Source organism: Macaca thibetana, chromosome 13, assembly GCF_024542745.1.
Source record: "Macaca thibetana thibetana isolate TM-01 chromosome 13, ASM2454274v1, whole genome shotgun sequence".
Lineage (NCBI taxonomy): Eukaryota > Metazoa > Chordata > Mammalia > Primates > Cercopithecidae > Macaca > Macaca thibetana.
In genome coordinates, this window is record NC_065590.1 from 67,418,440 (window position 1) to 67,490,528 (window position 72,089).

Sequence of the window (72,089 nt, forward strand, 5' to 3'; positions counted from 1 at the left end):
AGTACATTTTGAAAAGACTTTTTTATAAAAAGAAGCCAAAGGGGAGCTAGTAAAGCATTTACCCCAGTGGGCTCCTCATAAGAACCTTTATATTAAGATGACAATAATTAAATATCAATAATATTCAAGCCCAGGACTATGGAGGCCTTGGCATTTCTTTAAACAATTAGCCTTTTACCATTGTCTCAGGGTAATTATTAAAAACCTCTTAAAATATTTTACACAGAAATTGATAACTTATGTATATGATTTTTATAAATATTGCAAGCAATTAATCGAGGTAAAATATTAGGAAAACTCTATGGAGAAACTAACTCTTACATCTGCTTCTTTCCCAACTGTTGGCATTCCTGGTTGTGGGGTTTTCCTGAAAATTCACAAAACTACTTTTAAATCTACCAAAGGAAAACAGAAAGCCAAGAGTAACAAGAGTGGCACCTGTCAGAGGTCGCAGGAATGCCCACTACTGGTTGTATCGTTTTCCTATTCCCAAAGAGCAACATGTTGCCATTGCAATGCCCTTTTAACTCCATGAGCGTGGGCCTCTTTAGGCTTGTTCACCACCATATTGCCAGTACCTAGAACAAACAAATTATTATTTGCAAAAAAAAAAAAAAAAAAAAAAAAAAAAAAAAACCATTGTTTTTAATTCTGTAAATGCAAACTGCAGAGGATCATACCAATGTTTAGTTTTCAAAAATTATGCACCATGAAATGTCTAATGAGAATATGAGGTAGATAGGCGGACTTATTACCTTAGCACAATCAAGGATCATAGTTTTTTCCCTTATCTGTGTTTAACAGATTTAAACTTTATTTGCCCTTTGCAGAACATATAGCTATATTATATTATGTATTCAGAAAATGAAACTAGTATTTAAGATTATATCATTTGATTCTTTATATTTATGTTTTTATCCGAGTATTTAAAGATGTGTCAAAAGTAAAATCTTGTGAGTAAGGGCTACCCTCTCCACCTGACTTAAAATTGTAAACCGTTCTCTTTCCTACATTTCTGATAACCCTTAGCCTCCTCAGATTTTATTTTAGTTTTTTATTTGTTTGTTTGTTGCATTTTCACCTTCTAACACACCACATGTCTTTATTTTCTTACCTCCCTTTACCCCCAATTAGAATATAAATGCCACAGGGATTTTTTAAGGACAGGAATATTTGTTTTGTTTACTGATGTTTTCTGTATGCTTAGCTAAAACAGTACCTGTCACAGAGTGGATGCTCACTAATTGTTCAATGCATGAATGTTATTTTTTTAAAAATTAGATATGCCCTCTACCATACTTATATTAATAACTACAAATATAAAACTATAAATGCAAAACTGAGTAAGAATTATAATATATCCAACCTTGGTCTGTTTTTGATAATGGCCTCAGGGAATGTCTCATGAGAAATAGCACGGACTTTTGTAATAACTGTTACACCTTTGGGCAAATAGCTGTAGAGCGCTGGCCAGGTTTTCTCAAAACCATTTCATCCCAGGGATGTATCTGCATTCAGTCTATGAGCTTGGTGCAGAATATTCTTTGTTTCAGATCAGAATGCTTTTGTAAGCAAGTAATGATAGAAGGTTTGAGGTGATTAAACTATAACGACATTGATTGTTTACTTAACAAGAAAAGGTAGACATGCCCAGGGTTCGACCATGTTATTTAGGGTCCAGGCTCTGTCCAACTTTCTGCTTCCCATTCTTACCTTGTTTGGCTTTGTTTTGTTTTCTTTTTTTCTCTTTTTTCTTAGTAAAGTGCCTCATGATTACAAGATGGCTACCACTGCATAAGGCTTCATAACTGCACTCAAGACAGAAAAGAAGCAGGTGATGCAACATTGGGTTTCCTGACATCTGTTCCTTTTAGAAGAAAAGCAAAAAGTTTTCCAGAAAATCCAGCAAAGTTTCATTGACCAGAACCAGGTAACATGACCATCCATGGGGATTAAAAACCCTGGGAAGCAAATATCTGGTAGAGAACACAATTGCCTGATAATGATTGTCTACCCTTGTGGGATATTTTTAAATTCTTAATGCCTAGGCCCCACCTCTGACCAATTAAATTAGATTCATGGAAGGAAAGCAGGAATCTGTATTTTTAAAAGCTATCTGGATGATTATATCATGCAGGCAGGCCAGACCACCCAAGAATCATTGTGAGGGATAGGCACATTGTCATCATGAGTGAAATCTGGGTTTTGTTAAAAACAGAAGTAAAGGGGAAGGGTTAAGAAAGCAAAAAACAGTGCCAGTCACACCTTCAATTTGTTATTATTACTGAGAGGTGAGGCCAGTTGGACTTCCTGGGTCGAGTGGGGACTTGGGGATCTTTCCTGTTTTACAAGAGGATTGTAAAACACACCAATCAATGCTCAGTAAAATGTACCAATCAGCACTCTGTAAAATGTACCAATCAGAGCTCTGTAAAATGCACCAATCAGCACTCTGTAAAATGCACCAATTAGCAGGATTCTAAAAGTAGCCAATCGTGGGGAGTATTGAAAAAAGGGCACTCTGATAGGACAGAAATGGAACATGGGAGGGGACAATAAGGGAATAAAAGCTGGCCACCCCAGTCAACAGTGGCAATCTGCGTGGGTCCCCTTCCACACTGTGGAAGCTTTGTCCTTTTGCTCTTCACAATAAACCTTGCTGCTGGTCACTCATTGGGTCTGTGCCATCTTTAAGAGCTGTAACACTCACTGCGAAGGTCCATGGCTCCATTCTTGAAGGCAGCAAGACCACGAACCCACCAACAGGAGCCAACTCCGGATACATTACCACACCTCTACTTGAAAAGACTCATTCAGTTGTTCATGCTCACATTTTTTCAGTAGACACTTATTACAAACCTACTAAGTCATAGGCACGTGGGGGAAAAAAAGGGGCAAATTCCATAAGTTGGAATCTAATGTGGGGAGACAAATATGTAAAGAAAATCCAACAAAACCCAACATAACAGGGGCTTGGAGAAGGGATGAATGGAGAGTTATTTTTCAATGGGCATAGAGTTTCATTTTTGCAAGATGAAAACGTTCTATGTTGCGGTAAGTCCGGGACCCTGAATGGAGGGACCAGCTGAAGCCATGGCAGAAGAGCATAAATTGTAGAGATTTCATGGACATTTATTAGTTCCCCAAATTAATACTTTTATAATTTCTTATGCCTGTCTTTACTGCAATCTCTGAACATAAATTGTGAAGATTTCATGGACATTTATCACTTTTCCAATTAATATTCTTATAATTTCCTATGGCTGTCTTTAATCTCATCATCTTCATAAGCTGAGGATGTTTATCGCCTCAGGACCCTGTGATGATTGCGCTATCTGTACAAATTGTTTGTAAAACATGTGTGTTTGAACAATATGAAATCTGGGCATCCTAAAAAAAGAACGGGATAACAGCGATTTTCAGGGAACAAGGGAGGTGACCATGAGGTCTGACTGCCTGCAGGGCCGGGCAGAATACAGCCATATTTCTCTACTTGCAGAAAGTGAATAGGAGAAATATCACTGAATTCTTTTCCCAGCAAGGAATAACAGTGGGAAAGGAATGCATTCCCAGGGGGAGTTCTCTAAAATGGCCACTCTGGGAGTGTCTGTCTTATGTGGTTGAAGATAAGGGAGGAAATACTCCCTGGTCTCCTGCAGCACCCTCAGGCTTGCTAAGATTAGGAAATTCCAGCCTGGCAAACTCTAGTCAGACCAGTTGTCTGCTCTCGAAACCTGTTTCCTGTTAAGATGTTTATCAATGAAAATGCGTGCCCAGCGGAACATGGAACCTCATCAGTAATTCTAATTTCACCCTGGCCTTGTGATCTTGCTCTGCCTCTCTGCCCTTGTGATCTTTTATTACCCTTTCAAGCATATGATCTTTGTGACTTACTCCCTGTTTGTATCCCCTTTGTATCCCCTTTTGAAACCCCTAATAAAAACTTGCTGGTTTTCCGGCTCAAGCGGCATCACGGAACCTGCCGACATGTGATGTCACCCACAGAGGCCTAGCTGTAAAATTTCTTTGTACTCTTTCTCTTTATTTCTCAGACTGGCTGACACTACAGAACTGTACACTTAAAAACGGTTAAGACAGGCCAGGCATGGTGGCTCATGCCCATAATCCCAGCACTTTGGGAGGCCAAGGCGGGCGGATCACCTGAGGTCAGGAGTTTGAAACCAGTCTAGCCAGCATGGTGAAACCCCACCTCTACTAAAAAAAATTCAAAAATTAGCCTGGTGTGGTGGTGGGCGCCTGTAATGCCAGCTACTCAGGAGGCTGAGGCAGGAGAATCGCTTGAACCCAGGAGGGAGAGGTTGCACAAGCCAATATCACGCCACCGCACTTCAGCCTGGGCAAAGAGCAAGACTCTATCTCTAAAAAAAAACAAAACAAAACAAAAAAAAGATTAAGATAAATTTCATGTAATGTATTTTTTACCTAATTTATAAAACAAAACAAAAAACTAATATGCTAGGTCCTAATCAAGGACTAAGACTAAAGAGCCTATGGGAGAACAGAGGATAGTTTTCATTTATTGAAATTTTGGAAGCAGATAATTGCCCAGCTTATCAGTAACTATCTGTCTTTGTTCTTTAATTTAACCCTTTATGACCTAATCTGGGGACACTTACCTTGCTTAGACTGTGATAAACAAATGGTAAACAAGCAGTTGCTTCACTCTGGAACACCCAGATGACACCTTCATGGGAATGAAATCAGTAGACCAGACAGCCAGAAAGAGACCTTGGAACTTAGAAGGTTTAAAAAAGCTTTGAGGGATTGAACCCGAGCCTTTCTTCCCATCCTCTTTGTAAACAGGCTAACAAACCTATTCTTAAAATTGAATATATTTAAGGCTTTTCTTAGCCTTCATTTCAGCAAGCTAAACAATCTCACCTCCTTTAACCTTTCATGTAAGATTTATTTTCTTTAGTTATTTTTTTCCTTGAACTTCTCTAATTTCATATTCATGTTAAAAATGAAATTATTGGCTGGGTGCGGTGGCTCATGCCTGTAATCCCAGCACTTTGGGAGGCCAAGGCAGGCGGATCACCTGAGGTCAGGGGTTCAAGACCAGCCTGACCAACATGGAGAAACCCTGTCTCTACTAAAAATATAAAATTAGCTGGATGTAGTGGTGCATGACTGTAATCCCAGCTACTCAGGAGGCTGAGGCAGGAGAATCACTTGAACCCAGGAGGGGGAGATTGCGGTGAGCAGAGATTGTGCCATTGCACTCCAGCCTAGGCAACAAGAGCAAAACTCCATCTCAAAAAATAAATAAATAAATAAATAAAATCATTATAATACATGTCAGAAAAAATATTATGTTAAATAACAGCTAACGAATGTGCAATTTGTGATCAGTTCATGGTCCACTCTTAGTGTTTAGGGTTATAACAGCTAAATTGGGATTAATCTTGCACCTAGCCAGTCTTTCCCTTGCACTCGCCCCATCAGATTTATCTTATTATTGATCATTTTTTTCTCAAGTTTTTGAATATCACTTTGATGGTATTTGGGTAGAAGGCCAACTATAACTTGAAGAAGAAGAGTAAGAGATTTCCAAATCAAGTTATCATCTAGCACAGTTTTCAATAATGTACATAAAATTTTAAAATAAGATGTATTCCCAGCTTGAAATAGCAAATACATTCATGCATCACTTAATGAAGAGAATACGCTCTGATAAATGTGTCATTAGGCTATTTCATAGTTGTGCAAACATCATAGAGTATACTAACACAAACCTAAATAGTATAACCTACTACAGACTTAGGCTATATGGTATATCCTATTGCTTCTAGGCTACAAACCTGTGTGGCATGTTATTATGCTGAATCCTTTAAGCAGTTGTAACACGATAGTGACTATTTATGTATCTGAACATGAAAAAAGTACAGTAAAAGTACTGTATTAAAAATGAAAAATGGTACCTGTATAGGGTACTTATCATGAATGGTGCTTGCAAAACTGGAAGTTGTTCTGGGTGAGTCAGTGAGTGAGTGGTGAGTAAGTGTGAAGGCCTAGGATATTACTGTACACTGCTATAGATTTTATAAACATTGTACACTTAGGATACCCTAAATTTATATAAAAAATGTTTTCAGTAATAAAGTAATCTTAGCATAACTTTTTTACTTTATCAACTTTTAAAATTTGTCTTACTTTTCAACCCTTTTGTGATAACACTGAGCTTGAACACAAACACATTATACAGCTCTACAAAAATATTTTATTTATATCATTGTATCCTATAATCTATAAGTTTTTTCCATTTTAAAAATTATTTATTTTAGTTTTTAAACTTTTTTGTTAAAATCTAAGACACAATCACACACATCAGCCTAGACCTACAGAGAGTCAGGATCATCAACGTCACTGTCTTTCATCTCCTTACCTCATCCTACTGGGAGGTCTTCAGGGGCAATAACACACATGGAGCAGTCATCTTCTATGATAATCTCTTCTTCTAGAATACCTGCTAAAGGACCCATCTGAGGCTATTTTACAGTTAACTTTTTCTTTATAAGTAGAAGCAGTATAGTCTAAAATAATGATTTAAAAATACAGCATAATAAAGACATAAACCAGTAACATAGTCATTTATTATCATTATCAAATATTATGCACTGTACATAATTGTATGGGCTATACTTCTTTATGACTGACAATGCAGTCGGTGTAGATTTGTTTATACCTGCATCATAATATCATAGCACAACATGTTACTCATATGTTTGTTACAACATGCTGCAAACATATGAGTAATGTGTTGTGCTATGAAGTTATGACAGCTATGATGGCATTAGGCAATAGGGATTTTTCAGCTCCATAATGATCTCACAGTACCACCATCATATATGCAGCTGATCGTTGACCAGAATGTCTTTATGCAGTACATGACTCGACATAACTGGGCTATACATTTAAAACATACGGATGTCAAATATATCTGAGATTGTTTGGATTAACAATAATTTCCAATATTTGTTATAGACTTGTATGTCTTAGGACTCTATTTACTAGATAATGCTCAGTACCAAAGTCGTCTTCCAGGAAATCCATCTTTCCAAAACTGTAGCGGGTGTGCTCAGCCCACAGACAAGAAGCCTTGCGGTTTTGTAACAGCACTTCTCTCCTCCCCGTCCACACACTCTTTCACAACTTTAGGAAGTCGTTATTTAAAGAAGCTCACCACCACTGTTAAAAAGAAAGCTGCCAACTTGGAGTGTGTGTGCCCAGCCCCAAAACTCTGGAAAATCTACACTATAATCGGTATCTAATGTAGACAGCCAATACATCATTCGATGCAATCTACTTACAATGTCCAGAAAACAGATTCAATCAATTCTGATTAACATGATGAATCAATGTGCTGGTACAAAGTTAGTACTTTTTTTTTTTTTTTTTTTTTTAGATGAAGTCTTGGTCTGTTGCCCAGGCTGGAGTGCATGGAGAGATCTCGGCTCACTGCAACCTCCACCTCCCGGGTTCAAGCAATTCTCCTGTCTCAGCCTCCCTAGTAGCTGGGATTACAGGCATGCACTACCACGCTCCACTAATTTTTATATTTTTAGTAGAGATGGGGTTTCACCATGTTGGCCAGGCTAGTCTCAAACTCCTGACCTCACATGATCCACCTGCCTTGGCCTCCCAAAGTGCTGGAAAACCTATAGGAAATTATAAAATATAAAATTGAGAATATAAGGCCCAACCGCTGATTATAATCCCCATTAATTAACCTGCCCCGAGTTGGCCCAAGACTGCATTGTCCACACCTATCAACAATAAGTAGTAAGCACTTAAGCATTAGACGTTTGATTTATAGAAAATCTATTGTCCGTGAGGAATAAATTCAGCCAAACTCGGATGTCAGCTGGATTCTCTTGATTTGAAATTGGCTTGCACCCCCATCCTATGGCAATGATGACCCAGCACCCCTCTCTGTGCATTCCCTGATGACAGACCACATGCTTAGGTGCCCCTTACCAGCCTGTACACTGACTTCCTGCTTCTGCTGAATGTACTGCATTGAAAGACCTCCACAACCCATGTGGAGGATGCAACTCCTTTTCCTCATCACAGCACCTTACTTTGAGTGCATCACCCTGGTACTTTCACTCCTACTATTTGAGGCAAATGGCTGTGTTTTGTTTGTTTATTTTGCTGAAAGTTTGGACCACTAAAGATGGTTTAACCTGGCAGTGCCAGAAACAAATGTGAGCATTGAACATCCTTTTTAGAAGTTCTCAGCCAACACCCCACAGGGAATCTCCTACTGCCAGCTCATCCTCACTGGTCTCAGCTTTGCACAATGCTGTTCCACACATTCCCCATTATCTGATCTTTCTCCCAGGTAGGGTATTTCCTACCTCTTTTTGACTTCTTATGCAGAACAGTTTAATTATCTCTACATTTCTCTGTTTATGACTTCAGAGCCTCACTAAACTCCATCAAGAAAATTTCTTAAACAGACTATTGTGTACCTAAGATGAATTCCAGGACCAGATTTTAAAATTATTTTTCTTAACCTGGCTACATTTTGATTTCGAAGTTTATGAGACAGAAGTTCCATATCATCTAAATCTATCAGAGAGACAGAGCAGCCCCAAAGCCATACATAGTGATTGAAGGTGCAAATATTGTTACCTGTCTGTGATCTGAAAGCTCAACTGGCAACAAATAATTTCAGGCATTATGTCTTATTTCAAAGATGTTTTACGAGAGAATGAAATGATTGCCTAAGTCAGTGCTTCAGGTTGTATGCTTTTTTTGTATCTATATTATTTTTCTGTTTAGCCAAGTAGTTCATACCTAACACAAAAATTGTAACATTAAATATGAATATAAATAGTAATTTTTAATTACTAGATTTCAGACTTTTCAAAAGAAAATCATTAGAGGATAAGCCTGATTATGTGTGGATACGAAAGAGAACACTTTTTCAATGGTGCTAAAATCCATTTTTCAAAATAGTGCAAGATATCCATGGGCAGCAAGTAATTATCACTCTTCAACAAAAAGATAAAAAAACAAACAAATACGTAATAAGTAAGTCTGCTTGTTCCATAGTCTACTTTCCCTTCATGCCAATGACAGTAGCAATGTTGACTGAATAAAGCTAATGTTCTAATAAACTCTTCAGATTCTATTCTGCCAAATAATGGTCATAATAAAGTAAGGTTCTCTATTTGTGTTTTTGAGAAAATAAAAGCTAACCCTCGGTTGTTTTTATTTGCAGATCACATCTGCTTGAGTTTTGAGGTAATTATTTTTTTCCATTACCACTAAGAAAACACACAAAATAAATGACCATCTACTAAAATGGAATAAGACACAGAGGAAAATGAAAAGGATAAATATCAAAACATAGGTATCCTAACTAGTGTTGGACATTTCTGGGGCTTTCTTTGCACTAAGAAATAGAAAAAGTTAGGTAATAGCAAACCTCTAAGGAAAATAATTCATAGTCAATATTGTCATAAATGCAGCAAGAGAAAAGGAATATTAAAACAATAGTCTGAGGGAGGTGAACATAACTGCAAAAAGAAAATGGCTTTATTTAGTCACTAGAGCTGATTCAAGTAAATTGAAGAAAATTGCAGATTTAGTCATTCATTCATTCAACATATATATCCAAGAAATAATGTCTATACTCTCTTCCAACTGGGGTATCATAAGGTCTATATTTTGAATTTTATGAGCTCAAAATATGTTTAAACAAAATCACATCAAACAGCCTCATGTCTTGAAATATGCATTAAATACATGCCACACTTTTCAGAAAAGACATTGGAAATAGTCAACTGTATTTATATATCAAAGTAATTTCATGCACTATAGATCTAAAGCAAAGATAACATATAAAAAAAGAATTATCTCTCTAGATCAGAGTGTAAAGATTGTATCTTTTGAATTTTGATTCTACATTAAAACTAGTGCTGTAAACACTAATTAGCAAATACTGTTTTAAGGACAGTATTTACATATACCATGCAATGTTCTGCTGAATTTTCTCCTTTTTGATTGTATGTTCAAAGAAGCACCATTCAAGATGATTATTTTGTGTACTTAAGTGGTTTAAAGGATCAGTATGTGACCAATAGTTTTTTCCTAAATGGTTTGCATTTGCCATAAAAATATGTAGATTCTCTTTTTCACAACCTATACTGACTCGGTTGGAATGTGTCTGTCTGACAGATTCGTGTGTCTGTATCTGTGGTTTTACCACAATGCCATAATACAATTGAATTCCATAAAATGTATAAAATCCTACTCTTTCCAAGTTACTCTATGAGGCTGTGTGGCAGAAGTTCATCATACCGTCACAGTGCAATGCTCACAAATGAATGGGGGAAGAGACTAGGCTAATACAAATCACAGGGAGAGAAGCAAACCAAGTTAGCTGCTCCTACCTAGGAAGAGTGGGTGCCCGTATCAATCAAGATTCCTTGTTGCAAGAAATGGATGCTAACTTTAACTGATTAAGCAAAGTAAAGCGTGTGTGCGTGCGTGCGTGCGTGTGTGCATGCATACGTGTGTGTGTGTCTGTGACTCATTTGCTGGGCAGTCTGGAAAACCAATCTGGAAGCTAAGCTTTCAGAAACTGGCCTAACTAGAAAACTAACTGCTGCCCCTACTACCACCACCCCAGCAGTTCCTCTTCTGCCTCGGGAACTCAATCCTATTCATGAGGCTGTTGCTGAAGGTCAGACACCCCAACAGTATCCCCAGGAAAGTAAAAGGAATTGTGGAAAGAGCCTTTTCCCCTACATGGCTCATTTCTGAGTCATGTGAGGTTGATCGGTAATATCTAGATCACATGACTATGCCCTGGTTAGCAAAGACGCTCCACCAGCAGGAATTGGGTGGGGCTCATCAGAAGGATGATGCCCCAGACTTGGCAGAGATATGGTTTGGATTTGTGTCCCCACCCAAATCTCATGTCGAATTGTAATCCCCAATGTTGGAGGAGGGGCCTGGTGGGAGGTGACTGGATCATGGGGGCGGAGTTACCCCTTGCTGTTGTCATGACAGTGAGTGAGATCTCATGAGATCTGGTTATTTAAAAGTGTGGAGCACTTCCCTATCCTCTCTCTTCCTCCTGCTCCCACGAGATCTGGTTATTTAAAAGTGTGGAGCACTTCCCTATCCTCTCTCTTCCTCCTGCTCCCACGAGATCTGGTTATTTAAAAGTGTGGAGCACTTCCCTATCCTCTCTCTTCCTCCTGCTCCAGCCATCTAAGAGAATCCTGCTTCCTCTGCCCCCATGAATGTAAGTTTCCTGAGGCCTCCCCAGCCATGCTTCCTGTTGAGCCTGCAGAACAGTGGGCCAATTAAAACTCTTTTCTTTATAAAGTACCCAGTCTCAGGCGTTTCTTTATAGCAGTACAAGAATGGACTAATATGGTGTTCAAAGGGAGATAAGAACCCAAATACATGACAAAGGCTTACTCAGTTTCAGAATAAGCTCATTTATTCAACCTCACTAAGTGGCTACCATTGCTGAGGCCAGTTGCTTTCCTTTTATTCCTATATATGACACCGTGTTGTCATCCTTTTTGTGCCCCTCTCAGCAATTCAGCCCTGTCACCATTACCTCCCATTGATTTGAAAGTTTCTCAAAGGCTGGAACATTTAACTAGCACATTTGTCACAAACTCAACAAGTATTTATGAATGGATAAACAAATGATAAAAGTATAAAATATTGCATAAGTGAAAGCGTACAAGAAAGGCAGGAAAGCGCACCATAGAAGATGTGGCATTCTAGCCTATCCTCAAAGAAAAATAAAGAAAGGAAGAGAAGAGCGCTCTAGCCAAAGGGAACTGTGTAAGCAATGGCCTGGGAGAAGGGAAGTAGTGGGCATTTTGAAGAAGTCAGCACTTGAATTGCTTGGCATCTAGCAACAGTTCTTTATCTCATGGAGAGAAGAGGCCAAGGCTTGTCACCAACCCTACTCAACTGTACCAGAATACAGGAGAGCGAGGTGGCAAGCTTGACACTGATGACTTCTCAGGTAATTCTGAGGAGTATTCCTGGATAAGAAACATTATTTATAAAGTGTAGAGGGAGGAAGAGGAGATAATGAGGAAGAGAGGAAGTAGCAAGCAAAGTTGTGAAGAAGTTTATTTTGCGGGTCCTCCTATCCCCTTCATGCCCTCACTTCTCTACTTCATTGGCCTCACTACCTTGCCTTTATTCCAGTATCCTGCTTGCAAAGGCCCCTGATGATAGGGCAGTTACTGCAATTCTCCTGAGAGGGAACTCCTTAGTTGCCCTTCCATGTAGTTACTTTTTATTGGCATACATTTGAGAGGCCACCACTGGCAAGCCAGTGTTCTCGCTACAGATGCCCAGATAAAGTCACCCCACCCTCAAGGATTTCACAATCTATAGCACTTTCATTTTAATATATAAGAATATACATCATACACCTTTAAGAATAAAAGAATTGTCAATGGCACCAAAATAGGGAGCTATCTCGAAGCAAATAGTCTTGTCCTAAATTCTTAAAACACCTCCACTTAAAAGTCTGTCCATTCTAAAATTGTTCCTGCCGACTTCCAATTTCCTACATGTTGAAATATGTAATATTCAAACAGCAAATTACAGCTGGATATGCTAAATTTGTCTACAGGGATCCATAGTTTTCAGAAGATACTTTTTTAAATGATAAGAGATGATGGAGAAAAGAGTATCTGAGTAATGGGGGAGAGAATTCCAGGCAACTCTCTTAGCAGAAAGTGAATTAATTTCTTCCTAAAGAGGCAGAACTCCCCCTATTCCATCACATCGCAAGCATTTTGTGAAGGGCATTGGTACAGCTGACGTGCTGCAGCACAGTTCAAAAGGAACAAATGCACATGACCCCCACATCTGAAACAAGAGTAGCCCCTGACCTTGCTAACCAAAGGCTCCTGGAGGGGAAAAGTCATCAGAAGAAAGAGCGGAATGTAAGGGGAAGATTGATTGGCTCTGCAAGACTGCAGCCTCAGCTCAGCTGTGGTTTCACCCAGGTGAGCACACTGCTGGTTGGAGCTGGGCTAAATAGGTCATTTTATTTTTTCAACTGCCTTTGGTTGTACTGACATAACTGGGCCCCCACCCACGGCTCTACCACATCTCTATCAACTCTACTCATATACTTTATGCTCTAATAACACCTAACCGCTATCGTGGCCTTCCTGTTCCCCACCCCCCACACACTGTCTCAGACATTTTCATCTGCTGCTTCTCCCTCTTACATATCGTTCAATGCTGGACTCAAGAACGATTTTGTCCAGGAAGCCCTCTCTGCCTCCTCTTTGTCAGTGCCGTCATATCTTCCTGGGTATGTCCTCAGTAAGTCATTCAACTTCACCATCCTCTAAGCCCTTGAAGTCCAAACCCTTGCTTACCCATCTTTGAATCCTCAAGACAGGGTGGTAACTGGCAGAGAGTAGGTGTTCAGTATTTGTTGAACTGAATGGAATGCATCCTATCTGCATACTTAACATCTTGGGCACAGAATGTAGAGAGAACTAAAGAGGGTTCCTGTCCTCCCCAGACAGACTTGACAGAACCCCAAAGTATACAGAAGTTGGAATGAGCTACGGCAGTAGCCCAGAAAAGGAGAACATACGTCTGAAGGCAAGAAAAGAATTCATCAAAACGGTAGTGTGTGAGGGCCAGGTGCTTGTAATCCCAGCACTTTGGGAGGCCGAGGCAGGTGGATCGCTTAAGCTCAGGAGTTCGAGACCAGCCTGGCCAACATGGTGAAACCCCGTCTCTACAAAAAACACAAAAATTAGCCCGGTGTGATGGGGCTCGCCTGTGGTCCCACCTACTGGAGAGGCTGAGGTGGGAGGATCGCTTGAGCTCAGGAGGTGGAGGTTGCAATGAGCCAAGATCACGTCACTGCACTCCAGCCTGGGCGACAGAGGGAGACCTGTCTCAAAAAATAAAAACTAAAAAGAAGCATCTGAGAAGTCCTAAGATTGAACCTTGGAAAAGCTCATGTGATGTGACTCCATGAAGAATTTTTACTGTAGGGCCCAGTAGAGCATGAGTTGGGGGTGGGTGCGGGGGGTGGGAGTGTCGGGGGAGGTGAGGGAGTATCAGTTCTTCACCTTAGCATCCCATTCTGAAGCACAGGAGAGCCCCTTGTCAGAGACAGACATGCATTTATCATTTCTGTATAACTGACTCAATGCACAGCTATGGAGCTAATTTCACGCTGTTTATCTTGTAACATGGATTTTATCTATGCTTCCCAAGTAATATTTTCATTTCCATTTTAAAATTCAGAGTTTAGAAAAAGGCCCTCAAATACTGTTAGGAGAACCATTCAAATCAGGTGCCCAAAACTAGATGGCACATTCATTCATCCATGGTTGGATGGTTAATAAGCAGTGCAAGAAATGAGCTGTTTCAGAACGCAGACATTTGTTAGAGAACAGGAACTTCTGCTCTCCGTCCTGGAGATTCACAGGTTTGGCCCAATTCTTTGTGAAAACAGACCAGGGCTCCTTCTATGAGAAGAGTGGAAGAGAGGAATGAAGGACAGGAAGAGGACGGAGTTGGGAGGAACAGAAAAGGCATTATGTTACATAGGGAGAAATCTAGGCTCCAGCCTCAGCTGTGCTGCTAACTCGCTGTCTCTTGACCTCTCTGGGCATTAATTTCCTCAATCTACAAAATAAGGCAACAGGACTGAATTATCCATTCTAGCCCTTCCACCTATGATTCTAACCCATTTCGGTGCGCCTAATGAAGGAGGGGACATATGGTCAACCAGGAAGACCCATAGGGGCCACGGCGGGCTGATACGACCCTCCCGGGCTCTCCCTCCCCACCCCGCCTTTGGCACCACCCGCCCCTGAGCGCCGCCTCCGGGAGCGAGCCGCGCGCGCCCGAGGCCACGTGACCTGAAGCCGCGGGGGCGCGCCCCAGCCGCCATGTCGGAGGTGCGTGGAGAGCCGGGGTCCGGAACTGAGGCCGGCGCCCGATTCTTCTGCACCGCGGGTCGCGGCCTGGAGCCGTTCCTGATGCGCGAGGTGCGGGCGCGGCTGGCGGCCACGGAGGTGAGTGGGCCTCGCTGCGCGCCTGGGAAGGTGGGCGGCCCTGCCCCTGCCCCGTTGCCCACCCGAGGCCAGTCGTGCACGCGGGAAAGCGACGCCGGCGCCCCTCTCGTTCCACCCGACGGTCGCCGCCCCCCGAGGTTGACTGGCAGGCGCTTCCGCTATGGCCGAGGGAAGCCACCATTCCTTTCTTTCCTTGCATAGCAAATCCAGTTCCTCATTTCTCAGGGCTCAAGTTTTTAAGAGAGGTGTTGAGGCAAGTTATTTCCTGCATTCTTTAAAGTACTTAGTAGTGCCTGTAATTAGAATCTGGCTTGTCAGAGTTAGAACCCTTCGTTCTTTAAATGCAAAGATGATCTCCAAGTTCAGTTACCTGACTTTTTGTTAGTTTCTTGACAGTGATAGTATTTTACTTCATAGGATTGTTGTGAGGATTAAATGACATAGCGTATGCAAAGTACACTTTAAACGCGCAGTAAATAGCAGCCAGAAAAACAATATACTCTTGCGGTCCTCATGGTTATCTGTTGTTGATTTCCGTGAAATGAACAAAGTTTTTAAGCATTGGTTTAGGTTTTAGAACGTTGAAAACTGGTTTCTTGAAAGTAGAGGATGAAGGTATAATAGAAAAGGTATCTTGATGGGGGGGGGTACATGGGACAGTGTGAGTGGTGTGCTCTTAGAAAAGGAGAGCTTGCTAAATGAAATTAACCCCTCCACCCTGGCAGCTTCTACAGTGTGGGAAGCCCACAAAAGGAGTTTCTGCAGTGAAGAGTTGGAGTCATGAAGAATTATGTCAGTTTTATTAGACTGCCTGCCACCGGTGTTTTGGGTCACAGAATTTAATAGAGTATTGAATGTAGCTAATCTAAAAAAGCAACAATATATAGTAACTACTGACATTTATTGAACATTTAATATGTGTCAGGCATGTGTTCTTAGATCTTTACCCTACATTTATTTGCATACTTTTCACAACAGCCCTATAAGGTAGGTGTTCCACATTTAACAGATGAGAAAAATGAAGCACAGGTAAGTCCAATAATTTATTCAAATCATGCAACTAGAAAATCGCAAAGATGGGATTCAAACCTGAGCTGGGAAATCAAGCATGAGTATATAATCACGTTCAAACCAGGCCCATGACATAGGGCTGCGCTGGTTTGTTTTTTCAAACGCTGACTTAGAGTGCTTGGTGTGAAAGAGAGATGGCTTGGCCCAGTTGAATATGTAGGTTTATTAGAAAAACGAAAGACTCTCTGCTTGTTCTCCATCTTCTCTAAAGACAAATGAAATTGGGAAAACTTTATTACCAGGAAGAAAATTCAATTACCTATAGGGAAAACTTTGTGACAGTGAGAGTAATTAAATGCCAGTAGATTTGGGAATTTCCATATTCTGCTCTTGTATGTTTGAAGGATAGATAGGTCCGGAAATGGGATCTGAACAAATAATCTCTGAAATTCCACCTCAGTTGCTCTGATACAAAGTGAACTCTCAAAGTTAAGGCGATCCTGAAATAACAGTGATGACAACTAACATTTATTAAGCACTTAAAATGTTAGACAAGTTATGTGCATGTTATGATTTAATCCTCAAAAGACTCCTATGTAATAGACTTTTACCTCCATATTTTACAAAAAAAGAGAAGATTGGGACTTGTATCTGCAGCCTTTCTAGTTTTAAAGCTTGTGTGCTTTACCACTAGGCTAAGTTACCGTGGGAATCTGCCCTGGAACATTGGATGTAGTTTATTTCTGTAACACCGTGGTAGAGTATGTATGGGCTTTAGAATCAAAAGACCTGTGTGCAGATCTTACATATTTCTGTAGTAGATATGTAACTTTGGGCAAATTACTCAAATTTCTGAGCCTCAATTGTCTTGAATGTAAAATAGAGATGATAGCTACTTTAAAGGATTAATGTAATCACTGAAACAAAGATAGCACAGGTAGCATGATGCCTAGCAAATAGTTGGTGCTCAATAAATTTTAGTTCCCATACATGAGTTGTATAGTAATACTTAAAACATTCTTTTAGTGACAAGAGAGTGTTAGAAACTTTGGATCACATCAAGGAAGTTAATATTCTAAAATCTAAATTTACAAAACAGATTAATACAAGAATGATTGTTTAAGAAAATAATCACCTCATTTTAATCAGTGTTTTTCCAATTTTGATGAACATAAGAATCACTGGGGAAGCTAGTTGAAAATGAGTATTTCTGGGTGCCAGCCCCAAAAGGTTTTCTTTTAACAGAGCGGCTGGTAAGCCCAGGTGATACCATTTTAACATGAAAACATGCTGCCCTCCCAGGTAACTCCAACACACAGCTTGCAGTGGAAAATTTCCTGTGTATTCTTTTTAGCTTTCTATCATGGAGAATTTCAGAAATACACAAAAGTAAACAAAATAGTATGCTGAATCTAGCCTGGTGCGGTGACTCACGCCTGTAATCCCAGCACTTTGGGAGGCCAAGGTGGGCAGATTACCTGAGGTCAGGAGTTCAAGACCAGCCTGGCCAACATGGTGAAACCCCGTCTCTACTAAAAATACAAAAAGTTAGCCAGGTGTGGTGGTGCACACCTGTAGTCCCGGCTATTCAAGAGGCTGAGGCAGGAGAATTGCTTGAACCCTGGAGGCGGAGGTTGCAGTGAGCCAAGATCACGCCACTGCAGTCCAGCCTGGGCAACAGAGCAAGACTCCATCTCAAAAAAAAAAAAAAGAAAAAAAATAGTATGCTGAGTCTGCATGGTGTAGTTTAACATGTTCCTCTATCCTCTGTATTTCCTACAAGTTGAAATCCTGTAAGTTGTATCTAGAACTTGGTCAGATTCAAGTTTGATGTTTTTTCTCCCTTCTGGTTGTATGGCAAATTTCTTCATAAGTCCCTGGATGATGTTAAATATTTAATTACGTATCTACAAACACGGATCACTTAGACTACTTTGAAGAAATTAATATATTGAGAAAAATTAAGCTTTACTTTATAATGATGTTTAATGTATTAAGTACTGCTATTTATTGTAAGACTAATAGTAGGAACAGTTATTTTAAGATAAAATTGAATGTTGTAGAGATGTCTCTAATGTCAGTGAACCAGAAAAGTCCTGTCAGTTGATTCATTGGTCTTTGTAAACTCACATATCAAACACTATTAACACAGGTCCTGAATAGGCCACGTAAATTTTTGTTTTTTTAATGGTGTCATCACAGTCGAGGGTAGTGGGGTCGAGTTAAGCAGAAAGTCAGATTATTTCATAGTTATTTTCATTTAATGGAATAATTGCATAAGGTTGCCTTAAAGATTCTCTGCATTCACTTTAAATTGAATGCCTCTTTTTTTTTTTTTTTTTTTTTTTTTTGACAGTCTTACTCTGTCACCCAGGCTGGAGTGCAGTGGCGTGATCTTGGCTCACTGCAACCTCCACCTCCCAGATTCAAGCAATTCTCCTGCCTCAGCCTCCCAAGTAGCTGGGATTACAGGTGCCTAGCTAATTTTTGTATCTTTAGTAGAGACAGGGTTTCTACTAAACGTATTGGCCAGGCTGGTCTTGAACTCCGGACTTCAAGTGATCCGCCCACCTTGGCCTCCCAAAGTGCTGGGATTACAGGCATTAGCTACCATGCCCAGCTGAATGTCCTTTTTACAAATTAAGTGAAACATATTTTTGAATTCCTTCTTCTAAAATAAACCAAAACAAACTCAAACACCACATTAACCCCTCACTTAGCACTTTCAAATTAGTTCTGAAACTGGCCTCTGTAGAATTAGGAGACCTTTGGTACCTCCCTATATCATGATATGTTTTTGCGTAGATTTAGACTTTTTTAAAAAAATTATCACAGGATCAGGCTCTATCACTCAGGCTAAAGAACAGTGGCGTGATCACAGATCACTGCAACCTTATTTCCCCAGCTCAAGCAATCCTCCCACCTTACCCTTCCAAGTAGCCTCTTGGACTACAAGCACATGCCACCATGCCCAACTCATTTACTTTTTGTACAGACAGGGTCTCACTGTGTTGTCCAGGCTGGTCTCAAACTCCTGGGCTCAAGCAGTCCTCCCACTTGGGCCTCCCAAAGCACTGGAATTATAGGCGTGAGCTACCACTTTCACCCTAGATTTAAACTTTTAATCTTGGTGTTAAATTTGAATCCATGAATTTTAAAAGAAAGGAAAAATAATGTTTAGATAATCTAGTAGAAAATAGAGCTGTTATTACTTAATAAAGGCTGTTATTTCATCTTCGGAAGTGTTATACATAAAACCAGGTGTTTTTAGACACTTGGTTATGATTTAATTCTAGATAGAAAAAACTAGATTGTATATATAAATAAATTTTCAGGTGAGAAACTTGAGAACAAAATATTCCAAGTGCCTTGTTTCTCCCTGAGTGTTGTAATTAAATATGAATAGTTACAAGAAATAAACTAAAGAAAAAGAGAATTAGTAGCTTCAGCAGTTCTTGAAATCATAAGCACTAAAATTAATTCTCCCTACTGTTTTAAGATATAATACCTATCTTCACAAAGAGTGAACTGTTTAAGTGCATTCACAGATAGGATTATTTGATTCTCACAGTTAGTACTATTTTACAATTTATTAAACTACAGTAAGTCTTCATTTAATGTCATCAGTAGGTTCCTGGAAACTTTGACTTCAAGCAAAAGGATGTATAATTAAATCATTTTTACCATAGGCTAATTGAAATAAACAAGAGTTCCTACAGTATATTTCCAGTCGCAAAAATTTCACAGACTTCTAAATAAAGAGGTTATTTAGAACACTTCTAATAGTAAATGCTGAAATAACTCTTCTAATATTAAACATTGAAATAAATGTAAGCTATACATACATTTAAGAAAGATTGATAAAAACAAGTAGGATAATTATTTATCCATCTATTCCAGTTCAGTTATTCCATGGTTGTCACTGGCCAGGGCCTATCCTGGCAGCTCAGGGGACAAGGTGGGAACCAGCCCTGCATAGGATGCCATCCCATTCCCCAGCGCACTCACACGCCCACACATTTACTTGCACTGGGACCATGTAAACATACCAGTGACATAACAGGCACACTCTGAGATGTCAGAGGAAACTGGGGTACTCAGGGAAAACCCATGCAGACATGGTTCACCTGGACAGTAGCCCTGGCTGGGAATTGGTATTTTTTCTTATCAATATCATGATGAAACAATGTTGAACAAAACAGTGTTATTCAAGGACCTGCTCTACTTCTGATAACATGCTTATTCTAAAAGAAATGTAGGCCTTATGATAATTCATAGAATAATGTTGCTGCTTTTGGTTTTGAGAATGTATAATTCTTAGAATAATGTTGCAGTTTTGGGTTTCGAGAATGTATTTGGCATTTTACTGCACTAACATACTATTCTTATGATCTGATGTTCTAAATAAACTTTTTGGGTCCTCTTAATTAACTTCATAGTCATATTCTTTTTGGAAACCACTGGCCCCGGGGGGAAATATATATATATTTAAATGTAAATATACATTTTTAAAATATAAATATATTTTATGTATATATATGTTAGAGAAAGCTGATCAGATAAAATGCTTCCCTTGATATTTGAATAAGAAAAGAAGATCTTCGTACAATTAAGTAACTATAATATCTAGATCACTGACTGCCTAGGTTAAAGTCACTGGTCTAGATCTTTGCGCATCATTTTACTTGTTTACAGAATTTGAAACTTAAAACCAAACATTTTCAGTAAAGTATTTAGTCCTGTTCCCCCAGAATCTTGGCAAAGTATTTCGTCAGTTAAATTGTTCTGCGATGGCTTTAGTATCAACTGTATTCTTACGTCAGCTAACTTATGAATTTTTGATAATTTACTTTTTAAAACTTTGTTTTCAAGTTTCTTAGCATTTTGAAGTATATACTTTAGTTTTGGGGAAATGTCACCTATGTAATAAGAAAGAAGTAAATTCTAGAAACCAGAAGTTCTGGTTTTGGTTACTTCACTATCCCCTTATATATTGATTCCTAAATGTTCTTTTCATTCCCTGCTTCCTCCCATAGTGTCATTGTCTGTTCCTCCATCTATTTTGGTCAGCTGCATTGCTGTAAGCTATTTGAGTTTTAATTGGTGCCAATCTAGGGCTTCTTCAGGAGAGATTCTCTTTCATCAGCCTGGAGTAGCAACCCCAGAAATTACCATTCCAAGAGTTTAATTAGATCTTGTCAGATCCAAAACAAGCAAAAACCCTTGGAGTTCAAGTACCCATGGATGGTAGCTGCCGTAACACAAGAAACCCCACAGTCCCTGGTGTCCGAGTTCTAGGAGATTATTTAGAACCATCCTGTTCAATTGTTGGCCACTGCTAAAAAGAGAGCTCCAAGAGAGCCCACATCCATCCTGGACTTAAAAGGGTTGGGTTGACCCTAAAAGAGTTAAGATTCCGTTGGTATTGAGCACCCTTTGTCACAGCATATTAGGCTTCCTGTGAGTCAGTGCTCTTTTCATTTTCCTTCTCTTGCCACGTATCCATCCTTTCTCCAAAACCTGTTTCTGTTTGATGCATATGTCTTGCTTCTACTCGTTATCCAGTTTCTGCAGCCAAGTATCTCGTCATTTCTACCTCAGTAACCTCCTTCTCCCTCTAGCATCACATTCTACACTCAGTCCTTTATGCCTCTTGTAAAGTAATTTTTTCTGTCAGCTAATTCAGTGCTGTCACAGTTTTCATCAAAAGTCTATAATGGTTGACCATTACCATTCGTGGTACTCAAAATTTCATGACCATTTGTCAGGCTGGCCTAAACTACATCATCCATCCACCTGACACTATCAATCAGCATAATACAGCAAATGTTGCTTACAGTTTACTTCAGCCAGGTTTTCATTCCCACTTCTGCATCTGCCCCTTGTTCTTTTATTAGAATCCTTCTTCCCAAACCTTACAGGATTCCTTCCGAAGACTCTTTGTAATGTCGGCTTTCATATTCATTTCTACTTAGTGTACTTACAGCTTGTCAATGCATTATAATGTTAAAACTTTTAGTTTTCTTCTGGGTTTAATTCAAGTTATTGTCTTATAAATCTTATGTTTTAATGTGTATGTCAGTGTGTGTCTATTATTCAGAATATATGTTTTATGCTTCCTGGTAGCCTACAGGTAAGTCTTCAATAAATATCCACCTTGGGCTAGACACCTAATTGTCTAGTACATTATACCTTTGTCTACTTTTGGTGGTGATAGGATCTACCTTAGAGGGTTGTTATAAGGGTGAGGAGGAAAGTACTTATTCAGAGTTCCTAGTACAGAGCCTGACAAATAGTAGATACTTCAGAAATGGTTATTTTTATTTTTAATTTAAATGCTGTACCTTAAGAGGGAAAAAATACCATTTTTACACTGACACTGGACTACATTGAAAGCTGTTTTTTTTATTTCTAGGTTGAATATATTTCAGGAAAGGTTTTTTTCACCACCTGTTCTGATTTGAATATGTTGAAGAAATTAAAATCTGCTGAAAGATTATTTTTGCTGATTAAAAAGCAGTTTCCACTTATTTCTTCTGTAAGTAAAGGTATGGCATATCCATATGTGTGTTGCTTTTACCCACATGACACATTGTACTCCAACATTTTCTGCTTGATAATTAATATGTAGCCATTTTACACTTTAATATTCATTGACAGTGTGTGGGATCATTAATTGTGTATTTTTCTGTATTTCCTGAATATTATCACCTGATTGTAGTAGAATATTTCTTCTCTTTGCAAACTGTGTGCTGCCTTTTTTATGAGAGTTTAATGTCTTAAGCCACATTTCTTCGAGAATTATGATCAGGTACCTTCTTTAGAGATATATATGGTCAGTTGCATTTGGATTTAGAAACATGCAGTAATCCAAAATGCGTTATTTTAATAGTAAATCAGTGAAAATCGTCATATTGTACATTTTAACTGTGTGATATAATTGGAAAAATACTGCATAGTAAATATTTTTATTTCTGGGACCTTAAATGTTTTTGATAAACTTATGCCCGCTTATCAAGCATTAGAGGTAAAGGGGGCATAAGAGATTTCTTGTCCACTCTCTAAATTTTATAAATATGCTACTAAAACAACATATGGATCTTGATAAAAACAACAAAACATGGTCAGACACTGCAGGTTTAAACGCTGCCTTAAACTTCAATTTGAATTACATAAGAGATCATGTATTTATAGCCTATAATAAACTATTTTAAGAAAGATGCAAATGGCAAGAAATCAAGACCAAGCAGAAAAAATTGTTTTAAAGCAAATCCCAAAGTATTATACTGTGGGGTAAATATAATTCCTCCCAGTACTCTACACACATTCATCTTTAGGGAACTACAGTAATTTTTGGATCATCTTGATGACCCTGGTTCATCAAGAGAAGATTAAACTTTGCTGAGCATACTGGCAGTATGCTAAGCTATGAATGGCTTGTGAGTTACTTTATGGAAACGCACTATAATATACTTATTAATATGGTGTGGGCTAAAATGTAACAGGCCCAAGATTCAGCTCCTCTGTTTCTGAGCTGAGTTTTTCAATTTATTCTTTTCTTATAAAAACTTAATTTTTATAGGCAAGATCACCATTATTTAAGGGTTGATATACACTCTAGGTCTATGTATATGTTGAAGAGATACATATATTACCATAGCACAAATAATCTTTCTAGGTTATTATATGGTAATTCTATAGAAATTTTAACACAGTGTGGATGCTGTATATGCAATATAAGAATTAACTTTATTCTGCACAATATTCTTACGGTAAATGGAATATAAACTCCAAATGGAAGTGAAGTTATTCATGTAGCAATTTAATAAAAATTCAAAGAAATAAAGGTAATGGAATTTGGGGGTGATGATTGTAATAGATAGTCTTTAAAGCTTCAATATAGGACCAACAAGATTTTTCTTATTTAGGAAAACTACTTAACGAAATGCAAAGACTTATAAATGAAGATCCAGGAAGTTGGTTGAATGCCATTTCAATCTGGAAAAATCTTCTTGAACTTGATGCAAAAAAGGAAAAACTTTCTCAGAGAGATGATAACCAACTAAAAAGAAAAGTGGGAGAAAATGAAATCATCATTGCAAAGAAATTAAAAATAGAACAAATGCAAAAGATAGAAGAGAATAGGGACTGCCAGCTGGAAAAACAAATAGAAGAAGAAACTCTGGAGCAAAGAGATTTTACCACTAAAAGTGAAAACTTTCAAGAAGAAGAATTTCGGAATGACATAGAGAAAGCAATTGATACTCATAATCAGAAGGACTTGACTTTCAGAGTATCTTGTCGCTGCAGTGGAACTATTGGAAAGGCCTTCACTGCACAGGTATGCTTGCATCCCAAAGTGGAGTCTGTCGCCCAGGCTGGAATACAGTGGCACGATCTGGCTCACTGCAACCTCCGCCTCCCAGGTTCAGGTGATTCCCTTGCCTCAGCCTCCTGAGTAGCTGGGATCACAGGTGTGCGCCACCACATCCAGCTAATTTTTGTATTTTTAGTAGAGACAGGGTTTCACATTGGTCAGGTTGGTCTTGAACTCCTGACCTCAAGTGATCCACCCACCTCAGCCTCCCAAAGTGCTGGGATTACAGGCAGGAGCCACCGCACCTGGCCTGTGGGTCCCATTTTTTTTTAAAAGAATTACTTACTCTTTAGATTGAAAATGAGATGCAAACCTCTCACAGAACGAATAACTAGGCCCAGACAATTAGTTCTTATGGAATTAAATATCTTTAAAACTACATTTTCCTTTTAATTTTCCCTCAGATGTTTAAGAGGAATGGTATGCCATTCCAAGTAATTCCTTTCTTATACTTTGTGCCTAAAAATTTCCTTAAATCTACAGATGTCCTTTGTATTTGGAAATCCTGATACCATAGTCCTCAGCTTTTGGGGTTTCTCTTCAGTTCAGCTTTGTGCTTATTCAGTGGCTACTCTGCACAGGTCCTGTACATGGGATTGTCACCAGGACCTAGACTGCAAATGCATGTGAAGTCTCAGCAATATAGAGAAGAGTGAACACCACAAATTGGCCATCACCAAACCTCATCAGTTGGCCCTTACAAAGTTCAGTGATGTTAAAGGCCATTGGTCTGAATACTTTATCAACCTTGAAATCAGTCAGACCCTAAAGGGTGAGTCTAATGATACTAATCTGGTAATTTTTAAACACATAGGCTTATAGTAGCTGAAATAGTTATCTTTCAGCTTGCATCTGTTTCCTGAAACCCAGAATGATCATATTTATCAGGTCATAATCTAGTTATTTCATATGCCTAAAATTACAAGAATAGAGATTATGCATGAGTAGACGTTAATGCCATGGAGTGTATTGGGGGCTAGGGCAGATAAAATACAGCCTTACTGCCTGAAATAGAAAATGCTTTCATGTACGATTTTAATATCAGAACTCTAAATTACTGTCGGATAGCCTGACTTGATTTTCTTATAGGCTTCTCTGTTAGTTTTGCTTACATTTAAACTTAAAATTTTCATTTTTAGTATTCTTTTCTTTAACTTGCTACTTTTCCAGGAGGTAGGAAGAGTAATTGGAATTGCTATTATGAAACACTTTGGATGGAAAGCAGATTTGAGGAATCCAAAATTAGAGGTAATGAGTATTTATTTTATTTTATATACTTGTAACCTAATTCTTTAAAGACCGTGTCCTGTATTCTTATCATACCTTTCCGTTTTATTTTACAGTTGTAAAAAGTATATCGACAGGGATCCAGCAGTCCATTTTATCTTTAGTATTACAGTAGTACAGATAGTTTTGCCAGCAGTTTTCACTGTGAAAATATCTTATCCAAACTCCAAGAAAAGATTTTTTGGAATGAAGTTATCTGGTCACAGTTGAAGAAAAAACATTTATTATTATGAGGTTACAGCGATGTTCTCTCTAGTCTCTATAATACACACAATCTATGATTTAAAAAACTTTAGCTAATGTTAAAAAATGGATAACAACAAAAGTCCTGCACAAAATTCAATAGTATGTGTTAATAGTGGCTTTGTTATGGATATGGGATTGTGTTTTTATTTTCCAAAATTAAAGGTTTAATAAGGTTACACTGTTTTTAATTGGAACAACTATTTGTATGGGGAAACAAAAAATATTCTTTGCTATTTTTTGAAAGCCATCTTATAAAGTTGACATATAACCAATAATTTTCATGATTAATTCATAAATTTATTTATCACTTGTTATGTAGGTTTAAATGGAGTAATAACTGGACAAATCAGAACATTGTGTGTTGTTTTATTTTTAGATTTGCTTTTGTCTGACATTTTTCACTTTAAAAAAAATGCCTGGTATATATTTTTTATTGTTTGTCATACTAAATATTTTGATCCCAAGAATGTTTTGACATACAAGTATCTTTCTCTTACCTGCCCCTTTCCAATTCTTAATCATCTCTTCTCTGTGGCTTTCTCATCCCCATCTCCCTGAGTCTCTCGTTGTCTCAGAATTGTTTTTCTCATAGATTATCTCATGAATAAATATAGCAAATTCAATTCCTATCAGCCATTTAATGCAATTAATAGCTATTATGGATAGAAATAATTAACACAAAATTGGAAACACAAAAATCACACGTAGTAAAATTTATGACTAAAAAATTGACAGAAGAATGAAATCTCAACAAATTTCCTTCTGCAAAATTGATAAGAAAACATTTATAGTGGGAGAGGCTCTTCTTAATAACATTCAATATGTAAACATGTCATATCTTTAAATTGTCAATAGAAAATAATTCTAATAATTTTGCTAAAATGCATAATGTATAAAATTGGGAAGTTTAGCTGTGATGTATCAGTTAAGTAATTAAATTGACCAAATGGAATCACTCCAGGTAAGTCTTTTCTTGATGAAAGTAATCAATTTTGGAATAATTCTGATTAAGCTGCTAATATTTAAAGTTATCTTGGAATGAAATTGTCAGGGACCAGATATTCTTGAGATTCAAAACAGCATTTAAAATATTCTGTAAACCTTATCAGGCTACAAAAGAAAGATTCTAGCTTTTAAAATTTGTGTTGGCTACTAATTATAATGTGGGGCACCTAAATACTCTTCTTGACATAACAGAAGAAAGAAAAAGAGAGACAGAAACTTACCTATAGAGAAAAGAGGACCCTTGCTGCCATATATTTGACCTAAACAAAGTTTTCTGTTACCCTGAAAGTATTTGCAGCCTCTGATAGCCCTGTGTGGCCTCGCATCCTATTTGAGGTTAGAATTAGGGTGGATTTAGAAAATCTTCTCTAACGCAAAATACTGAAGTCTGGTCCAGTTATGATAATTCTGAGAATCTCTAGGAAGAAAGTTGGTTTTGAGTTCTTTGTAACATGACTCTCCTGTATAACAAATTGACCTCAGCATTTTTCTATGAAATGTACTTAAAATTTAGTTTCCTTCTGCTTAAGAAAAAAAAAAGATTATAGAACATTTTTTTTCTAGATATGATGAATAAGGCCTTGGAGTTTCTTTTTAAAACAGGTCATGTAAGTTTAAAATGGAAATTTCAAATTGTCGGTACTTTGGTAATGATGTTTCTTGTTCCATTCTAACTTCTGTGTTTATTCTTTCAGATCTTTATACATCTAAATGACGTTTACTCTGTGGTGGGGATTCCTGTGTTCAGGTATATATTCTAAGCTTCAAGTTTGTCCCATAGGACGGATTGTTAAATTCAGAATTTATGTTTTTTATTTATAGCATGAATGAAGCATTGATATAACAGAGAAGGCTAAAGGCAAAGCATTTTAATTCTTTGCTTAAGACAATAAAATATTTTCATGGAACTTAGTGGATGTAATTTGAACTGACCAGTTAGAGCTGGGAAATATTTGGTCATGGTAATCTACTGATTACATGATTAATACTGAAAATTATATCTAGTTCTATTATTAAATGATTTTCACAGCCCTATAACTACACCTAAAATGCTTCTAGGCTGCCCTACTCCAGTGCCTTTAATTGAACAATTTTGCCTATCTGGCTTTTTAAAATTCTATGACAATTTTAAAGACAGACAGGGTGGGGAAAACTAAAAGATGGACATATTTCAGCAATTATAATAATAACTATTGATGGTCACCAAGACAAAAGTAGGAAACACTAGCAAAACAAGCAAAATATAAAATATATGCATTTTTAAATTTATAAAGTAGTTAATTTTTAAAAAATATTTTGACCCCCAAAAAGTGAGCCTAAGCATCTAAAAAATTTACTTAGATACCAGGCACAGTGGCTCATGCCTGTAATCCCAGCTCTTTGGGAGGCTGAGGCAAGCAGATCACGAGGTCAGAAGTTCGAGACCAGCCTGACCAACATGGTGAAATCCTGTCTCTACTAAAAATACAAAAATTAGCTGGGTGTGGTGGTGGGTGCCTATAATCCCAGTTACTCAGGAGGCTGAGGCAGGAGAATCACTTGAACCTGGGAGGCGGAGGTGGCCGTGAGCCAAAATTGCACCACTGTACTCCAGCCTAGGTGACAGCAAGACTCCATCTCCAGAAAACAAAAAAATTTAGGAAGAGTATCTTACCCCTAGCAGTGCTGAGGTGGTATTAATTAGATTCTTACCACCAAATAAAATAACTCATTTTTAAATTATTATATATAAAAATGCTAAATTTTGTGCTCTTTAACTAGTATAACCTTAATGTTTTTAAAAGGTATTTGATTATTTAAAATTATTTTAATGCTTGCTAGAAACATTCAAGATGTCATGCCATGGCATTTCAAATAATAATTGATAATGTACCTTAAAGTTTACAAATAAAAGATAATGTATCTGAAAATTCAGACTCAGACCTTGAGTGAGCACTGGTTGAAAATGAGGTTACAATAGATGCTCTGTGTTTAGTCAGTTTGACTACCTCAGTGTAGGAAGGAAGCAGTCTCAGTGATGAGTTGACTAAAAAGAACAATTTGCTGGGACATGAAAAGGGGAGACATGAAGACTTGCACAACACATAGCACTGGACAAGAGAAGTGACAGTGGATATCAGAAACTGCAACCTGGTGACCTAACAACAGAAGAAAGTCAGAAATGATGAAACAAAGTAGAGAGCAGCCATGAAGTTAGAGGATCACATAAAAATTTGTCCCAAGTTCCTAAAGACATTGTTCATATTTTGAGCTTTACTTTCTTTAAAGAAAAAAACCATTTGGATATCAATAGCCCCATGAAGCATTAACTGTTTTATAGCTGGCGCCACACTATACGCATCACCTACTACAGTATAGCATAGCAGATAAGAACTGTGGACTTGAATTCTGTCTTCACAAATTCTTATAACTCTGCAAGTTTAGACAAATTATCATATTTCTCTGCTATAAAATCAAGAAAATAATAGTACCTACTTTATAGCTTCATCCTTGGAATTAAATGAGATAACCCACATGAAAATCTTTGCTGCTGTTTCTAGAATACAGTAATCATTGAATAAATTTCAACTTTATTTTTGAAACAGTTCAGCAAGTAGGAGGGGTGGGCAGAGACATTTACTGGAGTAAGATGAGTTCAATTAATTTTAGTTGAAGCATCAGTTGTACACTTACTGTATGCAAAAAAATTGTGCTAGACGCCCAAAGTTCAAAGACAAAAAAGATGAGTATTAATTTCAAGGAATTCAATCCAGTGGTAGCACAGATCTGTGATAAATGCTTGACTAGAGTTAGGAAAGAGAACCTAACTCTAATTGAGGACCTGTGAGCAAAAAGATAAAAGATTGTCCCTAAGAGGAGACTTGACAGCAATAAGAAAGGGTATGTCATGCGGACAAGAGAAGGAAAGGATATTACAGCAAGGAATCTCTGTGCAAAGGCACAAGGTATAAGGAAGCTGGATTTACATGGGTCATGGCAGGTAGTTTCAGTGTAGATGGGACATAAAGTGGTAGAAAATTAGAAATAAGCCATGAAGTGCCTTGTAAGTGTGTTAAACAGCTTGGATTTTATCCTAAAAGCAATAAGAATTTGAAGCAGAAGAGTGAAGTGATCAGATTTCTGATTTCAAAAAAATTACCAAGAAAAAAATATTTTTAAATGAAAGAGAAATAAAAAGAGAGAATGAGAGGATTTAAACTCTTGGAGGTAGCAAAAAGGCCATGAAATCAAAAAGTAGTTAAGGGGTCTAGAATAATTTCAGATTTCTGATTTGAACAATTAGTAAATACTGGTATTAGTCACTGAGATACAAAATGTAGCCAAAGAAAACAGTGTATTCAGTGAAAAATGTCCCAGTAGATATTTGAAGTTACAGATCTAGAGTTCAGGTGACAAGTCTAGACTGAAGAGTTAGATTATGGTACCCAATATATGGGTAGTAAGGGGGCACAAGAAAATGAAGAAACATATCAATATGTGAAATCCAGGAGAGTGTATTCAGTTTATACCTGTTGACTTTGTACTACTTATCTTCCACATAAAAATGTTGAAGTACATATTTGAAGATAAAGATCTGGGGGGTTCAGGTAACAAGTCTAGGCTATAGATATAGATTAGGACATCTTTGTCTTGGTGGTACAAGGTGTACAAGAGAATAAAAAAGAAATGCACACATGCAGAGAAGAAGATCAAAAACCACATTTATTTTTGAACCGTGTACGTTAGCTAGATTCTGTGAAAGTAGAGCATTATTTTTACTTTCTAGGAGTTTATTTCTGAACATGCCTTCTTCTGAATAATTGTATTATGCTGATATAATGGGGCCCTTTTGTTGAAGTAATGAGATAATTTTGCCCAGGTTTAAGCAAAATGTGAACATTCACTTTTGTCAAATATTGACAGAATTATGTCCCATAAAAACTTCTATTAGCAAAAATATATACATAGTTGTTGAAACTTTGAAAGGTTCCATATAAATTCCTGCTGCTTAGAAGAGCATTTTTTTCATATATATGGACAAAGCTGGTTTTCCATACTGCATCTCCCTTTTTGGTATCTAGAATGCAACTCTGTTTTATAGTTTTGGCATCTAGAATGTAAACTGTGTATTATAGCTTTGGTATCTAGAATGTAAACTGTGTTTTATAGCAAGATAATTGCTAAGCTTACCCTGCAGAAGCAAAATTCACTGGCCAAAATATTTTATAGTGTTTCTACCTGCCAGTTTACATCCCTGATTCCAAATGTATGTATACAGTACTGTTTACAATGTGAATTATTTCTTGAAAAAACTTTATTAAAAAGCCAAACTCCCATGGGTTTGCCATGTAGAACTTCCTCATTATAATAGTAAGTATACAATTACACTTTTATTTTAAAGGGATATGTCATTTAGTTCTCAGATTTTAAGAGGCTTGCAACAAATACAAAAACAGGATAAGTTAAAGTCAAAGAAAAATGAGAGACAAAATTCTGAAAGAAATAAATGTTTAACATTCATATACCTAGAATTCTGTTGAACAACTTGAAGGAGGGTTTGAAGAACATCGTGGCTTTCCGTAAAGTTTGTAGAAGACCTCTTGGTGGTTTTGGAACAAGCCTACCCCAAAACAAACCAGCACACGTTCTTGACATCACGTCTTCATACCTTACCAACAAATTGTAGAAGTGAACTAGAAAAGCCTGGAAAGTTGAAATTTCCAAGGAGATTCTGCTTGTTCATTGCATTGGAAAGATATAAATGATAGATGACATTTTGAAAATTTCTATCAAATCTGGAAACATTGATGTGATGGTGGCATTGATGAGGTGGAGGATAAAGTGTGAAGCGATGCTTGTTGGAGACCAGTGAACTGATTTGGGAGATGTCTGGTTTGGCCCATCATCCAGTAAATTATTTTAGACAGTGCAATGTCATGTTTCATTTCATCTTTTGGGGAAGATGCAAATAACCAAAAAACAGACCTACAAAAGGGACTTTTTTATAGAAAATAGATTTTAAGGGTTAGCATCCCTTCAGTTCTACTTCCCATACTACATTTATATCACAAAATAGTATATTCCCCTTCATGACTTCAGACAGCAAAAAAAGGTCTACTCTGGGAAGACAGGGAAGTATAAGAAAGATTTTCCTCGTGTAATTACATTTTTATACATTAAATACATGAGAGTGTAAATTTCAGTTGTCTAAAAATTTAACTTTCTGAAATTCCACACTGGCTGGGTAGACAAGGTGCCCATTAGAGAAGGAATTTTTGTAATAAGATTGAAACATTCTCTAACTTAGGGAATACTTTAGTGTATGTTGGATGAATATGTTTAAATGATTCTCAGATTTGGACAGATAAATCATTTTTATATCTTGTTGTTCAATGTGTAATAATATATAATCAGATTCTTTTCTTTGTAGGGTTCCTTTAGCCAGCAGAGCTTACATCAAGACAGCTGGACTGCGATCTACCATAGCGTGGGCAATGGCATCTCTCGCTGACATTAAGGTAAGAAAAATGTTTTCCTTCCTGTTAATAGCAAAGTTATTTTCATAATTAACTTATACGGTCTCTTACTGATGGATATTTGTATTACTTGCTTTTTCTTTTCTTAACGCTTTTTATTTAACTTCTTTTCTTTTTGCCATTATACTTACAAACTGCTGCAGTAATGCTTTTATATGTTGTTGAACTTCTGAGAGTATTTTGGCTGTGAAAAGGCTGAGTCAGAAGTTAGCTACATTTCATTATTTCTAATGTTTTGTGTCACAGTTAGAAAATGTGGCCTGTAAAACCTCTGATTCTTAAATTTTAAGTTTTTTTCTGTGACCAAGATCTTGGTCAATTTTTGTAAATGTTCTATGGACGTAAGATGATTTTATCTTCTAGTGAAGAAATGTTCTCCATTATTTTTACTTACCGTGTGTTTCTCTGCTCCATTTTCAAAGAAGTTTTTGAAATCTCATTATATTGTATTTTTTTAAGTTTTTGCATTTTTATGAGTTGTTGAATTATTCAGCTGCCATGTGACTTGGTATATACATGTTCGTGACTGTCAATACATCATTGTGAAGTGTGCCTTTTGTTACTTAAGTCCTGTTTATCTTGGTTAAGTTTAAATTTAAGTCTCACTGTCTTACTAATATTTTCACTCCTTTTTGTTTGCATCAGCCTAATATTTCTTTGCCACTGCTTTTTTTTTTCAACTTTACATATTTTCTTACAAACACACAGCTATTTTTACCCCACTCTGATGGTCTTTCAGTGAGAGAATTCAGTAAATGTTGTGACAGATAGACTTGATTATATTCTTCCTATTTTTATTCTATTCCTAACTTCTCACACTTTGTTTCCTTCTCTTATTTTTGCTAGTTTGATCAAGTTACTTGCTAATCATTTGTCTTGCCCTGTTTGAGGCTTCTGCTCTGGTTTACTTGTTGCTTGGGTAAAGTCTTATCTTAGGTATTTTTCTCAAATGTGGTATTTAATGATATACTGTCGGAATTTCTTTGTATCTTCAAATTTCTTCCTGTTATCTGGGTATACCTATCTTGGCTGGGTATAGGATTCCTGAATTGCAGTTCTTTTCTCTCAAAGGTCTGTAGATGCTATTCCATTGTCATTTAGCTTCTGGTGGCACAGATGAGCAGGCCATGCCAGTTGGATTTTTCTTTTATTTTCATTTATAACTACGTGATTCCTTGTTTTTGGAAACTTGTAAGGTGTTTGTCTTTAATCTTAAAGCCCAGGAATGTCACCAGAACATGCTTATGTATATGTCTTTTCTATTTAGCCCAGACCTTGGTGAGTCTTAGATTCTGGCCACCACTTACTGGCTGGGAAGCTTTGGGCAGGATACTTAACATCTTTGTGCCTCAGTTTCTCATTTGCAAGATGAAAAGAGTAGTAATATCTCATGGGATCATGATAAGATTAAATGAATTAGCATTAATAAAGTGATTAGAACAGTGCCTAACATTCAGAAAGTTTCTAAGTATTAGCTGCCATTTTGGTAATAATAATAAATATAACTATAATTATTAATACCAAAACTATAATTACTATTTGGAATATATAATAATTATAAAAATTATTATTTATTTTTACTTCTCCGGCCTGAGCACTTTTCTTCCATTATTTAATTATTGCCTCGACTATTTAACGAATTTAACTTTAAACTAGTCTCTCTTTCCTACTTCTGAAATTCCTATTAGGAACGTGTTAAGCTTCCTGGTTCTATCCTCCAAGTCTCCTACCCTTTTGACATGATTTCCATCTCTTTATATTTGCATTTTGAGTTATTCTTGAACATTATCTTCCAAATTACAACAAGAGTCACAGAGACATGCTGTATTTTATTTATATTTTTATATTAAAAATATGGCTTTTTAGCTTCATAAAGGTATGTGTGTCACATTTGAATATCTCTGAAAGCTCTTCTTTTATTCAAATATTGATCCGTGTCCTCCAGTAATTAATAATTCTATTTTACTAGGTGTGTCTTCTGATTATTCTGCGTATTTACTCTAAAACTACTGAGGGACCTCTTCCTTTTTTTTCAGATGTGCCGTTGGTTTTTGTTTGTTCGTGTGTTTTGTTTTAGCTTGCTGGGGCTAAAATGTGACTGTTAAGTATTTTAAACGGCCAGAATCCTATAAATGGTAAAAGGCAAATGGATCTCTGGCACCCCAGGCTCAGCAGTGTAAGGAGAATCTGTCAGTCCTGCTGAGATACCTGGAGGAAACTTCTCTAGTCACTGACCTCTCTTTGGGTCCATAGATCTCTGAAGACCAAGCTCTTCCCTAGTTCCATTGATTCTCCCCTCTGGGTTCCACTGCTGTTCTCTAATCACTACCCAACCCACAGCAGGGAGGTCCCATCACACACGTTCCTTTTTCTGGGACTGTGACGGAGCCTTGGGCTTCTCTTAGCACCAGTTGCCTCTAGGTCTGAGCATCACTTGGCTCAGCAGAAGCAGAAAGCTTAGAGTTGAGAGTGGAGGAGGGAGCGTCTTTCAGATTACCAGGTACCCAGAACCCATGATTTTATTTGTTTGTTTGGTTTAAATCTTTAGTTCAGATTTTTTTAGTATAAAGAAAGAGGTATGGTTAATTTTTTCCCAAACTGCCAGTGGTTTCACCAGTTTGTATTTAAGTATAAATTTACATAATCACCTACACATTTGAAATGTTACCTTTGTTTTAATATAAACATGTTTTTCAGAAAAGTCAAAAGTAAATGATCAAAAATATCCAAAGATAGTGCTTGATAAAGCTTTTCCTTACTGTGAATTTTCCCTGAGACTACAAAAAGGAAGAAATGTGTCTCTCAATGTGACCACAGGCCAAGGAGGTCTGTTAAAGAACCTGGGAAATGGCATGGTAGAGTTCTTTTGGAGGGAATGTGGTAGTGACCCACAGTCTGAGTGACCCCAGTATCCAACCTGATCCATTTCCCTCTTTGGAGCTTAGTACCCAGAGCAGTACACAGACAGCTCAGTCTTGGGTAGGCCAGTGCCACTAAAAATGAAATTTAAAAATGGGATGTTCATTATTTATCATGTGTACTATAAACTGTTCTCCTTCCTGCATATCATAACAAGGGAAATCAAGTTCTATAAATCTTAAATGTTGTTATAAGTATGCAGAAATACTTCTCTACCTCAGTCTGTGTCTACAAGTGTCATGGCAAGAAAAGGTCCTAAGGTAAAATAAAGCCGTTTAAAAATACTTTAGGTCAGATTATATCATTGAACACAGGTCATGGGAGAGAAGGAGCACAGTGTATGGCACATTTGAGATCCTAATAAAAATGGGTTCTCATACTGTTAACAATTTAACAACAAAATTTCCATTTAAATTTTTCCTTCTGCTCCTTACTGCCCCTTCATGGGGGATTTGTATGATACTCTCTTTAAAATTTAGTACCAGGGAAGGCTTCTGTCTCCTGAAGAACATTTTGTTTCTTTCCATTAGGTACCATATGGCTGTGGCTGAAACCTGGCTGTCCCCTGAGGACTCTGCTTCCTCTGTAGACATATCAAGTGGTGGATGTTTTTTCTCCCCTATCTCAAGCACCACTGGGCCTGACAGTGGGGTACGTTCCTGCTTGCTCCTTCTTGCCCCTTCTAGAGAATTATTTTCTTCCTTCTGCCCAGAACCTCACAGTGCCTTTGAAGCACATGCCATCAGATCACCCCAATCAGAGCTCTCTCCCTCTCATTCCTGTAAGAGTACAGGCCATTATTGCATCATGATTCTTTGGTCTCTGTAACCATTCAGTAATCTTACTCTTCATTTCTTGGCTTCCCTATTCATCTGTTATAGTCACATCCTAGACCTTGTCATACCCAGAAGGGTATCTCTTCCAGAAGTCTCAGTTTCAGGAATCTTGTTCTTAACCACCTCCTCTTTCCTATTTACTTCCTCTGCTACCCGAACACAAATCTTTAACCCCACAGGGCCCTCTAGTCATTTGACCCAACCCCTGTTCTTACCACCTGTGCTCCTCCCTCCTTCACAGCTTGGATTTTAAAAATAGTCATTTCCTTGCCCATACTTTTAACTCTCTTCCTTCTTTTTATCCCTTTTTTTCCCTTTTTTTTTTTTTTTCAGACGGAGTCTTGCTCTATCGCCCAAGCTGGACTGCAGTGGTGCGATCTCTGCTCACTGCAAGCTCCGCCTCCCAGGTTCATGCCAGTCTCAAGCTCCCTTCCTTCTTATTTGACTTAAATAATAGAATCAGAAGAGAACTTCTACATGTTCTCCTCACCAAGTCTACCAACATACCAGAATCTATGCCTACATACTCTGCCTTATTGTTGTTACAATAAGGGAACTGTCCTTGTTCCATGCTGATGCTTGTGTGCCGGATTCCATTCCCTCTTATAGACTTAGTAATTTTTCCTTCTACTGGGTCATCCCCATCAGCATGTACACCTGCCGAAATATCTTTCAACTTAAAAAAATGAAAATCCCCCCGCTGAAGCCATACATCCCTTCAGCCACCACCCCCTTTTCTGCTTCCCTTTACAGAAAAAGTCTTTAAAATAATTATCTACATTGGCTGTCTCTACCTCCTTTCTTCCCATTCTCTCATATAGCAGCCTCCATGGGGCATTCATCACCAACACTCCACTGAAACTGCTCGTCTCACTTACCCGCCTGTCACTTCGACACTGATCACTCTCCTTCTTGAAGCAGTTTCTTCACTTTGTTTCAGGACCACTACTCTAGGTTCTGCTCCTATTATCAGAATGAGCTGCTTCTCAGTGTGTGTGGCTGATCTTCCTCTTCCAAACATCTGAACTTGAGAGATCACCAGGGGCCAATTCATAGACTTCTCTTGTTAAACTTCTCTTGCTTTCTAGATGATCACATCCAGTTCTGATGCTTTAAATATCATTTATAAGCTGACTGGCACTGACTGTTCCCAAATTCCTATCTGTAGCCTGAACCTCTCCCTTGAACTGTAGACTCATGTCCAGTGACTCACTTGACATTCACACTTAGAGGTCTAAGAGGTATCTCAAAATTAACAAGGCCAGAACTATACTCTTGTCTCCCCCAAAGTGTCTTCTCCCCAACTCTTCCCATGTCAGTAACAGGCAACTCTGTTCTTCCAATTGCTCAGCTCAAAAATTTTAGGCATTCCAGACTGTTGTCTTTCATTAACATTCCACATCCCATCCATTTTTGGCTCCACCTTTTAAAATATGTCTAGAATCCAACCATTTCTTAGCACATCCACCAATTCCACTCTTAACTCAAGCCACCATCATCTCTTGACTGGACTCTCTAGCGCTCTTACCCTTCTATGGTCTGTCCTCTGCAGAATAGCCAAAATGATCCCTTTGAAATGTAATGTCGTAGGACTCCTGTCCTCAAACCCTCCAATAGTTTCCCATCCTTCAGAATAGAACCAGAATCCTTACACCACCTATGAGATCTGGCATGCTGTGATTTTCAGAGTGGGAGTAAGTCGTTTTTTCTCCCAGTTTCCTGTTTTTCTCCCAGGTACAGATAGGATTATACTTTCCTGGCCCCTTGACACTGTGTGCCATGTGACTAACAGTTAATACTGGTGGAAGTGATGTGCATCGCTTTCAGGTGGCACCTTTCTGAGCCAGTGGACAATTTGTCATGCTTTCTTTCCCTCTGCCACAGTGATGGCAGCACTCAAGATGATGATTGCTCGTCGGTTCCAGAGTGAGGAGCAGAGGCCCCAGGTGCCCTAATGTGGGCATACAGTGTGAGCTACTTGTTTTAAACCTCTAGGATTTGGGGGTTGTTACAACATGCAGCATAACCCAGCCCATCTTCACAGAATCCCCTTGTTCCCTCTCTGGGGCTTTCACTACCTTTTCCTGGGCTTTGGCCAGAATGGCCTTCTTCCTAATTTATAAACCTGCCGAACACACTCCTGCATTAGGGCTTTAAGTACCTGAAATTCTTAATAAAGTGTAAAAAGTAACCTTTTCTCTTGAAATATTGATTCCTCAAGTTTAGGTTTCTTTTATAATACCTACTATAGTAGTCTTAATAATACCAAATTAATATTTCTGTCTGCAGGCTGGTGCATTTGTTTTAGATCCAATGTGCGGACTTGGAACAATACTTTTGGAAGCTGCTAAAGAATGGCCAGTAAGTTCTGAAGTTTGGTAAAGCAAGCAATTTATCTACTTTAATCAGTATATATAGTATAATCACCAATTATTTACAAGTAGAGTGTCTATTTTGGGATTATTCTTTTTAATTATGTGAGTTATTCACTATACTCAAAATAGATTGTGAAGGATTAAATTGCTATGTTATTTATTTAAATACTATGAATTTAGGAAAATATGACAGAATTCTAATCATTAGTCATGACCTAGATTATACTAATCCTCAAATTCTTTACACATTTGTCATTGTAAAATATTCACAGATTTTTAAAATTTTAACATAAACTTTACATTTTTTGATATTATCATTTTAAAAGAATACCCTAAATGTGTTTTGGCCTTAATTTAAAATCTACTAATTTCACTTCCATCATTTGAGAAAATGCAAGTTGATTTTCTTAACTACATAAAATGTGTAATAATTTTATTTATGCTTAAAATATTCTTTCTTTCCCCATAGGATGTGTATTATGTAGGTGCTGATGTCAGCGACTCACAGTTACTAGGTACTTGGGACAATCTGAAAGCTGCAGGCCTTGAGGATAAAATCGAATTACTTAAAGTCTCTGTTATAGGTAAGCTACTAAAAATGCAAAACAATTGAGGAAATGAACAATGTAAATATATTTAGAATCATACAAAACAAGACTCAGTATGTAAAGGTTGGTTTTACCCTGTAATATATCTGTGGGACTAATACTGAGTTTACTTCTGATAGTGTAACCGTTTTATTTTCAAAGGGTTCATAATTGGGAAGTGAAACAATAAGCATGTAAAGCATGACTTAAAATGTGTGTGTTAAAAAGAGAAAAAAGAAGTATTTGTTGCATCTGAACCATTTCTCATATCAGAACCAGTGATCAATTAATATAGCCATAAAATAAGCAGTGTAATAATTCTTTGAATTTCTTTTTAATAAACTATATGAAATATTATTGCCTCACATTAGATAGTATCCCTGAGATACATAGGAGTAAGCTAACTATCCATCCCAATTTGCCAAACCAGGACTTGCAGTGCTAAAATCAGCAAAGTCTGGAGTAAACCAGGACAGTTGGTCACCCTGTGAGGTAGAGGGAAAGTATTAACCCCTGTTTAATGAAGGGGAGTCAGCAGTGACACACGTGACTAGGAATCAAGTCTACTGAGACCAATCAAAATAGTATTTTCAGCCAGGTGCAGTGGCTCACACCTGTAATCCCAGCACTTTGGGAGGCCAAGGCGGGCGAATCACAAGGTCAGGAAATCTAGACCATCCTGGCTAACATGGTGAAACCCTGTCTGTACTAAAAATACAAAAAATTAGCTGGGCGTGGTGGCGGGCGCCTGTAGTCCCAGCTACTCGGGAGGCTGAGGCAGGAGAATGACGTGAACCCGGGAGGCAGAGCTTGCAGTGAGCTGAGATCGTGCCACCATATTCCAGCCTGGGCAACAGAGCAAGACTCCATCTCAAAAAATAATAATAATATAATATCTTCCTGAGGTCCATGGTATTTAGACTATTTTTAAAAACTATTCCTTGTTTTATTCCCTGTTCCCCAAATATATATCTCTCCCTTAAGTCATGAGTGCATTTAATTCCCAGTTAAGAACATTGTATTCTGTTGACAGTGATAGGTAGTAGATAGTTCCCAATATCAAACCTATAATCAGGAGGAACATAATATTATTTTAAAAATTTTGTTGTAGTGGAAAAGTAGTAAAGATGAGTATCAACAGAAGAAAATACTAGGATAACTTGCATAAAAGCATAGTAAAGCATCCCCAAAGAAGAAATTGTTTTGTTGATTGAGATCTCATAGTTGTTTGCTGTTCTGCCAAGGTTTTTAATAGGACTCTGTGCGGGAGACACAAGTTTCTAGAGCAAACTAAGGGATGACTAGACTGCAGGCTTTCATAATCCCTAATTTCTTTAAGAATGCTATTTCTTTGAAACCTTTAAGAAAACTGAAATTGCTTCGTAAGTTGTTCCAGAGCAGTGAGTTTTCAATCCCTTTACATTCTCCAAAGCACCTTGTAGGCATGAGGGAGGGAGTACTGAGTTGGCCATTGGACCGCTGTTGCACTCCCAGCTCCACTTTTATGTATTTTCACTTTAGAGGGCATTTTCTATAAGATTTCATTTAAAAAATGGAAGTGCTCCACTGTTTGTGTGTGTGTTTTAAAGGTTCTCTGTGGCACCAGGTAACTGCATAAATCTTCGTTTTTGAAAGGATTCCTCTTAGACTTTAGTGAGGGCAGGATGGAAACAAAGAGACTAATTAGGATACTGTGGCAACTCCAGTTATAATCCAGGTAAGAAATGACAGTGGCCTGGTCCAAGGTGGTATTCAAGGAGGTGTTGAGAGAAGGTCAGATATATATTTGGCAGACAGAGCCAACAGGATTTGTTGTCGGATTGGATGTGGAGTATGAGAGAGAACATTCTAGGCTTTCTGGCTTAAGCAGCTAGAGGATGGAGTTGTCATTACTGAGGTGGGGAAGATGGATGGTGGATCAAGTTAGAGTTTAGGACCTGTTAAATTTTACACGATTATTAGACTCTAAGTGAAGATATCAAGTTAGTACCTCAGTATCCAAATCTGGAGTTTAGGGGAGAGGTTGAGCATCACTGGTATAGAGAACATTTAGTTTCATGAAATCTCCTAGGGAGTAAGTTTAAGTAGAGAGGGGAAAGGGGACTGAACCTTAGAATACTCAGATGCTTGGACTTCGGGAAGGTGAGCATCTGGTAAAGGAACAGCCAGTGATGTAAGAGTGTAAGAATCCAGGGAAGATGGATAGATCAGCCGTGTCAGCTGCTTCTCATTGGTGAAGTACGATGAGGCCTGGTGACTGCAGAAGTCAACAGCAGCTTCCCTGGAGGGGCTCTTGAGAGAATGGGAGGAGATAACTTGAAAACAACTAGTTGAGAGCATTCTGTGGAGCAGTTTGGCTAATAAGGAGAGCATAGAAATGGGGCGGTAACTGAAAGAAAGGATATCGGGGATCAAGCAAGGAATTTTTTTAAGATAGAAATTAGAATTTTTTTGTATCTAGAATGTTTGATCTCACTAACAAGAAAAATCAAATGAAAAGGAGGAATTTGGCATGACGGAGGAGAGAGGAGAACCGCTTGTCTGCTGTATCCAGGCCCTAAGAAAGGATGGGATCCAGTGCCTGAGCGGCTGAGCATGCACTTCTAGGAGCAGGGGAAGGCAGAGGGAGGAGAATGGACCTTAAAACAGGTCACATGTTATAATGTTTATTACAGTTTTTTCAACTCTGCGCATTTGATAGGTTTGCTTAAATTTACCTTTCTTTACTACTGAGAGAAACTTTTTCATGTTATGTCATTTGTAGATGATTCTTCTGTGAATTGTTTTTAGGATAACTTTCTGAAAGAAAGAATAAAACATCTGTTTCAGGTTATTTCAGCATCACAACCTCTTTAAGTTTCGGTCTAGGAGGAACTATATGTCTTGCTAATACAGGGGCCAATTTTAACTAATAATTAGCCCTTTATGGCACCTACTTTAGAGGTAGACATTCAGGCTAGATAAAAGCATTTATTTTCTTCATTAATTTGGTTTTTAAGAGCTCTAATTATAAATACAATTTAGAATGTTGAGATCTACGAATCCCTTAAGGGATCTCATGCCTTTTTACTGTAGGAATTAAGAACACTTAGTGACTTTAAGAGTCACACCAAGTATAAATCCTAGCTCCACCATCATTTTTCCACTGTGTGGCCTTCAGCAGAAAAACTGGACCTCTCTTTATTTTCTCATCTATAATGTGAAGATTATAATGCCACTGCATAAAGCTGTGATGAGGATTTATTACATAAACACACAGAGTACAGTGTCTAACGCACAGCATGAATTAGTAAGACATCTGTAAGCATTGGTATGTTGGTATATCTAGGAAGTTAGTAATATTCATTCCCATTATGACTTACATTTCTGCAAAATCACAATCTTCAGCTTCTGTGTGCTTTAATGACTTTTATTTTTTCTACCTTTTTAATAAGCATTCACTTTGTTTTATAACCCTCAACTAATATAAAAAGAAATGATCTTAGCCGGGTGCAGTGGCTTTATGCCTGTAATCCCAACACTTTGGAAGACTGAGGCAGGTGGATCAGTTGAGCTCAGGAGTTTGAGACCAGCCTGGCCAACATGGTGAAACCCTGTCTCTACTAAAAATACAGAAACAAAAAAAATTAGCCAGGCTTGGTGGCTGTAGTCCCACCTACTCGGGAGGGTGAGGCAGAAGAATCGCTTGAACCCAAGAGGTGAAGGTTGCAGTGACCCTAGATTGTGCCACTGCACTTCAGCCTAGGTGACATGGTGAGACTCTGTTTGTTTTTTTTTTTTTTTTTTAGACAATCTTTCAACATGAAGAAATCATATGTATTTATTCCTAAGTTTTAATCATTATGAAAATTTGGAATCAAATGAATATTATGTTACAAGTTATCTTAGGAAATAGCAATTAGTCATTAGGCTTTTTTAAATCTGCAGATATGTATACATTCTCAGTATAAGATGGAAACTATAACATAAACATTTGAGCAAAAGAAACACATTTATGGTTTAATTAAAATGGCAAAATTATAGCTAAAAGGAAATATTTTCTTTCCTTCCAGTTAGGCATTCTGTAGCCTATCACACATCACTTAAGTGTAGATTTATAACAAGATTATTGGCAACAGTTGTGCTTTGTTCTCAAGTGTTTCCATTCTTGTATAAGATGGCGTGCTTTTTTCAGGACACCCATAAGCACCCCATAATGTGGTGTTTGCATTTTCTCTCATACTGGTGTGTTTTCTCCTCTGCTGCCTGTCCTGCCTCTGCTGGCTTGGCCTTGGTGTTCTGGGCAGGTGTCTTATGGCCCATGCCGTATACTGCAAGATTCATGAAGCTGCCAGGCTGCCCATTTGGGAAATCAGAGGGAAATGTGGAAAGTGATGGGGTAGGTGTATATGAAATATGCGTAGAAAATAGGGGATAAGTTCAACATAGAGAGTAGTTCACATGTTCTTGCTGCAAAAGCTTTATCATTTATTATATGGTATAAGTCCTTTTTTATTGTTTGGTAACACTTCTATTTTGTAACAAACTCAGAAGCAATAAGGTTTTAAAAATGCATTTTTAATGAAAAAGTAAGTGTTGAGTTTCTATTTCTTAAGACAGCTGATGAACATATAATTGAGTCAATATTTGTTGATATTTACAGTCCTACTGTGAAGACCATGGCGATATCACTGACCAAATGAAACAAGTCTGTTTATAGAGGCATCAAGCATTTACCTTAAAACTCAGTAGCTCTTAAACAAATTTTTTTTTGTTGTTTTTTGAGACAGTCTTGCCCTGTTGCCCAGGCTGGAGTGCAGTGTGCAATCTTGGCTCACTGTAACCTCCACCTCCCAGGTTCAAGCAATTCTCCTGCCTCAGCCTCCCAAGTAGCTGGGATTACAGGCACACGCCATCACCCCCAGCTAATTTTTGTATTTTTAGTAAAGACAGGGTTTCACCTTGTTACCCAGGCTGGTCTCAAACTCCTGAGCTCAGGCAATCCACCCACCTTGGCCTAACAAATTTACAAGAAAAAAGCAACCCCATTAAAAAGTGAGCAAAAGACATGAGCAGACACTTCTCAAAAGAAGACATTCATGCAGCCAACTAACATACAAAGAAAAGCTCAACATCACTGATCATTAGAGAAATGCGAATCAAAACCACAATGAGATACCATCTCATGCCAGTCAGAATGGCAGTTATTAAAAAGTCCAGAAACAACAGATGGTGGTGAGGTTGTGGATAAAAGGGAATGCCTTTACACTGTTGGTGGGAGTATAAATGAGTTCAACTGTTGGGAAGACAGTGTGGTGATTCCTCAAAGATCCGGAGGCAGAAATACCATTTGACCCAGCAGTTCCATTACAGTGTATATATCCAAAGGAATATAAATCATTCTATTATAAAGATACATGCACACGTATGTTCACTTGAGCACTATTCACGATAGCAAAGACATGGAATCAACCCAAATGCCCATCAATGATAGACTGGATAAAGAAAATGTAGTACATATATACCATAAAATACTATGTAAACATAAAAAGGAACAAGATATTGTCCTTTGCAGGGACATGGATGGCGCTTGAAGCTGTTATTCTGAGCAAACTAACACAGGAACAGAAAACCAAACACTGCATATTCTCACTTATAAGTGGGAGCTAAACGATGAGAACACATGGACACATGGGTGGGGGACAACACACACAAGGGTCTGTCGAGGGAGGCCAGAGGGGAGGGGAGAGCATTAGGAAGAATAGCTAATGGATGCTGGACTTATTACCAAGGTGATGGGTTGATCTGTAGCAAACCCATGCATCCTGCACATATACCCTGGAACTTAAAAGTTGAAGGAAAAAAATAAAAACTTAGTAATTCTAAGAATGCTAGGCCCAAAGCCAACTATTGATCACATGCAACTGAAGAAAATAAATTTAAAATATCACTCTGTGAAGTATGACTTTCCTTTTAGATCAAATGGCTATTCTTCTAAACTTATTTTGCTTACATTCAATTGTGAGTTTTGTTACGTACCTAAGCAAAATGAAGCTGGTACTGTTAGTGTGCTCGCTTCATTAGCAGACCTTTGCAGACAGTTAAGTGTTGCCAGTTTTGTATCAATATCATTACATGATTTAGAAAGATAATCAGTTAAGTCAATTCCAGTAGTAGCTTTGTTTCCTTTTTACCCTAATTCTTAGAAATTTCGTCGGTTTTTTTTTTTTTGTCAAAGATGTAACTTCTTTGTGAATGCTACTGTAAATTCAGTTCGGCATTGCCCATCTGTGTGCTTATGCATTACTGTGGTGGGCCGCAACATCATGCTAAAAATTAATATTCTTACTAAAACCTATGGAGCAGAAGGGCACTTGAAATTCATTGTTACACCTGTATAAATCATAATTATCTCCCAACAGGCTGCAGTGTCCATTGAAATAGACATTTGTCAAAATAATTGAATTTTGTTTTTTTTTAAGACAGGGACTTGCTCTGTCACCCACTAGAGTGCAGTGGTCTGATTATAGCTTACTGCAGCCTTGAACGAACTCTTGGGCTCAGGCAGTCCTCCCATCTCAGCTTCCCAAGTAGCTGGGATTGTAGGAGGCGCTCACCACCATGCCTGGCTAATGTTCTTTTTTAAAAAAAATAGAGGTGGGGTCTCACTGTATTGCCCAGGTTGGTCTTAATTGATCCTCTCAGCTCAGCCTCCCAGAGTGCTGGGATTACAGGTGTGAGCCACCCCATACCTGGCCACTTTTTTTTTTTTTTCTTTGAGACGGACTCTCACTATCGCCAGACTGGAGTACAGTGGCGCGATCTCAGATCACTGCAACCTCCGCCTCCTGGCTTCAAGCAGCTCTCCCACCTCAGCCACCCGAGTAGCTGAGACTACAGGCGCATGCCATCACGCCCAACTAATTTTTGTATTTTTAGTAGAGACAGGGTTTCACCATGTTGGCCAGGATGGTCTTGATCTCTTGACCTCATGATCCACCTGCCTTGGCCTCCCAAAGTGCTGGGATTACAGGCGTGAACCACTGCACCCGTCCTTCTTTTTAAAATATACACAGAATAGCTGAACTGCAAACTATTTGTGATGAAGATGACTGAATGCAAAAAAATACTTCCGCATAGCAGTACACTTTCTCTGCTTGTCCATCAGTTGGATTTTAAAGTGTAAGCCTTCAAAGAATTGCTCTGTAAATCAGCCAAAGTGTCCTAGGATAGTGCTGTAAACTTTACCAAAAAAAGTTGCCTAATTTTGATGGCATTTTATTCAGAATATACTAGAAATCTGTAATCAAAGGATTCAACAAATGAAGTGTCAAAATACATGAGGTTTGAATTTTTTGGTGAATTACAGTTGTTAAAAACAAAGCTGGCAGCAGGAAGACATTGATCATCTTTTCCTAAAAACCCGAAGGAAGAAATGAACAAATGATTGAAAGCTCAACAATGCACAAGACTTAATTATGAAATTCTGTAAATTTACTTTGGATATGGTATGGAAAGAATCTCCTGATGACTTTCCTTATTGTAATTGGGTAAATTTGTAGTCTAGAATGGAATGGAATGGAATGAATTTGTGAAGGCCTTAACTTTGTATCATCTAAATTTGGTAAAACAATTAAAAGAATGATAGAGGTAATTTGCATTTTGTATTGTGAACATATTTGTCAAAGGCACTGTCAGTGGAGGGACTGAACTGGAGGGCTGAAATATTTACCCTTCCCATATGAAAAAATTGAACTGAAAGTATACTTCATTTACCAGAACTTGTTCAGATATTAGCACTGTAGGCAAATTATTTTTTCTCAAAAAAAATAGTCTTTTGTTAAACTTAAAAATTTCATTTTGCACAGATGTTTTTAGGGCCACATAATAAGCCAGTTTATTGGATAATAAATATTTCAAATATTTCAAGCATATGATTTTCATATAAAATAACTAGCATAGTTATTTCTAGCATTCGCTTCTCAGAAATGTTCATTTGGTCTGTAAATTGTATGGTGACCCAATCCAGATGCCAGACTACATTTTGCATGTTTAAGACTAATGTTTATGGACTTCTTGATTAAGACGGCAGATTGAAATTTCATTGAAAGCTTTACCCCCTTCTTGTATTTACTGAAATGAGAAAAAGAATAGTAATCATCAAAAAAACAAATTCAGCAACCAAACAAGAGAAGGTCATAATCTAATGCAATAAACCTCAAAATATATTTTGGCCACAATGGAAAGAAAATGTTACAGAGCATTTGACAATAGAAGAGTGGTTATTTACAAAGTTACCGAAGCAAAGTGTGACCCAAAAATATTATGCCTAAGCAAAACATCATCTTAAAGCCAAACATTTTGAAATATGAAAAAGTTCAGACAACATTTCACAACTAAGCCCTTATGGGGAAAACTTTTTTTTTTTTTTTTTTTTTTTTTTTTTTTTTTTTTTTTTTTTTTGAGACAGAGTCTCACTCTGTCGCCCAGGCTGGAGTGCAGTGGCGCGATCTCGGCTCACTGCAAGCTCTGCCTCCCGGGTTCATGCCATTCTCCTGCCTCAGCCTCCCGAGTAGCTGGGACTACAGGCGCCCACAACCGCGCCCGGCTAATTTTTTGTATTTTTAGTAGAGACGGGGTTTCACCGTGGTCTCGATCTCCTGACCTTGTGATCCGCCCGCCTCGGCCTCCCAAAGTGCTGGGATTACAGGCGTGAGCCACCGCGCCCGGCCGGGGAAAACTATTTAATTCCAGGGATTGAGAGATTAATCAGCTGAGAAATGGAGAAAATAAAAGCAAAATGATTAGTGATAAGGATGAAATTAACTATAGAAGTAAGTTTGAACAATTATGGGAATTACTGTTAGGAGACAGAATCTGAATATTATAAACCTGGACAATAGAAAGAATAAACAGCAGAAAGAACAAGGAACAAAAATAGGAAGAAGGATATGCTCAATTTTATAAAAGTGCGCAATGAACCTGGTCTTTAGTTTAAATATATGCATGAAAAGACATCTTGAAGGCCCATAAATCCCTTTGGAAGAAAGTATCTTGGGGCCATAATCCTGAGGTTTAGGAAATTTTTACCCGTTTTTCTCCTGGAAGTAGGAAAAATAGGGCAGTTTTTCTTTCTTCAAAACAACTGGTATTTTAAAACTAAATTTTTTTCATGTTCTTGAATCATCCTGCAGAGATATAAAAAAGAGATGATTTTTACTTGTTTTGAGCTATGTTTCTATTTCAGAGTCTTAGCTCATTAGTTACAAGCAAATTTTTTGTTCACGAGCAGTATTCAGAGCATCTAATAATTTAAAAGATTTTACTGTATGTTGAGTCGTATGGGTCAGGTGCTCACGGTTCTAGGAGTATCTGCATCTAAACCTATGGAGGTGGGGACAACAATCTGTTTTATAAAGACCTTTCAGTTGATTCTAATACGCACTAAGTTGTACTTTCCAGATGATACTGATGCTGCTGCTGTGGGGACCACACTTTGAGAACCACTGATAGAGGAAAGGAGAGTAGGAGAGAGGCCCACCTGGAAGTAGTTGCCTTACCTCAACCTTGGATGTCCAAGAATGAGAGAGAAGGGGATACTGTGTTCTGCAAAGCTTTTTTGAAGGATGGCACACTGGTTTCCACCTGGCTGTCATCTCCCATTGACATCAGAGAGGGACATTATAAATAATGACCACAAAGCAGCTAACAGTTACTGAGTGCTCACTTTGTGCCAGGCCCTGTTACATGTCTTCCATATATTACCTCTTTTATTGACTTCTGAGGTACATATTCTTATTCCATTTTACAGACGAAGAAATTGAAGCAGTAATTTCCCAAAGTCCCACAGCTCGTGAGCAGCAGAGCCAAATGCAAGCTGTCTTACACCAGAGCTTATGCTCTCAGCCACATCAACAAAAGCTTTATTTTATGCTCTATTGGAAGATGACACAACTTAGTTCTGGAGATTTTTTTTTAAAAATTATTCTCATCTATATGAAGTTTATGTATTCAACTTCTAAAATTATTTAAAGCAGTTTAGCATATTATATAATATAGAGCAGCAAAGTTCCCAATAAAAATGGAGACCCAGAAGAAAAAAATTAGTGTTACTAAACCTGGACATAATGGGCAGCTAACTCATATGTAGGTACTGTATTTCTGTGTAGTGTAAGGCAAAAGACAGACTTGGGATTAAATTCAAAAGTAAATTACTACATGCTTCCTCATAAATAAAACATTTGAGAACTATGGTTGCCTTCATTGTTCATATATTGTCGTTAGTCATTTTGTAAATGGATGTGTACTATATCAACACCCTAAAACCATGAGGTTAAAACATAACTTGGAAAAAAGGAATTCCTGTCTCAGCTTAAAAGAATATTATCCTCTTATTTTTTTTTTTTTTTTGAACAATCTCTTCTTCTGTTAACCCCACATAAGGGTTAGAACTAGGAGAGATCTAGCCAAGCAGTCATTAGACTTTCCCAGATTACAAAGCATTTTTTATTAAATTTCCTACCAACAGAAACTTTTGATATTTAGTGAAGATTATTTAAATTTCATTACATTTCTGCAAAATTAGGTACTATTCAAAATGAAAACTGGGACATCCGTCTTATGAGTATTTAACTTAATTTAGGAGATGGATGAGAAATAAAGTAGGTAAAAAGTGGAAAGTACATCCGGAAGATGTGGATGTTAGGGTAGAGTCTTTGTTACCTTCTGATAATGTAACTTCTGAGAAGAAAACATTAAGATAATAAAGCAATTTAGAATAATCAGACACTATAATTTTTAGTGATAATCATTGTGTTGATTATTGATTATATAGCCTTTTCTCTAGTCTTAGGACTTAATAGATATTCTTAACCTTCCAGGTTCTCCTTTAAAAATACAATCATAGCTATGGATCGTCTCCCTCAAAAACAAGTAGATCTAAATGTACAGTTTTAAAATAGGAAATGAAAGTTGTAGAATATAATTTTGTAGAAGATTTTTCTAGGCAACTTAGTGGAGCTAGCAGCTTTCTATACAAGCTGTATATTTAGAGAATTGAGTTTTCTGGTTAATTTAAAATTCTGCTTAACTTACATTTTATTGTATCTGAAAAACCAATTTTCGACGAACAGACTACAATAACTGTATCATTTATCATTAGTGATTGTGAAAGCATTTTGGGATCTTGTAATTACTTTAAAACAATATTAGCAACCCTAAATTTTATCTATTATGCAAAAATAATCCTGTGTACTTCAGTTTTCTCATTATTTAGGTTGTAAATATTTGACCTTACTGTAATAGGATTCTCTGATTTCTGTATTTCAGAATTGCCATTGCCTTCAGAAAGTGTTGATATTATTATTTCTGACATTCCATTTGGGAAAAAGTTTAAGTTAGGAAAAGACATCAAAAGCATTCTACAAGAAATGGAAAGGTAAGTTGCTGAATTTATTTTCATAATTTTTTTAGCTACTGGGCATTTAACCGAAATACATCATAGCTCTTCAGCTAAGGTCTGATTGCCTTATAGTAATTTCCCAGAGTTTTTGTAGCTTAATTTTCTAAGGGTTTTAAGTCAGAAGTGTATAATTGAAATAAATGTTATCCATATTATCTTATAAATTTTATTCAGAAAAAATACTAATTTTCTATTATGTACTGAGATTTGAATGTATGAAATAGTGACCTATATTTCAGTGGTCTGAAGCAAAATTTTACATATTTGCTTCTATCCCTCACAAAAAAAAAAAACCTGCCTTCTGTGTGTTAATCCACCACACGTAACAGATGAGAATCCGGGGCACGGAAAGATTAACTTTCTTATGATCACTCAGCTGCTAAACAACAGAACAAAATTCTGTTACATAAAGAACCTTCCATAACATAGAATGAGCAACACCTTTATTATTTGTTGTTGTCTTTGTCCATTTTCTGTTGCTGTGAAGGAGTACTGGAGGCTGGACAGCTTGTAAAGAAAACAGGTTTACTTGGCTCGTGATTCCGCAGTCTGTAAAAGAAGCACAGTGCCAGCATCTGCTCAGTTTGTGATGAGGGCCCGAGGGTGCTTCCACTCATGTCAGAAGGCAAACCCAGTGTGCAGAGATCACATGGCAAGAGAGGAAGCAAGAGGGAGAAGGGGGAGGTGCCAGGCTCTTTTTAACAACCAGCTTTCCCTAGAACTAATAGAGTGAGAACTCACTCATCGCCCCTCACAGGGACGGCATTAATCTATTCATGAGATATCTGCCGACGTAACCCAAACACTTCCCATTAGGCCCCATCTCCAACACTGGAGATCATATTTCAACATGAGGTATAGTGGGACAAACATCCAAACTATAGCAGCTGTGAAATGAAAATGTGAAAGTATTCATCTTATGGTTTCTAATGACGTAAGGAAATATAATTCAATGGAAGCATTTCTTTGAGAGGTTGAAACAATGAGGCATGGATACGCATTTTTCTGATCGTCTAAATTGGTAAAGAAGAGAACCTAGAATGCATATAGTTATGAATGGACATGAATATAAGAGTTCAGTTGATATTAAATTGTTTAGGTGGGCATTTGATAACATAAATGTCAAGAGCCTGCTGTGTAAATAATGGGTCACCAATTTAAAATATGAGCCGTGTGTTTTAGATAGAGAAAATTCTAGGCATCTTGCCATGTATATATGTACAAAAAGATACATGTTTTCTACTCTACATAAATGGGATTATCCTTAACTTACTATACTGTAACATTGCTTTTTTTCTACTCAGCAGTGTCCATGAATCTCCTTTCTGATCAGTTGTTATAATATACATTATAATTTTCAGGGGTTGCCACATTATATGTATGTACCATTATGCAACCAGTGCTTATGGATTAATATTTAGATAATCCTCAATTTTTTATTTTAATAAAAAACTATTCTTTGAACATCCTTGCATGGTTTTTCAAACTTAACTGTACGACCAAGCACCACAGTACCAGTTTCTTCATCTGCAAAATGACAATGCTATAGAACATACTTAGAAAGATAATTCTGAAGGTTAAATGATATATAATACAGAGCATTTCCAACTGACTGGCACATATTAAATCCTCAATAAATATTAGCTATATCACCATTATTATCGCTATTATTCTACTACCACTTCTACTATTACGTTTTCTTAGGATAATTTCCTAGAAGTGAGATTGCTGTGTCAAAGGTTATGCACATTTCATATTTTTGATACATTATTGCTAAACTGTTGCCCCAAAAAGTTATTTCAGTTGATGTCTGCAGGAGTACTCATTTTCCCATCCACTTCCTTCTTGCTCAGTAGAAGAGGTTTCCCTCTTCCTGTGAGGGTTTATCCTCTCAGTTCCTTCCTCCTCAAGGATCACACTCTGCCCACTTCTCATTTTTATCTTCTGCCTACTCATCTGCTGGTTCTTTCCAGGAGATTCATTTATCCCTTCCCCAGACACGTTTGGAAGTCTTTGCATCTCCTATGCACTTCCATGTACTTGGCCCTGGGGATTACTGCAGTGAATAGGACAGGCAAGGTCTCTGCCCATTCATTGTGAGAAGACAGATGGTTAATCAGTAAACAAACTGAATAATATCAGATCATGACTGGTACTGTGATGGACATAAAACAAAATGTTTTGCTTTAGAGTGAGAGAAAAGTAGTGGTTACCCTAGCTAGGTAGTCAGGAAAGGCCTCTCTGGGAAAGTGGTATTTGACTGTGGGACGTGAATGATGAGCGTGAGTGATAAATGCGGGGTGAACAGCAAGTCCAAATGTCCTACGGTGAGAAGCAGCTTGGTGAGTTTGAGCAGCTGAAGGAGGTCAGTAAGCAAAGAAAGCAGGCTGTGACATCAGAAAGGTAGGTGAGGGTCAGATTGTGTAGGAACCTTGGTTGCCCGAGTAAGGGAGTTAAAATGTATTTGAAGTACAGTGCGAGCAACTGAGGAGTTAGCAGAGAATTTACATTTGTCTTCTGTGTGGAAATGGAAGACAGAGTGGGAGGGGTGACAAGAATGGAAACAAGACCTGTCTACCAGATTGTTGCTGTGGTCCCGGCAAACTATGAATGAAGTAGACAAATATGTGATACAATTTAGAGACAGAATTGTGTAGCTTTGCTGATGGACTAGACTAGGGAATGCTACCTAAGCTTCTTAGATTTTTGCTGGGCATGAGGCAGATTCCACTTAACTCTTGGTCCTTTAGCTGCCACTCTGTTTCTTCGCCTGTACAGCTGAACTTCTTGAAATAATAGTCTACACTTGACACCTCTGCTTCCTCACTTTCCAGTCCCACTCCACCCTGGCAGACGAGCATCTGCTCCTGCCTTCAGCTAGGATTGCTGTCCCTGGGGTCACTGATGATTTCTCATAATCCTGATCACCTATTAGTCCTACAGCATTTGTTATTTTATTGTATTTATATATTTTTTATTTTATTTTAAAGACAGAGTTTCTCTCTGTTGCCCAGACTAGAGTGCACTGGTGCAATCTCAGCTCACTGCAACCTCTGCCCCCTGGGCTCAAGCAGTCCTCCCATCCCAGCCTCCCAAGTAGCTGGGACTACAGGCACACGCTGCCACACCTGGCTGATTTTTGTGTTTTTTTAGTAGAGACAGGTTTTGCCATGTTGCCCAGACTGGTCTCAAACTCCTGGGCTCAAGTGATCCTCCTGCCTCAGCCTCCCAAAATGTTGGGATTACAGGCATGAGCCACCATGCTGGCCCTATAGCATTTAACACTGTTGAAACTGTTTCCTTCTTGAAACTGTACTTCTTTGGCTTCCTTGATATCACTGTTGTCCAGATTTTCTCTGAGGATGTCTATTTCATGGGTCTTCTCCTCTGTCACTTTTAAAACGTGAAATCTCTGGCTCCTTGTCCCATTTTCTCTTCTCAACCTGTACTGCCACCCCAGATGATCCCATCCACCATTATGGCCTTAGCTACCATTTACTATATCTTTACCTCAAGGCCTGGTCTTTTCCATTACTCCAGGCTGTGTATCCAGCAGTCTGGTGGAATCCACACTTACGTGTTCCTTAGGTACATCAGCAAATTCCAAGCTGAACTCCTTACTCCCCTCCTCCCTCCACCTCCCACCCGCTCTGACTCACCCACCCACTGAGCTGCTTTCAGAGCTGCCTCCCCTCTACTTCCTCCCATCTTTGCTGCTTTTTCTGCTTCCAGCATCCTCCCTTGCTGCAGCCGCTTGCCGTCGCTTTGCCTGGCTCATTCCTGCTTATCTTTTAACTCACAGCACAGGTATCTTCCTCTGGGAAATGCTCCCCTTTCTCCCATGCCCGGGTTTGGGACCCACCTCATGTTCCCAAGCCCCTCATGCCTGCCTTGATTGTAGCATTTCACTCCCTTTACTTGCCTCTCTCTTCCAAAGAGATGTTCAGTGATCTCTTAGCAACTTCCAGGGCTGTGTGCGGGACACAGGCAAGTGTTGTCATCACTTTTTCCACATAAGTGCTACACAGACTTTGATAATTGAGTAAATGCATTCTCCTCAAAAAGCTGACATTTCAAGATCTGCCCTTCTTTTTCTGATTTTTGCTTTGCCATTTCTTTGTTCGTGTCCTAACTCTTTCCTGTTAACTTTCTTCTGCTGTCAGCCTACTGCTTTTAATACATGCAGTCTTTAGGATTCTGTCATTCGCCTTTTCCTTTGTACAATCATTTATTAGACTGTGACTACAAATTACTTTGAGGCTTGCCTTTTAAGTGGAGTAAAAATAGATAATTAAAGCAGATTTGTACTAGGGATTTCATAATTACTATAATGAATATACATTATAGAAGATACTACCTAATTATCAAAAATCCTTGTATTTAAATGGATAAAATTAAATTTCAAATTAAAAACACGAAATATTTTAAATGCAGTGGGATTGTTTGTTGTCTAGAAAGGGAGAAAGATAGCAATTACCATTTTTTTTTTTGTCAGAGTGCTTCATGTTGGCGGAACCATTGTATTGTTGCTTAGTGAAGATCACCACAGGCGCCTTACAGATTGTAAAGAGAGCAGCATCCCTTTGAATTCCAAGGACAGTCACACAGATGAACCTGGAATTAAAAAGTGCTTGAGTCCTGAAGAAAAAACTGGTGCATCCAAGATAGTGTCAACTTCATTCGAAGCCAGGAACCACGAGTTCTTAGACAGAATGTCACCATTTGGCTCCTTGGTACCAGTGGAATGCTACAAAGTTAGCCTTGGAAAGACAGATGCGTTCATATGTAAATATGAGAAGTCACACTCTTCTGGACTATAGCAGGCTTGCTGCCATCAGCCGGGTTCAGGCCCTTGTAAGTTAGCTGTACAGCAGAAGTTTGCTGTCTCTAGGATTCATATAGTACCCACAGAGCTCCAGGTAACCAAAATTCCCCCAAAGACGGGAGGTGTGGCTGTTGGGTACACGTGCTTGGTAAGAGTTTCTGCTTTATATTCTAAAGTGCCTAATGTTTTTGACAAAAAAAGTTACCGAATATTTTTTAGACTTAAGTTTTATATTCTGTCAGAATGTGAAAAGTTCTGCCCAGTTTCTGAGCAAAAACTTCAATTTCAAAATAAAAGTTTTCAGGGGTTCACCTAAGTGTATCACAATCAATACCAGACTGGGGATATTTAACTATCAGATTTTCGGAAATGTAAAATCCTTTATATGTAACTTCTTTTGATATTAAACTTGATTTTTGAGCCTGTAATTTTCTTCTCCATTGGAATGAAAATAATTTGTATTTGCAATACATTTTATATGTTTATTCTGTAAACCAACAGTGAGAATAATAACTGAATTAAGCCAGTATCCTTCAAAACATGATGGAAAATGAAATTTGCTTTTTTTCTAAAAGCATTCATAGATTGTCACCTCACCCTTATTTGTAGAAATTCAGTTTGTTTCTTATGTTCACTACCTGAGAAAAGGAAACAGTAAGTTGAGGAGAATATATGCTCTGGTTTAATTTTTTTCAATAGTCTGATACAATTGTTCCGCTTATAGGCAGCTTTAGTGGTATATGAACAACTCTCCTATGTTTGGGAAATTTTCCACCCCGTGAATCACCTCTCCAAAGCAGAAGTCATAAAAGCCGTTTTCCAGCTAGGGTGTGGCAACCTGGGCCCCTGGTATCAGGTGCGCCCATGTACAAGCTATGGCATTTGTACCCAGTGGCAGCACAAAGCGGTCTTCACCAGGACATTCCTCTCCTGAGGTTTCAGCACTGCCCTTGGCTAGGTAGCCACCACTCAGCTTCTCTCTCTTGCCTTCTTAGGAAGTACTGAGAGCCACCTACTAATCTTGAATGCATTTCATTTGTGCTCAAACTAAGTAAATTTGGTTGTGTTGTTAACAGCTGGGATTCTGATAATGGCGACTGATACTCTGAGGGGTTTCAAGCAAGAGGCCCCCAGTAATGTGAATTCGTTATCGTTATCTGGCTTGGTTGGGTTAAAGGCAGTGAGGATACAGCTAGTGTTACAGAAAGTGAATGGCATGTGATGGTGAAACAGTTCATAATGCCTGTGCTTACCTGACGCTCTGGGAAACATCAAAAACCTGAGGAATACAAGCACTATGGGGCGGGCTGTCTGCTTTTGGTAGAACTTCACAACTCAAAGAAAAAGCAAGATTCCTGCAGTCCTTACTCCTTGGGTTAAAGCAAGGGTCTCAGTCAGGGGCGACTTTTGGTCACATACGGTAACGTCTGCAGACATTTTTGATTACCACAACTTGAGAGAGAAGAGAGATACTCCTGGCATCTAGTGGATACAGCAGATAGAGGATGAGAGATTAGGTTAACAAGGTAATGGATGGCAAGTAGAAGTGGTGTATTAGATCAGATGGGGCCTTGAAGACTATTTTAAGGGCTTTAGCTTTTACTCAAAACCACTGAAAGAGTTTTGAATAGGTGATGTCACCTAACTATGTTTAAATGATACTGTAGCTGCCATATTACAAATTGATTGTAGGAAGAGAAGGGTGAAAGTAAAGAGATCAGTTGGGAGTTTTTTGCAATAATTCAGGCAAAAGAAAATGGTAGCTTGCCCCAGGATGGTAACAGTAGTGTTGGTAGGAGGCACATGGATTCTGGATGTATTTTGAAAGTAGAACCAGAAGGATCTGCTGATGTGTTAGATGTGAGGTATGATAAGTGGAGAGGAGACAGGAATGACAGAAGACTTTTGGCCAAGAACTTGGAACAATAGCGTTTTCATCGGCTAAGAGAGGAAAGGCTGCAGAGGGTGCAGGTTTGATGAGAAATATCAGAGTTCTGTTTTGGACTTGTTAGGCTAGACAGCCTAATTTAGACTAGTCTAGACAGTCTAAACTAGCAGATCTTGTTTAGACTTGCTTGCTAGACAGTTTTAGACTTGCTAATTTTGAAATATGCATTAAACAAAGTAGAGATGTTGATTAGGCAATTGAATATGTGAGCCTGCAGTTTAAGAAAAAAGGTCTGCTCTGGAGATACATTATGGGAATTTCCAGTATTTAGGTGGCATGAAACTGGATGGGATCACCAAAGGATTGGAAATAGGAGAAAAAGACCAGGGCTGAGCCCTGAATTCCTCCAATACTGAGAGGTTGGGAGGAGAAGAGGAATCTCCAAAGAAAACTGAGATGGAACAACCAGTGAAATAGAAAACCTAGTGTGGTTGCCTGGAAAACATGAACAAAGGGTATAGAGGAGGAGTATTTAACCCTATAAATGCTGCTGACTGACCAAGTAAGATAACTGAAAATTGACCGTTGGCTTTAGCAGTGAGGGGGTCCTTCATGACCTTGACTATGGGGCTTTCAGTGGAATGGAAGGGGAGCAAAACCAGACTGCAAAACCAGGCAGGTCCTCACCATGTCATCCTCATGAGTGTCAGTTTAGTTGGATGGTCAGGGACATGAAAGAACGTCTTGGGAAGAGGAATGTGGATGGACATCTTATACTAAAAGAAAATAGGAAAAGAGCTGTAGATAGCGAGCATAGACAGTTCTTACAACTAGTTTTGTAGAACAGGTAAGCAAAGAAATAGTAGTAGATTGGTAAGGATTGTGGAAGCAAGAGAAAGATTTGTTGGGAGAAGTACCTTTTTTTTATGTTACAGAGAATTCCAGGAAAGATGGAAAGATGATGAAATAGGAAAAAAGGGATAAGTGCTAGAGCAATGTTCTTGAATAAGAGGATAAAATGCAGACCACAATTGGAGGAATTAACTTTAGACAGGAACATGATAATTTGTTCACGATTACAGGTAGGAAGACAGCATGCAGACATTTCAGCTATAGTATAAATATGCTCCTAAAAATTTTTTCATTCTCAAATTTATGCACTAAAAATAACAGAATTTATGAAAAAAACATAAATTCTGGTTAGGGCAAACCACTGCAAACATCCAGTTTTGCAACCTGAACACTAACAGAAACACCAATCTTAGTAAAAATATTGGCACAGTTAAGACGTTTTATTTCTAAGAAATATGTAAGTAAATAAGAACTTCACCTTTTCAAGAAAAGGGCAGTGTCACCTTGATAGACTTAGGCATAAAGAAGGGTAAGGAGATGCTGAGTTACACAACCGGCACTGTCTGCCTGGCCAAGGCAGAACCTGCGGCCAAGATGAACCAGAAAAAGCCTGTGAACCAGAACAAGTGCCTTATTCCGCACCGTGTTCGTTCAACTGATTCCGTTGGCATCCTTCGCATTCAACTGCTCCTGTCTGGTGACACAAAGCTTTAACATGCTAAAGAGAAAAAATCATATATGAACCAACCCAGTTTCCACATCAGAGTGACATCATCTCCTTACTTAGCAATATTCGATTTAATGCCCATTACAGAAACACGTGTTGTAAGAGAACAGATTATAAGTGGGAGCAGATGCTGGAAGGTGGGCGGATGTGGTGGTGGTAGACTGTGGAAGTTCTCTTTCAACTACTTCAACTTTCTCAGTGAAAAACCATCCAGTAACTTACCCAGTGTCTGAGTCTGTAGCTGGAATAGCTACCCTCAGCAGTTGCGGAATACCCATAATGGCTTTCTGAGCCATGGAGTAAGGGTATAGATTTTTGGAAGGGCTGCTTCACACTCCTTAGGTTCCCCTTCCAACCAAAATAGGCAAAGGCAATACCATATATTTGTAGGAGCTGCAGATGTTAGTGCCACCACTGAGAAAGGCACAGATGTTGATGGAACTCTCTGGCATCTGAAGGCAGCCTACATAAGCTTTGGATTTGCTGCTCTGACTCTTTTACTATTAATTGTGGCGCGGGCAAGAGACGGCTCTCCAGTTGGTCCAGCCCTACTGTAAGCAGCTCCCTAATGCCCTTAGAGACCCAGGAGATCTGATGGTGCTCAGAGCAACTGGGGCCGACCTGGAGGGTGTGTGGAGCCTGCAGCAAATCCCAGTAGAGGAAGCACAGCTGCAGCCTCTTAGCTTTTGGAGCAAAGCCAAGCTCTTTTATGCAAGTAATTATTCTCCTTTTGGAAATAACTCTTGACTTGCTATTGGGACTTGCTTCTGAGGGCTTGACCATGGGACACTAGGTGACCATGTGACCTAAGCTGCCCATCTTGAAGTAATGACACTCCAAGCCAAAAGTCGCATGGACCCTACCCAGCAGCACATCCTCATCAGATGGGAGTGGTATATATCAGCACTGAGTGCCACATGGCTGACTACACTCATGAGCTGCAGGGGCAGTCAGTGCTTTTTCCTCTCAGTGTGCCTCCTGCCCCACTCACCCTTCCCTCATAGCCATGGTCTCACGGGGAATCTCCAGTGCGCAGTTCACCAAGGAGAAAAAAGTCAAATATGGCTTACAGATGACTCTGCAAGTTTTGCTGGCACCTGTGGGAATTTAATTGCAGCCCCACTCAGTGAAAGACAGTGGGGAAAGGAGATCCTCCCAGGGAGCAGGACTTGGAGTGGTCCACATTATGTACTTTTCCTGGAAGGAGAGATGGCCTCAGAGGCAGATCCTCACCATGTCATCCTCATGAGTGTCAGTTTAGATGGATGGTCAGGGACATGAAAGAAGGTCTTGGGAAGAGGAATGTGGATGGACATCTTATACTAAACCCCAATATAGGTGAATATATGTGTCCTATTGGAATGGTCTCAAGAGGCCATAATGTGTAGGAGGTTCTAAGTATGTAGGTGGAAGATTGCCTGCCCAGTGCCCTACCTTTTCCGCAGCCATCCTGGTGCTTGCTCAGTGGCCCCATAGACAATGGTTGCAGAGACAGACAGAAACAATGCACTGGCCCAACAAGGACTTCTCGCCAAGATGTGGCTACTGCCACTGCTGATTAATTTCCAGCAGCAGTGACCAGCCCTGAGACTTAATGTAACACTACTGCTGTGGTTTGAGTTTGTCCTCCTGGAAGCTCACATGGAAATTTGATCCCCAACATGATGGTTTTGGGAGGTTGGACCTAGTAGGGGTATTTGGGTCATGTCGATAGATTCCCTCACAAATGGATCAATGCCCTCTTGAAGGAGCTAGTTCATTCTCACTCTCCCAGGACTAGATTAGTTACCAGAGATTGACTGTTGTTAAAAGCAAGTTCTGCTTCCTAGACATTCTCTTGCTCTCTTTGTACCTACCCACTGACTTTTCTGCTTCTCTGCCATATTTTGAGCCAGCACATGGCCCTCACCAGAAACTGACCAGATGTGGCACTATGCTTTTGAATTTTTCAGCCTGCAGAATCATGGGCTCAATAAACAACTTTTCTTTATCAGCTACTCAGTCTCAAGTATTCTATTATAGCAACACTAAATGAACTAAAACAACTACAAACAGGAGGGGAATTATATTGAAGACCCTCCCCTTGTGAAGAGGGCAATAATTAGTCCTCACTGGAATATTTACTATTTAATATTTACTATTTACTCTGTATTTGAATACCAACAACACCTCCCATGAACTTAACAAATTACCTTATTCACTATCATTCATTTCCATGTAACAGTGCTTCTCACTAAAGAGCTCATTTTACAGGGATGACAGTGAGACAAGAGACTGAGGCACATGGGATTTCTTGTCTTACCATGTGTTCCATAACCTGAAGCACAAGGCCTTATGGCATGATGGAATGGCTTACTGAACACCCAGTTATTGTGCCAGCAGGAAGATAACTCCTTAAGAAGCTGAGGTGCCTCCATACAGGATACTCTGTGTGCTATGAACCAACAGCCAATAGATGGTGCTGTTTCTCCCGTAGTCAGAATAAAGAGCCCAAGAGCTGGAAGTGAGAGTGGTACCTGTTACTATATCACTCCTAATTACCCTATTAAAATGTTTGCATCTTATCACTAGAGCATCTGGGCTCCCTGGCTTAGAGGTCTCAATGCCTCTTGTTCCAGGTGGGAACCTTCAGTGCTGTCTCCTATTGCATGAAAAGTCAAGACATACTCCATACCATCCACTGGTCTCTCCATCTCTTGGAAAGATCAGTTACATTAGAACAAATGACCACATAACCACCACCGCTACTGCCACGAGCCTGTGGGTCTCCTTTCTTACAGGGCAACCATGAGAAAGGAGCTTTCACTAGGGGAATGCATAAGCTGCTTGATGCCAGGCAGTCTGGATTTGATCTATCAGCTCTTTACAGGAATTGTCTAGAAAGACAGCTGCCCTGCACCTGGGAAACTTGAAGGACCTAGTGATCTTAGGGACACATGAGATGTTATAATCTCCCTGCCAGGGAGAGGTGAGGGGAAAACCACCAGTTGTATGGGAATCTGAGCTTGAATGTAGTCAGCCCCTTTTTCTGAGAAAAGAGGTGCCCCCAAATTCCCAGCTGCTCGTTGTCCATTTAATCCACTGTGAGCACCCAGGGTCATTCGTGGAAACCCTACTCCTTTCAAAATCGTTCCCAAGAGAGGATTTCTTCTGTCAGCAAACACAACAAGAAGCCATTGAATTAAGAGGTAAGACTGCCACCCAATTATTTTGGGTTATTGATTCCACTGGACAGAAACACACAAACAGGTTGAACTATGTGGGCTGAAGTGTTTGCTCCTAGTAATCAGAGAGAGGTATGTCTAGAGCCCAATGTTAACCTAGGTTCTTACCAAGACCGGAGATGAGACAAAGGTTTTCTTGGAGATAATTTATTCTGGGAGCTGGCGACTGGAAGGAGTAAAAGAGAAATAAGGAAAAAGGTAATCCAAGGATGCACTGTTGAGCAGATCACCACTGTGAGAAGCTGGGATCTGATCCTGTAGGACCCCTCTGAAGAGCTGCGTAGGATGCAACCCAGAATCGTCTGCTTAAGGAGCAAAAGGAGAGAATATCCACCAGCTCCTGTCTCCCACTGGTCAAGAGTAGGATGACTTTCAACTCCCTCCCAATTTAAGAGTTCCATCCCACAGTGTAAACCCTAACTTACAGAATGTCAGATGGAACTAGAGGAGGAATGGAAGCCACCCAGAAATCATGTTCTTGACATGGATGTGTTACCCTTGTCAGAAGGCGAGAAGATGAGCAGATTTTTGTGTCAAGTATAACTGCATATTTTACATGCAAATATTCGTTATTTGGAGGAAGTTTAAATATCAAATTAAGAACAGATACTGATGTTGGGCATCCAAAGGGTGCATCAAAGTGATAAATTATCATATTTTCCAATGTTTGAGTCCCACCTCTCCAGGGCAGGAACCAGAACAGCTTTTCCAACCTATGTTATAGGTAGAATGGAGGCCAGACACTGACATATGATCATTGGATTCAGATGTGAGCTATGCGGAGGAACCAGGCACCATGGAGTCCACTTTCTGGGGGACAGGCAGCAGAAGCATCTGGCCTCGGGGGCTAGCTGGGGTAGAGGACAGCATTCAGGGTTCAGTATCCATGGTGCAAGCTATCGTGTGGCTCCCCGGCAGGGGTGGCAGTGGATCTTTGAAACTACCATCTTGTTGTATGGTTTGGATGGTGTTCCTGGTTGTGTAGTCCCCTAGATTAATTTTCTGGCCCCCTTGAGCATTCTAATTTTTTTTTTTAATGAATTCCTTTTCTGCTGAACAACCTAGAGTTATTCTGTTGATTGCAACTGGGGGCCCTGTGCCACACACCAAGGTTACTGAAGCACTCTCCTGCCCTGCAGGCTCTGCACATCTCATTCTCAGTGGAGTCCCTCCAAATGTTTTGCATTTTTTCTTTTGCCGTATTTTCTAGGTGTCTATTTTATCAGTATTTGGCACTCCCTCCCCAAAATCATTTTTAATGTTTTGGCCTCCCAAAGATTTTGAATAATACAGTCTTTGTCATCGTCTGCCTAAGCCTTACATACATCTTTAGGAGAAAAGAAGAAACATGTAGGCGTGGACTGTGTGACTGAAATGCAACAAATGATGGATTAAAAAAAATTCATTTCTTGATTTGGAGTGACAGTGATGTAGATCATAAGGGGTAGTGGTATTAATGATCTCGGTGTACTCTGCAGAATTAAATCATGATTTTAGTTTCTGCTAAAATATCTTTAATAAATGCACACAACTATAAAGCTTTTTGAAAATTTATGAAAATTTGAGGAAATCAAATAAATGCAGTACTATTTTATAGCATTTTTTTCCTCCTCCAGAATAGGGTACAGGGTGTGGCCCAGACAAGAACAATTAATATTTTTTGAACTAAATTGAACTAGCTCCTGGTAGGAGGAAATAAATAAATGCCTGTAGATCTGAGAACAGTGAATCAAAGGAACACTTGGAAACCATCCAAGAGGCAGACAGCTCTCCAGGGAGACACCAACTTCCTATATAACCTAGAAAGCTAAGTCTCAGAGAAATGCAAATCAAAACCACAATGAGATACCATCTCACGCCAGTTAGAATGGCGATCATTAAAGTCAGGAAACGACAGATGCTGGAGAAGATGTGGAGAAATAGGAATGCTTTTACACTGTTGGTGGGAGTGTAAATTGGTTCAACCACTGTGGAAGACAGTGTGGCGATTCCTCGAAGATCTAGAACTAGAATTACGATTTTACCCAGCAATTCCATTACTGGGTGTATACCCAAAGATTACAAATCATGCTAGTATGAAAGCACATGCACATGTATGTTTATTGCGGCACTGTTCACAATAGCAAATACTTAGAACCAACCCACATGTCCATCAATGATAGACTGGATTAAGAAAATGTGGCATATATATACCATGGAATACTATGCAGCTATAAAAAAGGATGAGTTAATGTCCTTTGCAGGGACATGGAGGAAGCTGAAAACCATCTTTCTCAGCAAACTATCACAAGGCCAGAAAACCAAACACCGCATGTTCTCACTCATAGGTGGGAAATGAACAATTAGATCACTTGGACACAGGGCGGGGAACATCACACACCGGGGCCTGTCGAGGGGTAGGGGGCTGGGGGAGGGGTAGCATTAGGAGAAATACCTAATGTAAATGATGAGTTGATGGGTGCAGCACACCAACATGGCACATGTATACCTATGTATCAAACCTGCACGTTGTACACATGTACTCTGGAACTTAAAGTATCATTAAAAAATCAAAAAGCTAAGTCTCATTAGGGATTCAAAATATACTGAGGTTTGAGAAGAAATGCTCACTTAGATATTAAGTAAATATGTCTGTTCAGAGAGCTATGCAAGAAAGCCCTTGGACTAAAATTAGTGAGATGCAGTCTTAGCAAAATCTTGTTAATTAAGAAATCCAGGTGAGTTTTTTTTAACGCATGCTCATATTTTCCCATAGTGTTTGTAGCCTTCTCAAATACTTTTATTTATTCATTTATTCATTTGCTTCTTTCTTTACTTAGCTACCAGGCAGTGAGTACTCGCTACATGTCAGGTTCTAGAAATGCTCCTTGGTAAACTGGCCCTGCCTGAATGGCTGCTGTGACAGCTCTCTGAAAGGGATGTGAGCAGGAGCGAGAGGATGCCAGCCGGAAGTCCAGGCTTATGAGATACAGGAATATCCTTGACCTTTGGAAATGGAGGGATGAAGCCACTCTCTGGAACCCCTCGGCAGAGAGAGAAAAATGAGCTGAGTCCAGGAAAACATTTGAGAGAAATTTATGGATTGTTGGAAATGTAAAGAAACAACTTAAAACGTGCTTGAAGAGCTCAGCTTTTTATCTTAAATTCCATGAATTTATTATGTTCCAGAGAGGAGATTTGAAGTGTAATTTTGCCATCTGAATGCCACAATCATTTAATATTGTCAGTTTTCATTAAGTTTCTTCAGTGAGTTACTGCCTGCTCAAGATGAAACAAATGACAGCAATTACTCCAGGGCCCTTCCGTACCCACCCCCAACCCTTACACATTATTTCTACCATTTTTTGGTCACCCTGCTAGCTGCCTTTTTGTGACTCTTGCCCTTGGTATCTCTACACTATGTGAGATTGACTTCACCTTGGACGAGTGGACACATTAACCGTGTATTTTGCCAGAGAGACCCAAATGCCCAGTACTGGCCTCTGGGTATTAACATGCAAACCAATTAACATGGGACAATTTGTTCACTGGGCCAAAGGTGTTTTGTCTGTTTTTCTGTACGTCAGATTATACCACTCTTATGTTTGGAATCCTCCAATGACTTTTCATTTTACTCAGAATGAAACCCGAAGTCTTGGGTTTTATTGGAAAGGTGTTCAAAGGGTGCCGGGTAGCCTTGTCTCCCTCTTCATCTCAACTCTCCCTTTCATTCTACCTTTCGCTGACCCTGCCACATGCAAAGCTTGTTCCCATCCCAGGCCTCTGTACCTGCTGTCTACTCTTCCTGGACATTCCTCAAGTCACCTGCATTGCTCAGGCTCTCTGCACAAGTGTTTTCTTATCAGAGAAGCCAACGCTGGCTTCCCTAAACTGGCCATCCCCTCACCCTTAGCACTCTATTCTCCTAGCCACCTCATTTTTCATTCATAGCACCTATCACCACCACCTACTGCGCAAGCCATGTTTTATTACTGTCTGTCTCTCTGAGACAGACACAAAGGAAAAAAGAACAAATGGTCTTTCCTGGAAGGAAGTTTTTTTCTTTTTTCCTTTGTCACCTTACAATGGCAGCTTCTTGAAGGCAGCAGCTTTGATTTATTCACTATGTATTCCCTGCCCTTGAATCAGTCTCTGGCACATACTGGGCCTCTATAGAGATGTGACAAATGAAAGAACATGTGAATGAGCAAGTGAACACAACTGGTCATTCATTTGACCACATGTGTCTTTGTTCCACAGTATTGAGATGTCCCTGTTTTTGCTGAGGCCCCAGAACCATTTTGCCACTGTGGACCTGCTCCTAAAGAGACCACAAAGCATTTGAATCTACAATAGTAAGCAAAGCCTGAGAACAACAAAAGAAAAGTAACGTTGAGAAATAGAGGCTGTGAGGCAGCAAGTCGGCTTCATGGACCAGGGATCACCATCTTTGTGATGTGTCATTCATTTATTCCCTCATTCCTTCAGCACACATTTACTGGCATTTCCTCCACACCCACTGACATCCCAAACAAGTTACTTTTCGTGGTCATCTGCCAACCAAGTGAACAGAGCCAGAAAGGTTCAGAATGCTGAACCAAGTTTCCCTCGCATTGGCCAAATCCATGCATTCCAGTGTCACAAAGGAAACAAGAACAAATTGTCTTTCCCTGAGGGAAGATTTTCTTTTTCCTGTGTGATATGGGAATGTATGGAATCGTGCAACACAGAAGCAGCTCCTCAATCATTACTAGGTAAAAGATTGACATTTTCTGACACCTTTCTTGATTATGTAGGCATATCACAGGGCCTACAGACCCACAGGCTGATTGCTTTAAAAAATAATGAAATTGTACTGAATTTCCTCTTAACTCATTGTATTCTTACTCATCTGGCTCCTCAAAGGAACTGGTTTTGGTGGGGCGGGGGGGTTGGATAGGGTTCTGAGGGCCACTCACCCATCCCACCCCGCATGGCTCCAGCAAGGCTCTCCCTCTAGCTCACCCTCGGTCTTTCCTCATCTTCATTTCACTTCTCTTGAAAACCATTCCCTTACTCCTGTGAACACTCTTTAAACCGTTACTTTATTTGGCGAATTCTTTAAGAACTGGTTCATCTCTTGAGTCAATACTGCACTAATCACATGCATTATCTCCCCCAGATTACCTTTCACAGTTGGTTCAGTTTCAATTCCCAAGTCCATTTTATTTGAGAAACATGTTGGCATGATAGCGATTTACCATCGTCACCACAGAGGCCTGTAAAGTAGAGGCTCCTCGACGTGTTTGTAGAAATACAGATACTTACTTGGACAGGCTGACCTCAAAATCTACCTGACTTTTTTGCTGGGGAGGTGAACCTTCTGCCAGAGACTGGCTGAAAGATCTCGGGTTAGTGCTCCGAGTCTCCGTTCCTCTGCTGTCAAAGAGGGATGACCATCATAGTTTCCATATGCCTCCAAGGCTGTCTTGAGGTTTGTTTTGGTTTGGTTATGGGGTGTTTTCTAAGTCACTGCACGGTGACCAGTCTCTCAAAGGGAAAATACAAAATGAAGTACTGTACTTTCCTTGAGATATAATAAAAAACTTGGAAGGTTTCCTTGTTTTGATTCAACATCAGATGGCTTTATTTTATTGTTAGTGTAACTTAATATGTTACGTCTTTTAAATTAGTTCACATTCAACTTGGATAAAGGAAATAAAAGTTTGTAGAGGTGTTCAAAGTATTTTTCAGGCTTCTTAAATGTGTGGTTATTACCACCATTCTTGGAAATCACATTAGTTCATGGATGTCTCCAGAGAGATTGAGAGAGATGATTGACTTGCAGGGCCACACATCAAGACAGTCAGGGAGCAAGGATGGAAATTCATGAGTCTTTGAGTTGCTATCCTACCTCTAACCGTAAGGCTAGATAGCCTCTTTTTTTTTTTTTTTAATTACTTTCATCTAATAATTTAAAAATTGCCATCAGGGATGCTGTCACAGGACAAAGCAAGGAGGACATGCCCACTTAAATATAAATCTTTGAGCAGCCCTACTGACATGGGAATTTCTCATAATGTTCTGCGGGGGAAGTGCCAAGAAGGTAATTAAAATTGCTATCATACCTTTAGGCTACTGCAAACTGCCGGGTCTCTTGAAGGTCAGTCATGTAAGGAGAGGTTCTGTGCTTACAAAAATAGGTCTGGCATTCTTTACAGAATTACAAAGTGCAGTGTGCACTCTGGCTGAGAAATATAGAAGCTTGACTAGAAACTATAGAGCAGTAACTTCCAAAGAGACGCTTGGAAAATGCAGGGGAATGTGAACCTAGCTAGATGTATGAGATGTTGACAGTAGGCTCAGATAGGGTTAGAAATGCACTATGGAAATACTGCTGGGTCTTGGGTAGTTGACGTGGATGCTGTGCAGGAAGGTGGAAGGACTTTGGAGTGAGCAAGCTGAAAACCAAATCTTGGCTAGTATCTTAGGGAAGGTTACTTAACCTCTGTGAGCCTTGGCTTCTCTACCCACAAAGTAGGGGAAAATAATAACAAGATATGCTATATAAAGGACACAGCCCTGTCACTGAGGACATACTGAGGCAGTCCCTCACTCAAGGACTCGGTCTCATCAGTGACAAGAAACAGCGCTGGAATAGCTTATGAGAATCCGAGCCTTCTTTGCCACTTCTTATTTATGTCTAATATTTACAAGAATGAAGGAGACCTAAAAGTTGACAATAATATGGCTCCACTGCCATCCTCTTAGAATTAATTAGGTGCTTTATTTATTGACTTACGTATCTATTTATTCTTTGAGAAACCAACCGAGTCCAGAACAAATGGCAAATCAGGGCTTAGAGGAGAAATGAGAAAACTTCAACAATTTATTCGGGTCTTTAGGTTCATTTTAAACTCTTGTGATTAACAGATTCAACCAATATGATAAGTGCAATGTGTTTTACCTGTGGGGAATGAATTTGAAGCCCACTGAAGCCACAGCTGGGTGAAGTTCAGTTCAGGCCTGGCCAAGTTTCTAAAGCAAGTATTTATGTGTTCATCACAATCAACCTGACTGACAGGCAAAGCTATGAGGATGGATATAAAAGGTGTTTCATGATTCAAGAGTGAAATGCCCTGAGCTGTGATTGTGTTCTGGGAGCAAGTCAAGGGAGCCCAGACTCTCTGTGTAGGATCCAGCGGAGCCTCCGTGCACCCTTGCTATAGCAAGGTTTCCATGCCCTTTCCAGGATCCCCAGAGGATGCCGCTTCATAGTTAGCCAGATATTGAGGGAATTTGCCCCTAAGGTCTTGATTTAGAACACTTCCTGATGAGCATAAAGGTACAGTTCATCCATCCTCATACCCACACTCAAGGCAGTGGCCTGGTCAGACTCTGGGCCAACCAAGATGAGCACTTCACTAGGACAATGGTCTGTGCTTTAGGAAGATCAGCCCTAAGATGTGGGAGTTTATTCTCAGAATTTCTCATGAGTTCCAAAAAAGGGAAATGCTTACCTGAAGCAGACCAATAGTCTATCTGGTGTGATTGAAACTGGGGATGGCCAGTATGTGACATCTGCCTTTCCCTTTCATTCACAAATGCTACATCTTTCCCCCTTGTGCCTGGACTGAAATCTTCCCAACCACTACTGATTGATCAAGCTCACACTTAAACTGAATCCTATTTTCAGGTCTGAGATGCACAACTTCTGGAAAACAACTGGAAATCAGAGAGGAATCGGCTGGCAGCTGTGTCAAATAGCAAGAAGGCGCATTTGGGCCATTGAACTATTTTCTCAACTACAATTGCCAATTCCAGTCTCCATTAAATAAATGCTATCCTATATGACACTGAGTTAACCATAAAACTTAGCAATTTTTCCCTTTTTCCCAAATTATTTTATCTCCTTTTTGATACAAGAAGCAGTTTCCTTAGTAATTAACCTAACTCTACAAATTCTTTAGGTGTCATCCTAGTTAACTTTCCTTCTTTCCCCACCTCCATGTAACTTACCAGGAAATCAATTCCATCTCTAAAATACATCCACCTACTCCTCTGCATTTTCATCACCACCCTCTCCATCCAGGCGCAATTTTGTTTCCAGGGTTCCTGTGCAACATCCTCCTTCCTAACTGGGTTTTTCACCTCTAGTTGTGCCTCTTTAAATCCATTCTCCATCCAGCAGCAGTGGCAACACTGAATTTTTTTTTTTTTTTTTTTTTTTTTTTTTTTTTTTTTGAGACTAGTCTCACTCTGTTACCCAGGCTGGAGTGCAGTGCAGTGGTGTGATAATAGCTCAATAGCTTCTAGACTCAAGCAATCCTCCTGCCCCAGCCTGCCGAGTAGCTAAGCCTACAGGCATGTATCACCACACTCAGCTGATTTTAAAAATGTTTTGAGAGAGACAGGATCTCACTATTTGCCCAGCCTAGTCTTGAACACCTGGACTCAAGAGATCCTCCAGCCTTAGCCTTCCAAAACACTAGAATTACAGGTGTGATCCACCACACCTGGCCAACTGATAGTCCTAAAGTGGAAATCATATCACATCATTATCCTTTTTTAGGCCATTTGTTTTCTATTACCAGAGTAAAACCCAGACTCTTTGCTGCGGCCAGCAAGCGTCTGCCTATCTCGGCGACTTCACCTGCACCACTGTTCCGTTGTTCTTTCTGCTCTAGACTCATGGTCCTGTCTCCTTCCTCTCTGCAAAACATTCACTTAGAGACCTGAGAGAAACCAAGCATAGCCAGACCTTATAGTAGCAGGCGATATTTTACAGTGAAGGCCGAAGGGGAGAAAAAAATGGGAAATAAAAACAGAAAAAAATGCTATCTTATTTTATAGCCAGCCAATCTGTTTTCCTCTTACAGGGGCTCCAGGCAGACATATTCTAATGTTTTAGGACAATTAGAAATCTTGCTTTGATGCCTGGCAGAATACAGGTTGCACATTAAGAGGAGCATGTATTGCATGGCCAAGTTGCCAGTATGCATTTGGTTGCCCTGAGCATCTTCAAGCATTTGTGTCTGTCCTGCATGCAGCACAGAGAACTTCCTCTTCTTCCAGTCAAAGGACAAGGCCCCAGAGAAATTCATACGCAATTTAAGTGTGTCATAGGTCAGGATAGCTATTTGCATTCAAAGGAAGTCATTTCTGAAGCATTCCTTTCAGAATTCCAATTAGAGATTTAAAACACACGCACGTAAATGAGAACGCTTTAAAACGAGGTGTAGAACCATATTGAGGTTACTAACTTAATAATGTTTGAGCCATCAAATAAATGTTCCATAGTAGTTCATAACACATTTTAAGTTATGTCTAGGTTGGTTTGGGTTAATAGTCCCTTTAATTATTCTAATGAGGCTTCCTTGCTTGCCAAGCTATATTCTCTTTCCATTTAGCCTCATCACACTACTGTATATTTTTTATGGGTTCCCTAAAATTGGTGCTCAGGGAGTCAGCTCTGTCCAGGAAAGAAAAGAGTTTATCTGTGACTCTGAATCCATGTATTGATTCCACAAAGACTGAAGAGCACCTATGGTGTACCAGGCACTGGGCAGGCTGAGCACCAGGACAAGGCACAGATTCCTCCTTATAAGAGTCTATGATCTGGTTAGGGGTTACCAGGCAATTCACATGCAGAGCGTAACTGATCAGGAAAGGAGTTGAAGCAGTGCAGCATGTTTGAGGAGGTGTCCAGGAGTGTTGTGTAGAAGCTGAGACACAAGGAAAAGTCAGAATAAGCCAGGCAGAGGAGTGGGTGTCCCCAGCAGAGGAAAGAGCCTGAGCAAAGACCCGGAGGGGGTGGGTGCCCAGGCAGCGTGAGCATCCCAGCTGCGCCAGCCTCCATCAGGTGTTATATTTTGAGCTCGTGGATCCCCATTCACCTGAGTCGCAGGTTCCCAGATTTTTATTCCCCTAGCTCACCTGTGG

At 39.0% G+C, this 72,089-nt stretch overlaps 1 protein-coding gene and 1 long non-coding RNA gene across 7 annotated transcripts; one reads left to right on the forward strand and one right to left on the reverse strand.

Annotated features, from left to right (window-relative positions):
- Positions 1 to 14,917: 14,917 nt before the first annotated feature.
- THUMPD2 (THUMP domain containing 2) lies at positions 14,918 to 55,926 on the forward strand. 6 transcript variants are annotated; one of them, XM_050753370.1, is made up of 11 exons: positions 14,933 to 15,074; positions 22,501 to 22,633; positions 24,014 to 24,426; positions 25,633 to 25,710; positions 27,696 to 27,748; positions 32,411 to 32,498; positions 38,561 to 38,632; positions 39,116 to 39,230; positions 43,520 to 43,611; positions 50,541 to 50,649; positions 51,161 to 51,246. In XM_050753370.1, the coding sequence occupies exons 1-10, from the start codon at positions 14,949 to 14,951 to the stop codon at positions 50,610 to 50,612; spliced, it is 1,242 nt and encodes a 413-aa protein (XP_050609327.1). In that variant the 5' UTR covers positions 14,933 to 14,948; the 3' UTR covers positions 50,613 to 50,649; positions 51,161 to 51,246. The 6 variants fall into 6 exon arrangements, with proteins under 6 accessions (XP_050609325.1, XP_050609327.1, XP_050609326.1 ...); XM_050753368.1 differs by lacking the exons at positions 43,520 to 43,611; positions 51,161 to 51,246 and adding an exon at positions 55,169 to 55,926 and having other exon boundaries at positions 14,918 to 15,074; XM_050753369.1 differs by lacking the exon at positions 43,520 to 43,611 and having other exon boundaries at positions 51,161 to 55,162.
- Positions 47,267 to 55,245, reverse strand: LOC126933579 (uncharacterized). Its single transcript, XR_007718674.1, has 4 exons — positions 55,151 to 55,245; positions 51,115 to 51,222; positions 48,303 to 48,400; positions 47,267 to 47,345 (listed from the first exon to the last, which is right to left on the reverse strand). It is a non-coding gene; the product is annotated as an uncharacterized LOC126933579 (long non-coding RNA).
- Positions 55,927 to 72,089: the final 16,163 nt, after the last annotated feature.

Excerpts from the sequence above, each read along its gene's own strand:
- THUMPD2 (XM_050753368.1), top strand. The coding sequence starts at position 14,949 with ATGTCGGAGGTGCGTGGAGAGCCGGGGTCCGGAACTGAGGCCGGCGCC. Across the intron at positions 22,634-24,013 it reads TATTTCTTCTGTAAGTAAAG|GAAAACTACTTAACGAAATG; the intron begins GTATGGCATATC and ends TTTCTTATTTAG. Across the intron at positions 38,633-39,115 it reads AAGCTGCTAAAGAATGGCCA|GATGTGTATTATGTAGGTGC; the intron begins GTAAGTTCTGAA and ends CTTTCCCCATAG.